Source organism: Podarcis gaigeae (assembly GCF_964106915.1).
Source record: "Podarcis gaigeae genome assembly, chromosome: 6".
In the NCBI taxonomy this organism is placed as follows: domain Eukaryota; kingdom Metazoa; phylum Chordata; class Lepidosauria; order Squamata; family Lacertidae; genus Podarcis; species Podarcis gaigeae.
This window is the reverse complement of record NC_139682.1, coordinates 15919228-15991316: the sequence shown is the minus strand read 5'-3', so window position 1 is coordinate 15991316 and position 72089 is coordinate 15919228. Positions and strand designations below refer to the sequence as shown.

The following is a 72089-nucleotide window of genomic DNA, read 5'->3' as shown; positions in this document are numbered from 1 at the left end:
TTTCCCAGAAGGCCTTCACTCTAGGGCACGTCCACCAGAGGTGAAAGAAAGTTCCTTCATTTCCTTTACATTTCCAGCATTTGTTATCAGACAAATGGTATATTTTGGCAAGTTTAACTGGGGTCATGTACCATCTATATATCATTTTCATTACATTTTCCTTCAAAGCATTACATGCAGTGAAGTTCAACCCAGTGGTCCACAACCTTTCCCAGTCCTCAAACATGATATTATACCCAATATCCTGTGCCCACTTTATCATAGCCGATTTAACCATTTCATCTTGTGTGTTCCATTTTAACAGCAAGTTATACATTCTTGAAAGTACCTTAGTCTTAGGTTCTAACAGTTCTGTTTCCAATTTCAATTTCTCCACCTGGAACCCTAACTTTTTGTCATTTTTAAAGACTTCTTTAATCTGAGCGTAGTGTAACCAGTCTCGCACTTTATCCTTCATTTTCTCCAAACTCTGCAATTTCCAGTTGTCTCCATCTTTTTCTAATATTTCCCAATATTTTGGCCATTTGGCCTCCATATTGGGTCTTTTTCGGGCCTTAGCTTCCAGAGGTGAAAGCCACCTTGGAGTTTTGTTTTCCAATAAGTCTTTATATTTTGTCCAGACATTAAACACTGCTTTTCTGACAATATGGTTCTTAAAGGCCTTATTGATCTTAACCTTGTCATACCATAAGTATGCATGCCAACCAAAAGCATTGTTAAAACCTTCCAGATCCAGTACATCAGTGTCTTCGAGAAGTAGCCAATCTTTTAGCCAGCAGAAAGCTGCGGCCTCATAGTACAACTTTAGGTCTGGCAGGGCAAAGCCCCCTCTTTCTTTCGCATCAGTTAATATCTTAAACTTAATTCTGGGCTTTTTGCCCTGCCAGACAAACTTAGAGATGTCTCTCTGCCACTTCCGGAAGCACTCCGTCTTGTCTACAATCTGTAGTGTTTGGAACAAAAACAACATTTTTGGCAATACATTCATCTTGATAGCAGCAATTCGGCCTAGCAAAGAAAGTTTCAATTTTGTCCAACTATCTAAGTCTCTCTTGATTTCTGACCAACATTTTTCATAGTTGTCCTTAAATAGGCTCAGATTTTTTGCTTTTATGTTTACCCCTAGGTACTTTACTTTTTTAACCACATTTAATTCTGTCTCTCTCTGAAACCGTTCTGACTCTGTATCTGTCAAATTTTTTTCCAATACCTTGGTTTTCTGTTTGTTTAATTTAAATCCCGCCACCCGACCAAAGTCTTGAATCAATTGTAATACTCTTTTCGTACTAGATTCTGGCTCCTGCAGGGTCAAAACTAGGTCATCTGCAAAAGCTTTAAGTTTATATTGTTTCGCTCCGACCTGAATTCCTTCCACCAACCGGTCCCCTCTAATCATATTCAAGAGCACCTCCAGAACCGAAATAAATAACAAAGGGGAAATAGGGCAGCCTTGTCGTGTTCCTTTTTCGATTTTAAACTCTTCTGTAACCACATTGTTGACTATCAATTTAGCCTTTTGTTCTGAATATATTGCATCAATCCCATTCTCAAAACCCCGTCCCACTCCCATTTCTTTTAAATTTCCCTTCATAAATTTCCAGGAGATATTGTCAAAGGCCTTCTCCGCATCTATAAAAATTAACACTGCTTTTGTATTTATATCTGTTTGCAAAAGTTCCAAGATGTCAATAATGTTCCTTGTATTAGCAAACAAGTGTCTACCTGGGAGAAAGCCTGCCTGGTCCTTGTGAATTACTTCATTTAAAACTTTTTTAAGGCTACTTGCCAAAATGTCTGCAAATATTTTGTAATCCACATTTAAGAGAGAGATGGGACGATAGTTCTTAAGTTGTGTCTTTTCAGCTTCCGATTTTGGTATCAATGTGATAAAGGCTTCCTTCCATGATTCCGGCGCCCTCTTCCCCTCCATAATTTCATTGCTAACCTCCATCAGTGGTTGTATCAAATAGTCTTTTAATGTCTTATAATACTTGGAGGTCAGCCCATCTGGCCCTGGAGATTTGCCCAATTGCATGTTCTGAATGGCTTGTTCAATCTCTTGTCGTGTTATTTTGCAATTCAGGATTGATCTATTTTCTTGTGACAATTTTGGTAGCCCATTTTTTTTCCAGAAATTGTTTAATCTCAACCTCGTCTTGCGGCCCTTGAGTGTATAATTTTTTGAAATATTTCTGGAAGCACTTTCTAATGTCCACAGGGTTCTGAATGTTTCTTCCTTCAATCTCTAAATTTGTAACTGTATTTAGTTTTTGTCTCCTCTTCAACTGCCAAGCTAGCAGTTTTCCACATTTATTCGCCGATTCAAAAGTTTTTTGTTTCATTAATTTAATCTTCCACTCTATTTCCTGGTTTATCAATTTAGAGTATTGTGCTTGATGAAGTTTAATTTCTCTCAGAGTCGGCTGTGACTTCGGATTTGATCTTAACTTCTTCTCTAATTCTTTAATTTTCTCCAAGATTTTGTCTTTCCTCTCATTTTGTGTCCTTTTCTTTACAGCATTCTGTTGTATCAAGAACCCCCTCATCACAGCCTTGCTTGCGTCCCAGATGATTCTTTTTTCCACCGTAGTGTTCAAATTTATCTCAAAATAGTCTTTCAAAACTTTTTGGGCCTTCTTAGTGATCTCCTGATCTCTAAACAAATTGTCATTCATCTTCCATCTAAAGGAGCCGGTTGGTAGTAGTGTCATGTCCATCTTTACTGCATTATGGTCGGAGCAGGTCTTTGGGCAGATTTCCACCTTTCTGACCTTGGGTGCCAGACCTCTAGATATCCATATTTGGTCGATTCTTGTCCAGGTCAGTTGGGCTTCAGAGAAAAATGTTCCCTCTCTTCCCAAGGGGTTCTTTGTCCTCCAAATGTCAATCAGGTCCATATTGTCTGTCATTTCAAAAAAAATCTTTGGTAGTCTGCCGTCTTTTGTGACATTTTGGCTTTGTGACTTATCCATGTTAGTTGATACGACCCCGTTCATATCTCCCATCATGATGATGTTGTTGAAGTCCAGATAATCCAGCATGGTCTCGTGCAACTTCTTGTAAAATTCCGATTTCCCCTCATTTGGTGCATAGATTCCTAATATCAAAAGCTTCTCTCCTTGATGTTGTATCTCAATTGCCAAAATTCTTCCATGTTCGTCTTTAAATAAGAATTTAGGTGACAGGCTCTCTTTTGCATATATCACCACACCTCTCTTCTTTACCCTGTCCGAAGATATAAATTCCTGGCCAAGTCTTTTGTTTATTAACACTTTTCTGTGGAGCCTAGTCACATGTGTTTCTTGCAGGCAGATAATGTCCAATTGTTCTTTTTTTAATATATGAAATATTTTCCTCCTTTTTTCCGGGATGTTACAGCCATTTATGTTCCAGCTCAAAAGTTGCAGAGACATCCTGAAGAAATCTGGTTATTTTTCCAAGGGTGGTATCTTATTCGCTGGATCTTCAGGTTCCAAGGGTGCCGGTACCACCGGTGCTCCAGGCCCAAAAGGTGATTCAATTCCTTTTTGAAGGTCCTCTCCGTATGTAGTCAGGAATTTGTCTCTGTCTTCCAATGTTCTGATTTTAACCTTCTTCCCTCTGAAGGTAAAGGATAGTCCTTGGGGAAATTCCCACCTAAAGATAATTGAGTTGCTCCTAAGCAGTCTGACCAATTCCAAATAAGCAGATCTAAGATCCAACAGTTGTTTAGGAATATCTTTGTAAATTTCAAGTCTTTTATCCAAAATGTCCAGTGACTTTTTGTAATGTAGACCCAAAATCTTATCCCTTTCCTCCTTTGATCTCAAAGTTATCAAACAGTCTCTGGGCTTCTCTTTCTTTACAAGTCTTCCAAGCCTGAAAGCTGACACAATTTTAAAGTCCTTTTCCTCTAAATTCCAGAACTTGGAAAATTCTTTAGTCAAAAACTCAGCTAGGTTGCCTTCTTCCACTTCTGGTATCGACCTTATCCTTAAGTTACTCTCCCGGTTCCGCAGTTCTATCATAGAAAGATAGGTCTGGTGTTCACCTACTTGTTTGCAGAGTGGTCTTACCTCTTGTTCTAAATTTTCAAGTTTTTGGCTAGTGTCCTCAGCCAATTTCCGATTTTCTACTGTGGCCCCCGTCAACTGCCCAATTGCCTGTACGTTCTGTGATACTTGTCCAGTTAGTCTATTTAAACATTCTGTGTTTTGATCAATCTTAGCTGTTTGTTCATCAGCTTTCTTGTCCAGAGATTCCACTCTCTTATCCAGAGATTCCAATTTTTCATAAATTTTCTCTAAAATGGAAGCAGTTGCTCCTGAGGCCATATCTTCCAATTGTAACTGCTCAGTTTCTCCCTCCCCTGCCCATGGCAGAGAAGCAGCTTCTTCCTCTGAAGGCAAAGTAGGTACAGATGATCTACGTGTCTGCGAGGCTGAGGTTAAAGTTGTTAAAGTTGTTTGTCTAGTTCTTCCCCTCTTTCTTGCGCCACTCATTCCAGAGTTATCTAAAAGTCAAGGTCAAGCTGAGTTGTTCCCATGAGAAAACAACGGCCCAGAGGGAAAAAAAAGTTAAACAGGAGGTCAGGAAAAGGAAAGTAGAATAATGTCACTGCTGTAAATCCCAAATCCTCTAGGGGGAGCTTAAAATGTCTTTAGGGAAGAATCCAGTTCTGGCAAATTTACTAAAATCAAATTTAATGTCCAAGAACCTTCAATAGCAGGTTTTAAGCAGAGTTAGTGTTAACATCCACATTGTTTCAGACAGTGCATACTGGTGTTTCAAATGATGTTTCAAAGTAACAAGTCCAAACCCCCTCAGATTGTTGCAAGTTCTAATACAAAGTAGCCAGATCTGCAAAACTGACAGCTCAGTTGCTCAGGCAGCTCCAGCACCTGGGTTTCTCATTCAAATTGTAGTTCCAATAGAAGAAAGGTATCACAATACAAATAAAAGGCAGGAGATCAAATGCTTAAATTCCTTGTTTTGTTTAAGGAAAAGTTCAGTGGGTGCTCAGATCAGTTAGGCTAAAAGTTCTTTCTACGCCTCCACTCCTCCAGCTCTTTGCTTTGAAGTTCAGTAGCAGCGGAAGACGGACTTCCTGTTTTACATCGCTCCGCTTTCAGCCAAATTCAGTAATTTAGTCTCAAATTTTATAAAGTCCTTCTTTACTCACGGGTTGTTGCTTTTCCGAATCAGAAGTTTCCAGGAAAAGAGGTCAGCGCTCACCGGCAGCAGCAGCGCGGCTTCACTCCGCAGATTGCGAAACGACTCACAGCGCCGCTACCCCCTCCACGTTCCGGAGCCCCTTACGGGGTTCCTTCAGCGTTTCGGGGGCCGCTTCTGGCGCCCGTCGAGTCCCAAGACCACAGGCTTTTGCTGCCTGTGGGTTTCCAGAGTGGGTCTCCGCTTCGCCGTAGCGGACGACCCGATTTCCACGGAGCTCCTCCTCACTGAGAGAAGAGGACCGCCATTGCCATTCACGCCGCCTCCGGAAGTCCCATCCAACCTCTGCTTTAAAACCTCAATGGAAGAAGCGTCTACCACCTCCTGAGATATTCTGTTCCACTGTCAAACAGCTCTTACTGTCAGAAAGTTCTTCCTGATCTTCAGCTTGGGATTTCACCATTCTGCCAATTTTAGCATCCCCCTTTTTTTGGTGAATGTGAACCAATCAGTCTTACTTTCCACTTGAACATCATTGATGGATTGTACTAGTATAGAGTCACTCTTAATCTATCCAAATGGCCATGGTGGAGCATAATGAAGGAAGCTGTCTTTAAGGCATCCATGTTTTTAAATTAATGATTTTTGGGTACCTGCTGAGCACAGTAGGATTGCTCAGTATTAGGTGTTACTAAATCAGACCTTTTAAATATATACATAATACATCAGTAGGAAGAAATGCATTTTAGCAGAAACATTACAGACCGAATACGTATAAAATGGTGTAAACTGATCAGCCTTTTCTTCAAGCAGGTGGAGAAAAGCCTAATTTATGAAGATTTGCTCCCTGCTGCATTGTTAAACCAAGAGTGTTTGCTTTTTAAAGGAGCCTGACAAAAGCTTCTCTCAGGGACACAGCCCAGGCAATCTGAGCTGAGCTTCGTAGGGTTTGCATTTAATGGAAAATCAATGCTATTGATTACCTGAAATAAAAGATGCTCTGCAAAAAGTTATTGTGAAATCTAGTAGTCTCAAAGCTATTTAAAATTATTTTCAGCTGATAAGAATCAGCATGAATTTCCCATGGAAAATACAGTAATGAGCATTTAAAATGATTAACTGGATGTTTTGCCAAGGAAATGTGTGCTGGTAGTTTGAAAGAGCACCTCATGTTCCTACTTCCTTTTTGACCCAAGCCTCTCTGCATGAAAGATTTTCCGGAGATGCTTAATAGCAACATTTAAAGATCCCCCACCCACCTTTCTAATGATTAAATACAGATATTCATCAAAGAAGTGTCAAAATCATGAAGGGGCAAGAATTCATTTATGACAATGCAAAGCCCTTAAACATAAATGGGAACTTCTTGGCATGCATTCACTATGCATCATTCAGTAATACTTTTAACACAACATCTTCAGCATTCAGATGAAACGTTGAACCACAATTCATAGGTGCATATATTCATCCAGATTTTATTCACCTCAGAACTTCCTTTTCATAAACAGCCTTCAATACAACATCCACATTTAATCTAGGGTGTGGGTGCTGGCATGATATAATAATAAATAATTAGGTAACAAAACAACAACAACACAACACAACACAGCAAATTGGAAGTGTGTGTGTGTGTGTGTGTGTGTGTGTGTGTGTGTGTGTAGCTTTTCAAAAACTTGTAATTTCCTAGATCAAGTGTTCATGTAGTGGCACACACATGGTGAGGAACTTTGAATTTGGGATTGGGACAAATCATAGAATCATAGAGTTGGAAGAGACCACAAGGGCCATCGAGTCCAACCCCCTGCCAAGCAGGAAGCACCATCAGAGCACTCCTGACATATGGTTGTCAAGCCTCTGCTTAAAGACCTCCAAAGAAGGAGACTCCACCACACTCCTTGGCAGCAAATTCCACTGTCGAACAGCTCTTACTGTCAGGAAGTTCTTCCTAATGTTTAGGTGGAATCTTCTTTCTTGTAGTTTGGATCCATTGCTCCATGTCCGCTTCTCTGGAGCAGCAGAAAACAACCTTTCTCCCTCCTCTATGTGACATCCTTTTATATATTTGAACATGGCTATCATATCACCCCTTAACCTCCTCTTCTCCAGGCTAAACATGCCCAGCTCCCTTAGCCGTTCCTCATAAGGCATCGTTTCCAGGCCTTTGACCATTTTGGTTGCCCTCCTCTGGACACGTTCCAGTTTGTCAGTGTCCTTCTTGAACTGTGGTGCCCAGAACTGGACACAGTACTCCAGATGAGGTCTGACCAGAGCAGAATACAGTGGCACTATTACTTCCCTTGATCTAGATGCTATACTCCTATTGATGCAGCCCAGAATTGCATTGGCCTTTTTAGCTGCCACGTCACACTGTTGCCTCATGTCAAGTTTGTGGTCAACCAAGACTCCTAGATCCTTTTCACATGTACTGCTCTCAAGCCAGGTGTCACCCATCTTGTATTTGTGCCTCTCATTTTTTTTTGCCCAAGTGCAATACTTTACATTTCTCCCTGTTAAAATTCATCTTGTTTGCTTTGGCCCAGTTCTCTAATCTGTCAAGGTCGTTTTGAAGTGTGATCCTGTCCTCTGGGGTGTTAGCCACCCCTCCCAGTTTGGTGTCATCTGCAAATTTGATCAGGATGCCCTTGAGTCCATCATCCAAGTCATTGATAAAGATGTTGAATAAGACAGAACCCTGTGACACCCTACTAGTCACTCTTCTCCAGGATAAAGAGGAACCATTGATGAGCACCCTTTAGGTTTGGTCAGTCAGCCAGTTACAAATCCACTGAGTGGTAGCATAGTCAAGACCGCATTTTACCAGCTTCTTTACAAGAATACCATGGGGCACCTTGTCAAATGCCTTGCTGAAATCAAGGTAGGCTATATCCACTGGGTTCCCTTCATCTACCAGGCTTGTAATTCTGTCAAAAAACGAGATCAGGCTAGGTGCTCACAGACTGTTTGCTTAATGATTTGCTCCAGAATCTTCCCTGGTATTGATGTCAGACTGACTGGGCGGTAATTATTTGGGTCCTCTCTTTCCCCCTTTTTGAAAATAGGGACAACATTTGCCCTCCTCCGGTCTGCCGGGACTTCGCCTGTTCTCCAGGAATTCTCAAAGATGACTGCCAGTGGTTCTGAGATCACATCTGCCAGTTCTTTTAATACTCTTGGATGCAGTTCATCTGGCCCTGGAGACTTGAATACATCTAGACTAGCCAAGTATTCTTGTACTATCTCCTTAGTTATTCTGGGTTGTTTTTCCTCTGCTTAATCATTTGCTCCAAATTATTCAGGTCGGGCATTGTTTTCTTTATCGGAGAAGACTGAGGCAAAGAAGGCATTGAGGAGTTCAGCCCTTTCTGTGTCCCCTGTTTGCATTTCACCATCTTCTCCTCTGAGTGACCCCACTGTTTCTTTGTTCTTCCTTTTGCTACAAACATACCCATAAAAGCCTTTTTTGTTGCTTTTAACCTCTCTAGCAAGCCTGAGTTCATTCTGTGCTTTAGCTTTTCTGACTTTGTGTCTACACGTGCTGGCTATTTGTTTGAATTCCTCTTTGTTGGTTTCCCCCCTTTTCCATTTTTTGTACACATCCTTTTTTAATCTTAACTCAGTTAAAAGTTCTTTAGATAGCCACCCTGGCTTCTTTAGGCACCTTCCATGTTTCCGTCTCATTGGTATTGCCTGAAGTTGTGCTTTTACTATCTCCCTCTTAACAAACTCCCAGCCATCATGAACTCCCTTTCCTTTTAGTATTACTGTCCATGGGATCTCACCCAGCACTTCCCTAAGTTTTATGAAGTCAGCTTTCTTAAAGTCAAGAAATTGAGTCCTAGTATGCTTAGCTGCTCCTTTCCACTGTATAGTAAACTTCAGAAGAGCATGATCACTCGTGCCTAATGATCCTTCCACTTCTACCCCACTAACCAGGTCATCAACATTGGTTAGGACCAGATCTAAAATGGCTGTTCCTCTTGTTGCTTCTCCCACTTTCTGGACAATGAAGTTGTCTGCAAGGCCAGTGAGGAATCTGTTTGACCTTATGCTCTTGGCTGAGTTTGACATCCAACAAATATCCAGGTAGTTGAAGTCCCCCATTACTACTATCTCCCTTCCTTTTGCATGCTTGGCCATCTGTTCCAGGAAGGCATCATCTATGTCCTCCGTTTGGCTTGGGGATCTATAGTAAACTCCCACAATGAGGTCCCTGTTATTCTTCTCTCCCTTAATTTTGACCCAAATGCTCTCACTTTGGCTTTGAGGTTCTAAATCTTGGATCTCTTCACAGGTATACACATCCCTGACATATAACGCCACTCCTCCTCCTTTCTTGTCTGGTCTGTTTCTCTGAAATAGATTGTATCCCTCCATTATTACATTCCAATCGTGGGACTTATCCCACCAGGTTTCAGTGATGCCTATTATGTCATATTTAGTTTGCTGTACCAAGAGCTCAAGCTCATCTTTTTTATTTCCCATGCTTTGCACATTAGTGTACGGACATTGAAGTCCATTAATCATTCCCCCGTGTCTCTTATTTAAGGATTTTTTTCCTCCCACCACTAGGTCTGCATGCTGTTTGCTCCATTCGGTCTATGACATTTGGATGATCATCTTCATCAATTGATAGACTCCTACCTTCAGGAGCACTGTCTCCATCCCCCACATTAGTCATAATCACCTAGAGGCCACCTTATGGCTTGGGATAAAAACAGCAAAATTATCAGACTCTTGTCTGAGTTCATCAGGAAGCATTATCTAGAATAAATAACATTTGTTGACTCATAATTTTCCTCAGCAGATGGACCAGGGCAGAGATGGAGGACGTTTTTCAGTCTGAGGCCTTCATTCCATCATGGTATATATTACTCAACCATTCCGTCTTAAGCGAGACAGCTCTCCACCCCAGCTTCTGATTACATCCCGGGATGTTCTGTTTTGGCTCCCACGCTCTGGCATGAGTCAGCTGGCTTGTGCCAAAGCAAGAGACCAAAATATGTGTGTCTTTTGGCTCCCATGCTCTTCTGTGATGACAGTTGGCTCCTGTCAAAGCACAGGACCAAGAGACATGTGTCTTTGGGTGCCGTGCTCTCACCTTGACCCTGCATGCCACCCTTTCCTCTTCCTCCCCATGTCACATGGCCTAAGCGGCACTGGCCTCCAGAAGTCCCCCCACTTAGAATTTCAGCTGGAAAGAGGTAGAAATCATTGCGGCCCTAGTGTGTGTGTTGAGGGCTGGGTGGGGAAGGGGCTGGAGAGCAGAAGAAGAAGAAGAGCTTGGATTTGATATCCTGCTTTATCACTACCCAAAGGGGTCTCAAAGCGGCTAACATTCTCCTATCCCTTCCTCCCCCACAACAAACACTCTGTGAGGTGAGTGGGGCTGAGAGACTTCAGAGAAGTGTGACTGGCCAAGGTCACCCAGCAGCTGCATGTGGAGGAGCGGAGACGCGAACCCGGTTCCCCAGATTACGAGTCTACAGCTCTTAACCACTACACCACACTGGCAACAGTTGGGGCAAAAAAAACCACCAGTAGTGCAAGGACCCATCAGTGGGATGATGCGGTGCGGAGTGGTTAGGCCCGAGGGAAAGAGGGAGCCAAGTGAGTGGGGGCCTGAATGAGAGGGGTGGGCCCTCCATCAAGGTGTTTGATGGGATGGGGAGACTCACTAAGGGTGGTGGATGTATCCATGGAGCTGTAAGGACCTGCAGTGCAAGGTTTCTAGCCCCCTTAATGCCAAACTGTTGCAAGCTGATTATTCAATAAAGGAATGGCCAGTTTTCACCCCATCTCAGTGTGCTGGCTTTCAGTAGCCCTTCCTTGCTCCCTTACTGTGGAAACTCTGTATCAGGGGTCCCCAAACCTAGGCCTGCGGGCTGGATAAGGCCCACTGGACTCATTTAGCCGGCCCGCGGCGCTCCCCGCCGCCCACTCTTACTGGTGCTGCACTGCACAGCTGCCCATTTCTGGGTCGGAGGAGCACCGGAAATACCTTGTGTGCATGTGCGAGCGTTATTTGCACATGCGCAAATGTTATTTCCGGATCACATCCGGGTCGGAGAAGGCCCGTGCACATGCGCACAAGCTATTTCCGGTGCTCCTCCAACCTGGAAGTGTGCCGGAAATAGCATGTGCGCACACATATGGGCATGCGCTTCCCCGTCCTCTAGCCTGCCGCACGATCGGCGCTGGAGACACCGGCCCGAGGCGCGGTAAGTTTGCTGACCCCTGCTCTGTATCAACTAAAGAATGGACCAAGAGGAGCTTAACGTTAGACTTCTGCTGGTGTACTTTGCCTTGAATTTCAGCGCTAATGAATTTATTGGCCTTCTGGAAGCAGAAATGAGACTCTTCAATTGGTATCAGTTTGCCCATCCAAAGTGAATCTGCAATGGGATATTTAAAGGCATGTAATGAGCTAAATGGTGCCCTTGCCTGGCATAAAAACCAAACATTTCTACTGAGCAGAGCTGTATGTAGCTTTATTAATTGTTTTGTGAGATGAAGGGGATTTTTAAAAAAGTCTATTGTTATTTGTAATCATCTGTTTTAAATTTACCTTTTGCTCAAGGGTGGGTGTTTCTAAAACGTATTTTTATCCTAGGAATAAGTCTACTTTATGAAATGTAAACAGAGTAAGGGAGCATACAGTGTTTGCCTTCTACCGAGACTGAGGCATTTCACTCAGTTTTGTCTACCATAATTGCAGACCGCAGAGGTGTTTCCCTGCACAGCTGTTCTGCCAAAAGTTCTGGATGCCTAAGGCAGGGTTATTTAGAATTCAGATAGGTTTTATTTTCAGGATATGGAAAATAAAGAACAGATCAAAAGGAGATAGGCAAGATCTTACAGCTCCATCTTTTGCCAGACCCCCTTTCCATTCTTGGGGAGGCAACAGGGGAAACTCCTTACAGGTGATATCTGTAGCACTGAGATTTTATTTGGCCCTTGGTGGGCTTATATGCTATCTGGTGCTGCTGATAACACTTGAGAACCTGTTCCTGGGGTCATCTCCCCATGGCTTTGTCTTGCGAGGTCTTCAAAGGGATGTTCTAGCCTTGATATATTATGATTCACATGGGGATGCAGGGGACCTTATCTCTAGAGGACATGTGGCCCCACATCTCCCACTTCTTCGCTTCTTGATGAAAGATGGGCAAGACTAGAGGTGCTTCTGCTGTGGCAGACAGGAACAGAATGATCTTGCCCAATTGTCAGGTGAGCACACCCTTGTTAACCATTCCCTCAAGATTTCAAAGAAGAATAAAAACAGCATCACATGAATAAGCTGTTATATTGCATCACCCTGATTCTTCTTCACCAGCTGCTCATGATGCTGTTCCACAAGATACAGAAGATGCATTTTGTTGTTATTAGAATGATAAGAACAAACTGCTTGATGTTTATACAGGGTAAAAGCCTCACATTCCCCCAACCCCAGGTTCATTCTCCTAATCCTATCCACTGGTGCTGAACAAAAGTTTGCCCACTTTAAAATTTGCAAGATTCTCTAGGTTGGCTTCAAAATCTTCTCTTGGAATATTTCCACAAGGCTTGAAATTTTGCAGTGTTGAATTCTGACTGCAAAACTTCAGCGCTGGCAGTTTCTATTCGGTTTTCCACAGCAACAGGCAAGGGGAGGAAGGCTAAACTCTTCTATACTTCAGATGACTGAAATGCTATTCATTGGAATCCAGATACAAGGCAGAGATTCAGGATATTAAAATGACAATAGTATTAGAAATGTTACAACTTTTATTTAACTTTAAGAAAGAGAAAATAAAACAAGGTGGAATCTCCATATCCAGATATTTAAGATATTAAGTATTGAGACAAAGTTTCTTGTTTCTAATGGTCATAGGTAATGAAACAGACATTGCCATTGGAGGCATCTGCAATCGTTCTGACACCAGATTCCCACTCCCCTATAACATGTGATCAGCACTAATGATTAGGATGGTCTTCGTTCCTTTAATGTTCTTCTGTTTAATTTGAGCTTTAGTTAAACTAGGAGAATTTCTAAAATTAATTCTGGAATTGGAGGGTTGTATCCAAAGCTTCTGTGCGCAATCGTAATGAACGTCCATTACTGCAACAGGATTTTACCTTTCTCTCCTGGCACTGTGGTCTAAACCACAGAGCCTAGGGCTTGCCAATCAGAAGGTTGGTGGTTCGAATCCCCGTGACGGGGTGAGCTCCCGTTGCTCGGTCCCTGCTCTTGCCAACCAAGCAAAGCACATCAAAGTGCAAGTAGATAAATAGGTACCACTCTGGCGGGAAGGTAAACGGTGTTTCCGTGCGCTGCTCTGGTTCGCCAGAAGTGGCTTAGTCATGCTGGCCACATGACCCGGAAGCTGTACACAGGCTCCCTCGGCCAGTAAAGCGAGATGAGCGCAGCAACCTCAGAATTGTCCGTGACTGGACCTAACGGTCAGGGGTCCCTTTACCTTTACCTTTATCCAAAGCCTTCTGTGCACAATCGTAATGAACTTCCACTACTGCAACAGGATTTTACCTTTCTCTCCTCCCCACAGCTCCTCAATTGCCCCTGAAATCTGCCCCAGAGGGTGCCCCAATACCCCAGAGCAGATTTTGAAGAAGTGTGGGGAGGTGGAGTGGGCAGCAGTGAATAAGAAAGTGAAGTCCCATTGTGTAACATTAAATTCCATCCAGAGTGTGCAATTTATTATGACTTTCAGTTACTAAGCATACACACAAATGGACATGCACACACACAGTGTTGTTGATGTGCTTGTGTGTCTGGTCCTGGAAAGGATGAGCCAACCATGGATTTTGGAGAAAGCATGTCAAGAACTGGCCTACAGCAGACAGATGAAGCAATGAGACTAAAAGGCAGAGAGAGTTGACAGCCTACTTTGAAAGTCAAGAAGCTGAAGTAGGAAAGCAAGAGTGGACAGACCCCACTAAGTGCTGGTCTGGATGCTAACTGGGTCCTTATATCAGGGCTGGGAAAACTGTGCCTCTCCATATCTTGTTCGAGTGCAACTCCCACCATCCATGACCGTAGCACATGGTGGCTGAGGCTGGTGGGAATGAGAGTGCATGAATATTTGGAGACCACAAGTTCCCCATCCCTTCCTGGTATACTTCCACAGCCTGTCTACCCATCACAGACCAGGCCTGTGTGTAACAGATTGGGTAGATTTAAAGAGGCAGCCCTATGGTCTGCAGTGAGGCCATCAATCATCTCTCCATCACTGGGCAGATTGCTTGAGGTGATGAGCAGTTTTGCCACATGGGGCCCTTGAGCAGGAGGGTGCTCTGGATCATAGGCTGAAGCCCCTGAAGATTCTGGCTCAGGAATTTCAGGTTTGGGAGTCCCAGGCTTCAATAGTTCCTGGTTGCTAGACTTGGGCTCCATGTTGGGTCCCAAATCTAGTGTTTCTGGATTTATATTGCAGAAATATAAGTTCAGAAAGACTTCCAAAACATGAGAGCAGCCAGCAAACAGGACACGTTCCTCAACATTCTTTGGTGTTCTGTAGAGGTGGGAATAGTAGCTTCATTTTCTTGGAACACTTTCCCCCACACCCTGTAACCCAAGCTAGCTAGTTTTCAATAAATTAGCAGTGTGATTCATGCTTACTTTTAGAAATCTCCTGTGAACATACATTCCTTGCTTCTCTTTATAATGTTGTGTTATACATTTTGTGTTAGATATGTTTTCCATTATGCATCTGTTACATTTCATATATAAAGTTCAGGATATAAGCCTCCTGGAGCCTAAGGGATTAGAAGGATAGAAATGTAATAATTTAATAATAAATATTAAAATCCTGCTACTGCTTACTGTGGAATTTTCATTTTGCAGTCTAGCTAATTCACACTTTTCTATTAGGTAGCTAGGTACTAATTTATCTCTTCAGTTCTGACTCAACAGACCATGAAATCTCATTCATCCAATTGACTTTGATGGCTGTTAAACACTTCCTTATTTATCACAATACTATCTGCGACTTTTATTATGTGTTTAATTACCAGAAAACTTTTCAATATGCTCTACTTTTGATTTCTATCACTCATTTCCGCAGTCATTTCTGGGTAGAAGCAAAATCTCATTGAACTATTAAAATCCATTGATTCATTAGTGTGATATACAGATTAATTAACTTGGTAATACATGTAAAGTCATCATGCTGAGAATTGTTTTCTCAGTTGTCTAAAGGAGGAGTGGAGAACCTCAGACCCAGGGGCCACATGTGGCCCTCCAAACCTCTCTCTTTGGCCTTTGGAACACCTCCTGGATCATGCCCACTCCCATAGGTCTTACCGTCCTTGAGTGTTTTTTATCTGGCTGGAATGTGTCTTTGTCCCCTGCAAGACTAGATATATAACTCAGGTGGTTAGGAAGGCCCAACAGAGACTCCATTTCCTCAGGGTCTTGAGAAAGAACAATGTTAAACAACAATTGATGACCTCCTTCTACTGGTCCACAATAGAAAGTGTCCTCTCATATTGTATCAGAGTGTGGTACATTAGCTTGACAGCCACGGACAGAAAGTCTTTACAGAGGGTGGTGAACACAGCACATGATATCATGGGCTGTCTCCTGAGCCCGCTAGATGACATCGCAAGGGATCAATGCCTTAGGAGAGCGAGAAAAATTATCCAGGACAATTCACACCCCGGCCAGCACCTCTTTAATCTTTTACCCTCCGGCAGGAGATACAGAAGTATAATCAGTTGTACCAACAAGCTAAAAAACAGTTTCTATCCGTGGGCTGTTAGGCTGCTGAATGGAAAATAATATAGTGCAACTGACTTTCGGGGTTGGTGTGTTGGGCGACAAGCACACAGAGTGCAATGAGATTGAGTGTTTTGCGGGGGGTGGGGAGGCTCGGTTAATTTCATTGTACACAGGTTGTACATTGACAATAAAGGTATTATATATTATTATTATTATTATTATTATTATTATTATTATTAGGGCTAATAATAATAATAATAACAACAACTTTTATTTGTATCCTGCCCTCCCCAACCGAGGTCGGGCTTAGAGAGGCTAACATCATAAAAACAACACAATATGCATAAAAACAGACATCAATTAATTACAATACATCTTAAAATTAATTCAGACAAGTTAAAATCTGGGCAGGTGGCAATTATCAGGTTGGAATTGAGAGTGGTTAATACTTGCCAGGACCAACTGTTTCCACTGATTATACAAGGACGTGTGAGTGGGTTGGGGGCCTCCTTCGGGCTTGTTTTATACAAAGAAAAGTAAGTCAAACTGCATCCTCCCCAAAGGTCTGGTGGAACAGCTCTGTCTTGCAGGCCCTGTGGAAAGATGTCAAGTCCCGCAGGGTTCTGGTCTCTTGTGGGAGAGCATTCCACCAGGCCAGGGCCACAGCGGAAAAGGCCCTGGCTCTAGTCGAGGCCAGTCTAATTTCCCTGGGGCCCAGGATCTTCAATGTGTTCTTGTTAGCAGACCATAAGTTCCTCTGTGGGGCATACCAGAAGAGGCGGTCCCATAGGTACGAGGGCCCTAGGCCATACGAGGGTCCTAGGCCTGTGATGAGGCAGGTCTATTAACCATAATGCTTAACCATGATGCTGCCTCTTACCTGTCTGGAAAGAGGATGGAGTTATGAGCTTTATGCGGGAACCCCTGACTTTTGCATGGCTGGAATGTAACAGCCAAGATGTTGGATGTAACATCCATTGCTTGCTGCTCACTGTTGCATCTGGAACCAGAAGGTTGACCATGGGAGAATGTGGCCCATAGGCTTAAAAGGGTCTTCTTTCCTGGTCTAAACTCATAGAATTGTCGGATCGTCTAGCCCAAACCATGCAATGCAGGAATCATGGCTAATGTCTCCCTGATGGGTGGTCATCCAATCTCTGTTTAGAAACCTTCACTGAAGCAGAGTCCACCACCTTCTGAGGCAGTCCATTCCACCATGAAACAGCTCTTATTGTCAGAATGTTATTCCTAACATGTACTGGGGGGCCAGTGTGGTGTAGTGGTTAAGAGCGGTAGTCTCGTAATCTGGAGAACCGGGTTCGAGTCTCCACTCCTCCACATGCAGCTGCTGGGTGACCTTGGGCCAGTCACACTTCCTTGAAGTCTCTCAGCCCCACTCACCTCACAGAGTGTTTGTTGTGGGGGAGGAAGGGAAAGGAGAATGTTAGCCGCTTTGAGACTCCTTAAAGGGAGTGAAATGCGGGATATCAAATCCAAACTCTTCTTCTTCTTCTTCTACTTTGTTCCAGGGCTTTTGAACTGATTGATTAGATGAAAGTGGTGATCTAAACCAGACAATTGCTTGTTCTGACAAATTGCCAATGTATGTCCTTCTGTGCCAAAATTTCAGAGCCTCTTTTTGCTCCCAAGTTGCTGGTAACATCCCAGAAGACCACCAACAGTGCAATCTCATATGTGGCTACTCAGTAGGAAGTCCCATAAGAGTTTAATGGGTGTGGGATTGGCATGGGCCTGTCCAAGAACGCATTGCAAAAGTGGATTAGGAGATGTAAACTGAAATGCAGGATTTACTGGAGTATGTTCTCCTTTGTTCAGTTTTGAACCAAAGCCACCACAAATGCAGGGGGGATGGCTAATTTGCATTTATTGTGCCGTTTGGAAAGTCTGTTTTGAAAAGTCCCTCAATCAATGTGCTTAATCATGCTTAACTTTGTCTTGGTTTGTAGCCAGGAAGCTTCTGAGGCTAACTCCTCAGAAACCTTACAAAGTGATTTTAACGTTTTTTAAAATAATGATTGCCCATGCTAATGTGAGGATAATTGCTTGTGTGAGTTAAATGCCAGATTAGTCCTTAAAATGACACTTAGACATTTCATTCATTGCACCATGTCAAAAGTCATTAAGCCTCACTGTCTCATGGCTAAACTGGACACAACACTGAATGCGTTGTTGAATTTAATATACATGGGTTCCTTTAAAATATACAAATAACTGCCTGGAGTGGGGTGGAGGCTGATGGTGGAGGACTGGGATTATGGTGGAGAGGAACTTAGCCTTTTCCACCTACTATGATCCCAATGGCATTGAGGAGAGCTTTGCTTTCAACCAAATAGAAGCACTGATATGGTCATTAAGAGGTGTCTCACTTCCATGGGTTCTTTTCTGTGCGCAGAGGGAAGGCTAGGCAAGATGGTTACCCAGTGGTAACTGCCACTTGCTCCTTTCCTGTCCAGCCATGGTGGAGACCCCAAGTCTGTGACCACCCAGTGTGTCTGGACTTGCCAGGGCTGTCACCTGAATGAGGCAGCAGGGGTGGAGCAGCCATCAGTAGGATAGCAACTACAGTGCAAGGCTGAACATTTCCCCATCATCTTCCAGCTGAGCCACATCAGTTGTAGTGGTGGTTGCAGCAGCTGTGGGCCCTGCCAGAGCCCTGGACTCTGGAATTTGTCCAAGGAGTCTGTGTGATAGCCTCAGTCCAAGTCAGTACATAGCAGACATCACCTTTCTCCTGGTGGCTGGTAGAGTGTCTGTGCATCCCCCACATCAGACGATGTTTCACATCAGTTGTTTATCCTTTGAAGGAAATAATTAACTGAAACACATATCTCCATCTAAAGCCAATGGCTCCACTCTCGAGAATGGAAATCACAGTTATTTCTTTAGTCATCCTTTTCCCGTCTCCAGTTGCTGGAGCCATTTGAAGAAATGAATCCTGTTTCTCCCTTGATATTTGTAAATTCTCTAATGAAGGTAAACACCTGCTTTATCCTAAGCCCAGTAAACGAATCTCTGTAGCCCTTGCGATGGTACCCTTTGAAGGTATATCGCTTGATTCAGCAATATGCTGATATATGGCTTTTGCTGTGAAGCAGGCTATTGTATGCTAGCCTTAAAATATCTCTGCAAATTATTCAACATATGAGTGAAAATGGTCCAGAGTTCATTCCCGTCACCAAGTATACATGGCTAAATCTTCAACAAGACTTATGCATGCGTATCAAGGGGTAGGATTGCAGCCTAAATCAATGGGTTTCTTTTATTTATAGCTATTTCTATTATCTCACAAAATGTGCTTTAAAAAAGGACTTGGAAAAATTTAGAAAGTTATATAGGACCTCATTGTTGGTGGTGGTGGTAGTTAAATTTGTATACCCCTTTATACCCATAGGTCTCAGAGTTGTTCACAACACAAATTTACAATATACAAAGCACAAAATTATTATTATTAATAATAATAGCATAATCAAAACAATTAACAATCCTAATGTATATATGCTAATAAACAATACACCCCCAACAAAAGCCCCTAAGCAACTGCAGCCCATAAATAGAAACATCAAATTAACATATAACATTTTAACAACCATTTAAGACAACGCCACCCTCCAAATAAAACAGCACCTACCCAAGTTAAAACCCCGCCCCAGTTAAAACAATAATGGTCAACCAGTTCAACCAGTAACCTAAAATAAAAAGCTGCATGTGGATTCCCATCTTCCTTTATGCAGAATAGACACTATTGTGTTCAAGTCCTGTTTGTTTGCTTCCCAGACGTATCTGATTGGCCATTGTGAGAGGAATATGCTGGATTAGATGGGTCTCTGGCCTGACCCAGCAGGGCTCTTCTTATGGAAGTTACAGAAATTCCAGCTATTTGTTTTAACAAGTAGTCTTTTATAGGAATTAGCACCATAGAAATCATAGCGTTGTAAAGGTCCTCAAAACCTTTCTGGTCCAACCCACTGTTGATGCAGGAAACCCAACACTGCAGTATCCTGAGAGGTCAGCATCCAGCCTCTGCTTAAAATGAAAGACATCTGTTCCCCCGTCAGACAGCTCATACTGTCAGGACATTCTTCCTAACATTTAATCTAAATACCTAATATTTTTGAAAGTGAATCATTAATGAATCATGCGTTGTGTGAAATTCCTTCCTTTGACTTGAACCTGCTGTCAATCAACTTTATTGGGAGACTGCCCAGTTTTTGTTTTATGAGAAAAGGAGGGGGTGGAATTCTCTCCACACAGCTCTTCACATCAGTCGCAATTCCGTAAACCTTTGTCACGTTACGGATAAGAAGAACATATCTCCATCAAGACAAAGGCATCACCTTTCTCCCAGTGGCTGGTAGAGTGTTCTAACTTAGCTGTCTTTTTAATTAACCCCAAAGCCATACACACTTTCGTCTTTCCTCACAGAAAATTTCTTCATTTATTTGATCATATGTTTTTGTTGGCACCCATCTGTATCAGGAGACAATGGAAGTGTGGGCCTTTGTGAGTGAAGTCAAACTGTTGGAAGGTTGCAATGTCTGCTGTGGCTGGAGATACAGGAGAACAATTTTGTTGTTGTTGCCCCTAGGGCAGATGAAGGCATCCGATTGTGCTGCTGCAAATGCACCGTAACATTTCTTATCTCTGCGCTCCTCCCAGTAATAATTTAAGACCTCCTATATTATTATAATTATTGTTATTCTACTTATTTATATTCCACATTTTTTCCAGACAGAGACTCAATGCAGCTTGCAGCAAAAAAATAGAAACAGCTAAAAACAAAGAAAAAGAACATCATTAAAGAGCAAGTAAAGAGTAATATAAATCTAGATTAAAGCATATAGAGAATACATACAGTGGTACCTCAGTTTATGAATTTAATTCGTTCTGGAGGTCTGTTCTTAAACCAAAGCTGTTCTTAAATCAAGGCGTGCTTTCCCTAATGAGGCCTCCAGCCGCCAGTGCCCTTCCACCGTTCGGCTTCCGTTCATAGACCAAGGTAAAGTTCGCTAACCGAAACACTACTTCTGGTTTTGCAGAGTTCTTATACCGAATAGTTCGTAAACAGGGCTGTTCTTAAACCGAGGTACCACTGTATATGGCTTTTACAGTTCTGTGACATCCTTTAGAGATGGGAAGACAATATTCCAAAAGTGGATGCACCACAGATTCTTTAAGTGAAGGCCAGAAGTGTCCACTCCTGTCCCCCCAAATTTGTGCAGGCAGTAAAGCAGGAACAGCCTGGGGCAGAGGAAGGAGGGTGCGGTGGGGGCGGGCCGCCCCAGGTGTCACCATTGAAGGGGTGACAAAATGTTGGGCGGCACTCACCGCAGAGCCTGCAGCGTGCCTGAGCCACACGTCTCTCCTGGGAGTGACACAGTGGCTTGGGTGCCCGCAGGCTCTGCACTGCCCCCAAACGGTCTGCCTTCTGCCTCCCCCTCAGCTGAGTGGGAGGGTGGCTGAGTGGGAGGAGGCAGGCAGACTCCTTGGAGGCCTCGCAGAGCATCCTGGCCCGGCTGGCCCCACCACATGGGCAGCTGGCCCCACCCCTGGGCGCAGGGCACACACACCACCCCAGGCACCCGATTGGGTTGCTCTGCCACTGGGAACAGCCAACATAGTGGGGTAGTGTCATGCTGCCAGGACAGGAAAGTGGCAGAGCAGAGCAGTGACAAGGGCAGGGTGCACAACTGCACCAATTGGAGTGCCTGATTGGGTTTTGCAAAGCCCCAACCTCACCCTGCCCAATTCTGGTAGCCAGCCATGATTTTGCCAGAAGGGCAGCAGTGTATCACCACCCTACTGAGCCAGCCACTCCTGCATTTGCCTCATGCCTTAATTCAACTCATGAAGAGGAGATTGGTGACAACTGTGTCAGCTGCACTTCCCCTGATGCCATCTCTGCTGCCCTCCATGAGCTGGAAGGTGACTGTTTGCAATTGCATTCTCCCAATGTTCCACATTGCATGGGCAGCTTCCATTAAAACATGAGGTTCCCTTGATTCAGTTCACATATAAAGGTGAACTTATTTAATTTGCACCTTCTGAAACAATATGTGAACTGAAACACAGCCCTCTTTCGTAATTCATACTTTTCTGAATAAGCTAGAACTTTTTCCAAATTTCACAACACCAAATAATACGTACAAGCAAAGACTAGGCATGAAAAGCCATGTATTAGTGCACATAGCATGCAAGATTGCTTTGCAAAAATGTGTATATTAGAAGAACTTTGCACCAAAAAGTTAATGAATTTTCAAGGCTCTTTTTAAAACAAATAAACAACAACAACTTCAAGTTGATGTAGAAATGTGGCGAACTGAACCTAATATTGGGGGGAAATGAGAAACGCATTTGAGAAATCAAAATTGGCAGATTAACTCTTCCCTGTTCCCCAGTACAGATGGATGCCCTTTAAGTTATAAGGGACAACAAGGAATGGATAGAGCTGTTACAGTCACCACTGTTATCCACCCCCCTGCACATATTGAATTAATGTACAAGACAAATTCCTGAGCAGGGCTCAAATGTCATGGCCAGCCACACTTAAATGAAACTGTAGCCTTTTCTCTCTCTCTGAAACCATAGTCCTTTTCTCTTTCTGATATGTACTGGATTCGCTTTATTTTTATTCTGGGGTTTGCAGTTGGGTGAGTACACCAGCAAGCTATTGGCACATAAATTGCACCTTGTCTATAAAACAATTCCCCCAGTATCATTGCAAAACTGAAATAATTCTGTTTCACTTACAGATACTTTTAGGAGGCTAAACTGGTTTCCCTTATCTTCTGGGGGGAAATGAGCTTCTCGAAAACATGGTGCATAAATACATAAATAATCCATCCCCTAACTATTTCAAAGATAAATATCAGCTGCTAACCTCAATTCACTGAGAGAACATCAGATGGAATGCTAAAGGGAATATGAGTTTTCCTGAAGCTAGTATGAATTTTGACAAAACATCTTTAACAAACTGAACTACACTGTGCATTATAAGTTGGTCTCTGACGGCATCCCCACATCTGGAACTATTTTGATGTTTCAGAGGGGAATTCAACCCTCTGGTTGATGCTTGTTTGTCCAGTCTTTTAAAGCTGTCCTATGTTATTTTTCTAAGTGTGTGGGAAAGGGATCTTCCACAGGATATCTCCTCAGTTTTGATGGCCAGAGGTTATTAAAGCAAGACACACGACCACCCCAATACCCAAGCCCAGGCAGAGCTTGTCTGAGGCCTGGAGGAGGAGTCTCATTAGAATAAAGTTATAAGTAAACTCAAACAAAAAGGCAGATGGTCCCTGGTGTGCTGGCCCACCCCACTGGCCAGGTTAGCTCTCCAAGGCCTGGGGCAAGTCTACCCAGATGTCTTTTCCCTCTGCACAGGCCTGCCACCAGCAGTTCCATGCCATTTTGCTGGGCAGATGTCCTACCCCTACCCTTCAATGCCACATGGTCCTTACCCTTCTAGCTAATCCAACCCTTTGTTTATCCTACTGGTACGGATATAGGACTATTCTGGCAGAAATGGGAGCTGAAATTGCAGGTGTTCCCTTATTTTCAGCAAATACAACCAGTGTTCACTGCTGTCATTGCTTTCAATCCGCAAACAATAAGTAATCATTTATATTTCCCTCCATTTGCACTGCATTTCCTTTATATTGCAATCACAATGAAACTAACATAATTTAAATGATTACATGAATCCAGCAGAAGATGAACAGTGGTGGCATGGAAACAGTGCTGCCTGTGATTAAAACAGTGCAGAACAGAAAACAATGCCTTCTTACATCCCAACATAGCTGTCAACCGTCCCTTATTTGCCGGGAAACTCCCTTATCCCAGCGCCGTGTCCTGCTGCTGTCCCTTATTGATGATGTCCCTTAAATTTCCCGGGTTTCATGTTCTCCCGGCTCAGGTGGGAAGCAGCGGCTTGGGGTCCTTCGCCATGAGAGAGAGCATGTGCACGAGCTGCCGTGTCTCCGTCTCTCCCTTTCCCCCCTCAGAGGTGCGTTGTGAGAAGACGGGTGGCAGCGGGCGGGCAGGCAGGCCCTCTCTTGCTGCCAGGGGAAGCCAGAGGCAGCAGCAGCAGCTGAGGAGGCAGCCTGAGGGAGGAGGAAGAGGAGGAGATGGGGAGGGACGCAGAAGGGTGGCACTTCAGGGCTGCCGCCATGCCGCAACCTCCTCATGCCGGGCTTGCTGGTGGTGTGGGGGAGAGTTTCTCTCCCTCCCCCCCTCTCTCGGGTGGGGAAGGGCCGATGGAACTCCTTGTGCCAGGACGACGGCAGCCCCGACGTGCTGCTTAGAATACCCCCCAACCAGTGCAGCATCTTAATGTAGTGATTTCCGCCTCTGCATCCCTTTCATAACTCGATTTTTATAAATCATTTGTCCATCCATAGTTCAAATTTTTACTACAAGTTTTCTGTCAATCCTACCAATATATGTAACTCTTGACAATAGCTTTTCAAATAAATTATAAACTTTCCCAATTCTTTATTAAAGAGGTCCTCTTCCTGGCTTCTAATTCTGCCCATAAGCTTTGCCATCTTGACGTCGTTCATCAGTTTTGTCTGCCACTCTTCTTTGGTGGGAGTTGTAGACCCTTAGGATTATCTGGTCCAACCCCCTGCAAAACACAGTCAGTCGCAGCAAAAGCAGCATGGCTCCATCAGTGGCGGATTTATGTATAAGCCAAGCAAAATCCGTTATTTTGGTTGCTGATCCCTTATTTTCGAGGCTGCTGGTCTCCCTTATTTTCAGATCTGTAAGTTGACAGCTATGCTTCCCAACCTACCGGCTTGATTCCATATTATGAAATGAGAAGCTCTTGTGTGCCAATGTCTGCAGAGCAGAGTCAGAGAGATTTAAGAAAGCAGAAAAAGGGAATGACTTGGTGACAGAGAGGGAAGACACAGATAGATGGAATACTAACCAGGAAATAACGCAGCACTACAATACAAACAGAGGTCAGGAGAGGCACAGAGAATGAGTTTGAAACAGGTGTGCTTAGCAAAAGACTTTGTTTCATCTAATTCCTGCAGCTGATACTTCTGTGGTTGAAAACATCGTTTGCTTCACGTTAGACTACACATGGCATCCTGCCCAGCTAGTTAGGTTCACCTGATTGAGAAACTTCCATTTGCTCTCCCAAAGAGGAGAGCAATAGACAATGCTGGCCCAGTGTTGTGTTGGCAAACTACAATGACATAAAGAGTAAAAACGGCCAATTTGAGTCCTACATACCTTTGCCAAAGCAAAGTGCAAGTCACCAGTTTTGGAGATGCCCTAAGAAAATCCTGAATGCATGCCAAGGAGAAACTGTCAAGAAAAGTTTCCAGGAGAATGTGACTCATTCAGTGAACCTGCCAGCAACCAGCATTTTGAAGGTTATGTCTGCTGGCTCTAGCCAGCAGAAAGCAGGGATACTTTAAAGCAAGATCACTATCCACTGGTGACAGGAGAGAGGTGGGAAGGTAGACTAGAGAAGGAAGGAAACATCCCTAGGGAAATCCATATGGGAATTTGTTTCACTCTTGGAGAAGGCTGTAAGGTGAATCAGCTCTCTCCAACTCTAGCTCTCAGAGCAGAAATGGGGAACCTATGACAACAAGCAACATTCCATCTAATATTCCAGCATGACCACTGGTCAGGGACAAAGGGAGTTGTAGTACAGCAACTTCATGAGGACCACTGGTTCCCCACCCCAAATTATAGAGGCCATAAAGGTAAAGGGACCCCTTGACCATTAGGTCCAGTCATGACCGACTCTGGGGTTGCGGCGCTCATCTCACTTTATTGGCTGAGGGAGCCAGTGTACAGCTTCCAGGTCATGCGGCCAGCATGACTAAGCCACGTCTGGCGAACCAGAGCAGCGCACAGAAACGCCGTTTACCTTCCCGCCGGAGCGGTACCTATTTATCTACTTGCACTTTGAGATGCTTTCGAACTGCTAGGTTGGCAGGAGCAGGGACAAAGCAACGGAAGCTCACCCCGTCGCGGGGATTCGAACCACCGACCTTCTGATCGGCAAGTCCTAGGCTCTGTGGTTTAACCCGCAGCGCCACCTGCGTCCATAGAGGCCATAGAATCATAGAATTGTAGAGTTGCAATGGATCCCAAGGGTCATCTAATCAAGCCCCCTGCAATACAGGAATCTCAACTAAAACATCCATGGCAGATGGTTATCCAACCTCTGCTTAAAAGCCACCAATGAAGGAGCTTCTACCACCTTCCAAGGGAAACATTTTTAGCAGGCACTGAAAGAAAATATTCTGATGGCACCTGCCTAACATCAATGAGCAGGGCGTTCCAGAGTGTAGGAACTGATGCACTAAAAAATCAGTTCCTTACTAGTGCTGCTGTACTATACGTACCTACTTCATTTGTCATTGACCTCAACTTTCGTAAGTGCCCAAGTAGTTTCCTTGTTATTATGAAATGCACATGCTCATCCATATGCTCTATTTTTAAATGTCAAATGCTGCATAAAATGATTCATGTTACTGATGTTCCTAGCTAGGACCTTCTGAGCTGTAGTGTGTTTTGTTTAACCTCTGGGCATGAGAAAAGCAGCACTTTTTTAAGGTTTACAAATTCTGCTTATAGAAAAACTGGACAACTGCAGCCAAGCAGAATTAATAGCTTGCACCTGTGAAATAAAGAGCTTCAGGCCACAACCATGCTTACAAAGTTAGGTGTTTTTACCCAGATATCCAAAATTCCATAGGTCATTTTGAACTCCTGTATTTGTCTTTAGCATTTTCACATTCATTCGTTTCTTCCCTGTAAATGGCCCAAGATCTTTCCCCGCTAGTCCTTGCCTACCCCACTGCCTTTTATGTTTTTACTGCAATTTTACTGGTGTTAGCCACCCTGAGCCCGGCTCTGCCCGGGGAGGGTGGGGTATAAATTAATTTAATTTAATTTAATTTAATTTAATTTAATTTAATTTAATTTAATTTAATTTAATTTATTATTATTATTATTATTATTATTATTATTATTATTATTATTATTATCTCACCACCCTCTGTCAAAAGAAGGCCCATAACACAGTGTCAGGGAACACCATTTATATGCTAAAAGTCCTAGTTTCAATCACCAGCCTCTCCCATTCAAGTAACTCAAAAGCCGAGATGGGATTCCTCAGACTGGTACCCTGGAAAGCCAGTTAAGAGTAGAAAACACTGGACCAATGATCCAATTCAATCTAAGGCAGCATCATATGTTCATCTGCAAGAATTGCCCAGCTAGACAGACAAATTAAGCAGGAAGAACTTGGTGCAATTAATGCATGAGAACCTGAAGTAAATTGCTTGCACAAGGAGAAAGAGTTGAAGAAAATGGGGCATGAAATCACTTGAGTGCAAGTATGCATTGGAAAGGTGCATTAAGAACAAAGGAAACTGTTGTTAAGTCAGAATATTGGTCCACCCAGTGGCTTTCTGGGGTTTCAAAAATGAGTTTTTTCCCATCGGGCCAGGAAAATTCTAGGGATTGAACCTGGAATCTTCTGCCTACAATGCACATGCTGAGACACAGTGCTGGTGGGGAATTAAATGGTTATTTTAGTCTTTAAAATAAAATCTGGAATCCTGAGTATTTTGGGGAAAAAATTAATCAAAAAGTGAACGTGCTCTCAGTACAGACATTGGATTGCATTGCTTGCTGCATTTCACACTTCAAGGTCCATGCTTCATATTGTGAAGAAAACTGCTTGCGTGTCGAGGTCCCCAAGCCACCCTAATAAAACACAAATCACACATAATTTTTGTTTAAGGTTTTTGGCATAATTTTGGCCACAACTTTATTAAAATACAAAATATGTGAGTGGTTGCTTAGGCATTGGTTGCGACTATCTGACCCTGCACGGGGACAGACTGACATTCACACGCCCGCGAAAGTCAGAAAGGGAAAACATTTTGGGGAGAAAGATGGAGCTGGGTACCATGCCCTCACCTCTCCCCAAATGCTCCCAGGGGCTCTTGCGCAACCCTAGCCCCTTGACAGGGGTTCGGACAAAAGCATGGTGAGCTCCTGGATTCCTTTAACGGAATACCCTTGCAGCAGCAGCATTGGAGGGGCAGGCACAGCCCCTCCACCAACCAATTCAAAAAACCAATGCCTAACCGCAACCTTACAAGTTGTGACAATTTGCAACGCAGTAGGCAAAAACCAAATGGCACCAGCCAATCAGCCAAATGGACAAAATTCCTACCAGGCCCCTGCCCCAAAAGCAGAGGAGCCCAATCACTAAGGTGGCCAGCTATCTTTACCCGCCCAGCAACAGGGGGATGTCTTGACGGCCCCCACCGCAACACTTACTCTCCATGAAGGAGAACACGCTTTCTCATATCAGAACTGATAATTCTAAGATGTTTTTCTCTCCATTTAACTACTTGGGATGCCTCCACTAGAAACTTGCCTCCTGGCAGAAACTCTTCCCCCAAAACATTTCTGGTTGCAAAATATCAAGAAGTGAAGTTGAAGAACAGAAGCCTTTTCACACATTAGCCACCTGAGGGACTCAGAGGGGTCACTAACATGTCACCAATAGGTGCCAACGTGCTTGCCAATACCTCGTTTTATGTAGTATTTTGTAGCATGGGCTATGTTAATGTTATGTACTGAAGTTCTCACCCTGGGTAAGCAGGGGGATACTGTAGTTTTCACTCAGGTCCACATATGCAAATAAGGAATTGAAAGAGACCTACAGTGATTGGATAGTTACAGAAAGTTGTTACTGTTGCCTTGTAGTGGAGCTCTATATAAGCAGGTTGGCTGAACCCTTCAGTTCTGTTCTGTTCTGTGTCTGTGAATAAACAAAAGCTGTTTGAAGAATCGCTGTGCTGTCTGATATGTTCACCCACAACTTAACAGTTAATTTGCACTGCAGCTGTGAAATAACATTTTTTGAATACTTCTGTGACATTAGAAACTCACCTGCTGATAGAAAACCAGCAGAGCAGGTTTTCTCTGTCTGATGTGCTAGGCTTCTATGTGCACAGATTATTTCATTTTTCCTACCTGGGGAAGCATCCCAAAGGGTATCCCTCACATGTAGTCCAAAGGAGTTCATTCCATTCTGATACCTTATTCTGCCGCATGTGCAGGCCTACCCTAAGCCACGCTGAAATCAGTGGCATCAATTTCCAAGCAAACACTGATATTTCTGAGCTGCAGAAGGATTCAGAGCTGAATTCCATCCCATTCATTTTCAGTGCCAAACAACCATCAGAAAACATAAATAAGCTTTCTTCTTTTCAAGTCAATTTAACCTGGACGTTGTCTGAATATCAACCTCACACCCAAATTGAATCCATCATCATTCTCCTTTCAAATGGGCTAAATTGTTCAGTTATTTAAACCCCCAGTTTTCCAGGACCTCTGGGCTCAATATTACATTTATTTAATAAAAAAAACAGCCATTATTTACCTTACCTGTAACAGTAAGCACTTTTCACTTCCCTCAAAACAGATTAGAGTTGACTGCATGCTCTATTTTTATTTTTATTTTCATTATTGCTACAACTGCACAAGTTTACAAATCACAATTGAATTACCAAACTGAAGGAATGAATGATTATTCCTGAGGCTATTGTGAGGGTTCCTGGCTTGTTTTCTTTTTAAGAAGCATTTAAAGAATTAGCAATAAATGTTATCAACCAGAGCTAGAAAATGATGCTGACTTATTACTTTGTGATGGCCTTCGGGGGCACCATGAAAAAGAAATTTTATCACTGGGTCTTCTTGAGGGGGGAGTGTGTGTGTGTGTGTGTGTGTGCGCGCGCGCATACATACTGTATATAAACCGACAGCTTCTAATCCCCCACTGTGCAACCCCTTTCTGCTTAAAATAGAAGCTGGTGGGTCTTGATGTTGAAGAAGAGCAATAGGTCAGTGGTGGATCATCTGCTTTTCTCAATTGCCAACATTTCCAGGTTGGGTTGAGAAAGGACTCCTGTATGAAAGTCTGAAGAGCTTCTGCCAGTCAGTGTAGACCAGTGTTTCCCAAACTTGGATCTCCAGCTGTTGCTGGATTACAACTCCCTTCAGCCTTAGCTAGCAAGACCAGTGGTCAGGGATGGTGGGAACTGTAGTCCAACAACAGCTGTAGACTCGAGTTTGGGAAACCATGGTGTAGACAATACTAAGTTACATGAGGCAATGGTCTAATTCAGAAAAACTCAGCTTCCTATCTTTCTATTATGTTAGCATGTGGCAAAGTAGAAGTAGAACAAGGCACTGGGAAGTTTGGCACTCATGACCATCTGCACACACACACACCCCCGGCAGGTATTGTTTTGTGAGGTGGGTATTATTGTATTTGTGAAGGGTGCTGATATTTGTTAGTGTCAGGGAATTGGAGGCAGAGAAGGGGGAGAGAATGGGGACCTATAGAGATAAGCCTCCGATACTTAGCAGTTGTACTTCCTCGGAGGAGGAGGGTGATGAAGGGCTGTCAGAAAGCAATGACTCAGAGAGGGGGGAGCAGCTTCCGGGGCCCAGCCACTCTCATAACAGAGGAAGTAAAGGGGGAGGGTTCCAGAAGTGGTTATGCTGGAAGAAAGCGAAAGCATCGCCAGTCTCTGCAACTGATACTCCATGATGCAGATGTACTCTCAGAGCTCCATGTAAATACAGTGGTACCTCGCAAGACGAATGCCTCATAAGACGAAAAACTCGCAAGACAAAAGAGTTTTTCATTTTTTCAGTTGCTTCGCAAGACGAATTTCCCTATGGGCTTGCTTCGCAAGATGAAAACGTCTTGCGAGTTTGTTTCCTTTTTCTTAAAACCGTTAATACCCAGGGAATCCGTGCTTCGCAAGACAAAAAAACTCGTAGAACGAAAAAACTTGCAGAATGAATTAATTTTGTCTTGCGAGATACCACTATAGCAGAAAGAAGCCAATAAATCCTGCAAATATGGCTGGATTCCCGGACTCTTATCTCTTCTAGCACTCACCAATCACTCCTGACAGTTAGGAGACCCCTGTTCCCCTTACAGAGGTACAATTCTCAGAGTGGTTTAATGGTCAATCCCTCTTCTCAGAGAACTCTGGGAATTGTAGCTTTGTGAGGGGAACAGAATCACAGAATTGTAGATTTGAAAGGGACTACAACAGTCACTTAGTCAACCCCCCTGCAATGCAGGAGCCTTTTGCCCATTGTGGGGCTCAAACCCACAACCCTGCAATTAAAAGTCTCATGCTCTACCAACTAAGCTATCCCATAGGAAATCAAATTACAACTCTCAGCACTGTGTACACACTTCTGAGAGTTCCACTGGCTCTTCCTCAGTGCTATTTATTTTTATTTTATTTTTTGAAAATATTATTTATTAAAGTTTTAAAAGTTACAAAAAGAAAAAAACCATATTAAACAAAAACAAAACAACACATCACAATAAGAAAAAAAGAGAAACAGAAAAAAAGCAGAAAAATAGAAACAAGTAAAAAACTCATCAAACCTTCCCATAACTTATCTTTCATTTGCTTGTTTCCTTGACCTCCTCACACCTCCCTTTTTTGTATTCTGGTTCGGTTAGCTATTTCAGCAAATCCTTTCCATCTTTTCCAATTTTTGTCCTGTAATTTATCTTAATATAATATAACTTAGCTTTCCCTCCTTTCACCAATTAACAGTCTGTTTTTTCCTAAACCTTTATAACATTTCTGCTAAAACCACATAGCTTCATTCCAACATCCTTCTAACATTCATTAATTTTACCATGTTTCTTTAGATAGTCTTTAAATTTCTTCCAATCTTCCTCCACCGACTCTTCTCCCTGGTCTCGGATTCTGCCAGTCATTTCCACCATTCCTCAGTGCTATTTATGCCCTGGAGGGATGTCTGCAGTGTGGCAAACTGCCCAAAGTACATCAGTTGTCCAATGCTGAGCAAACAGCCCCTAGGGTGTTGAGAGCATTAGGGGACGGGCTGGTGTGGGGTGCACTCCCTCCCCTCTCGCTCCTCACATGGTTGCATTTGTGTGTTCCTGAACACCAGAACAAGGCTTCAATGGGATGGTAGACTGGGATGTAATATGGGTAGTGAAGGAAACAGTTGCTTGCACATAAGGATTACCACTAGTGCAATGGGGCTTTCCCCCTTCTCCTTCCCTTGGGCTGTCCCCAGATCTGCTGTGGAGGGAAACTCCAAGCATATTTAGAGGGGTGCTGTAGAGGACAAGAGGGAGAATGTTCCATTGAACAAGGAGAAATCATTCCACTGATGGAACCTTAACCTTAACACCACATTGAATGCAACCCATTATTAAGAACACTCATGGGAGTCCATTGCATGCCTTCTAAGGTCACCTTCTCACTTCAAGACAACCTGCTTATGGAGCATCCTCATTCATTTTGCACAAAATTTGTGAGGAAGTTAGGCAACGTCAGCTGTGCATTTGGCACCTTCCATTGTACCAAAGCAGCTCCAGTCAAATCCCTCCAAAACCTTGCAATCATGAGTAAAAAAAAAAAATAGAATAATTTTCTGTAAAAAGATAAATGAGTGCTGGTTATGGTGAGGAAGATAAATTTGATACTTTACAACAGATCCAATCTCTTGAAAGACTTTGGTGTTTGGACATTCCCCTATGGCCTGGCAACCCTGCCAACATTTCAACAAGTTCATATATGACAACCCAAGCAGTGTGAGATACCACTGATGTAGTAATTTTAACACGCACTTCCTATTCTTTGCTAAAGGATAAGGATGTCCAATATAACTCTTAATTCTATTGCCAGCTCATGCGCCCGTAACTGCTTTAAATGGTTTACTGTTTTTAAATTTGTGTTATAATTCCTAAGTCCTGGGACCTTAGGGTGAAGAATAGGTAATAAGTTAGAATAATAATAAGTAATAATAATGATGCTCATTTGCTATGGTTAGCCTAATCTGACAAGCCAATAGGCACTGCATTGACTGTGATGAAGCAGGTCTTCAGTCTCTTGATGGCATCTATCTGTCTCAGGAGACAATGACATGTGCCTCATGGTAGTAGGAGTCAAACTCCTGTGCCAAGGAGGTGGCAGTTCTGGTCTCCAAAGAGCATGCTGGAGTTTCCACTGCCACTGTAGCAGTGGCAGAAGCAGGGGGCAATGCATTCATTGTAGGCTGGATCTGCTGCCTCTGTGGATTCTACTACCTGAAGCGGTTGCCTCACCTTGTCTCGTGGGTGGGCCAGCCTTGTTTATAGTCCATCGACACCTAGAGGGTCAGAATTTCCCCACCTCTGGTTTAGGATAACCCAGTGAGTTAAGAACTTGAATCCAAGGTAGCCTATGCATCTGAGATTTCAATTTTTGCTTCACACTGCCAGAATGGCATAATTAAATGACTACAGCAATCATCCACTGACCTGAAAAGAAACTCATTTTCTATATCATTCAGTAAAAATAATTCATATAGACACTCAAAATTGATGGCCAAATCAAGCTTGATGAATTATTGTTTACGAGAATGTACACTCTGGCTATCTTCCTTAAGCTGTATTGAATTCAAGACAAGAAAGATAGATGATCTGTGAGTTATCTTCTTTGGAAGCTCTTTTGATGGTGACGATGATGATTTTTAAGAAATCCATTTCAACAGGACATCCAAGAAAAGCAGGGGAAAGTGCAGATCACAGCATTGTGTTTATTTTCTTTCTATAGCTGTAAGCCCCCCCCCCCCTCATCCTCCTATGTTTTACAGAGCCCATTAATCAAAACTTGCTTTCTTGGTTTGTAGGGTTGTCGTTATTTTACTTTACTCTGAAAATGAATTCAGAAAACCTTAGCAAACAAGTTGCCTTAAGTCTATACAGAAACCTCAATGTTTTGATGTTTATAGCTGAGGTAAACTTAGAACGAGACGACAGAAGAGGATGTGTTGATGTTTCTAACTCCTTACCTAGGATTCATCAGGGAATCCTTGGAAGATGAACAATCTTTTAGCCCAGGTTGATTGAAATGACATTGCAGCTACTGCTAGCATTCACAGTCAACATAAACAGCTGCCAAGAGCTGTTTACTCAAGAGCAACAGAACAGTTTGCCTAGGAATGCCTGCAGCCTTCAAGAGATGCTAAACTTCCCTTCCCCTCCTATCCTGATGCCTCATTGAGTGGCACTTTCCTTCGCCCTCCTTTCTTGCTCTCTCTCTGTCTCTGTCTCTCTCTGTCTCTCTCTGTCTCTCTCTCTCTCTCTCTCTCTCTCTCTCTCTCTCACACACACACACACACACACACACTCTGTCAGGCTAAGTACAACAGAGGAGGCTCTCTGGAAATTAACAGCTGGCCCAAACCCTTGGGCTGCTTGCTTGACAACCTCTAAAATTCTCCAGACTGCTTACCTATTTTTCTCTATAAATTACATATGAAAGCATTTTTTTTAATGAAAAAATGTAACTGGTGGAAAATATTCAGAGGAATTTCTACAAAGTGACTTCCCTTGCCCCAGGACTGCAGGGATGGGGAGGCCTCAATAATATCTTCTGGGAAAATGTATTCCAATAAATTTCTGCTCACCTCTAGACAGGCCCTGCCTCAGTGGAGGGGAGTTGACTCTCATCTTCTGGATTGCACCCACTGAGCTGTATTCAATTAAATTGTTGCACTAGCAGAAACTTGTGCAACTCTTCCTGTTGGTGCAACCTCCTCTCCCACCTCTCCTCCCACCATGTGTCCCTTGCATTCTCCCCAATTCTACTCCAGAAGGTCAGGAGTACCCCCAGAACAGCACATGGGGAGGGAAAGGAGAAATTATTCCATCAGGCAAGCGGAAAGGTTTGCACTGACAGAACTATCTCCTTGGTGCTACTTTGAATGCAACCTTATGGGCTTGATCCAACAAACTCGTTGCACAAGCAGAACAACTTTCATTTGCACTGCAGAACTTTTCTTCCTTCCCCTCACCAAGTGCCCCATGCATCCGCTCAGATCTTCTATAGATGGTTGGAGGGAAACCCAGAGCAGATTGGAATGGGAGGAGGAGAGTGAGGGAACATTCCACTTGCACAATGATTTTGTTTAGGTTTGCCATACATCTGAAAAATTCCTGACATGTCCTGGCTTTTGGATGTGAAAATGGCGTCGGGGGAATTTTGCCAAATTGGCAAAATGTCAGGGAGACCTCGGGTATATGGCAATGCGATGGAAAAAGCAGCAGAAACAGCTCCAAAAGCTTAAAACTACTATAGTTTCCCCAAAACAGCTCAACAATGTGGGTTTGTTCCCAAAATAATTCTGGGTGTCAGGAATTTTACTTTTTGAAATATGGCAACCCTAAGTTTGTTGGATACAACCCTAGGCGCTGAAGCTGTGAAGGCCCTACCGTTCAGGTCAGATCAAAGTTCTAACTAACATAGTTAGTCCTTCTCTTTTTTTAAAATCAGCATAAATTGATTTAACAGGGCATTCAAAATGGGAAAGTTAAGACTGTGATTGCACCATAGGAGAAGGGAAAAAATAGTTTGTGATGAGTAGTTGAATCTTTGACACTGACATTCAGAGTGGTGTGGGAAGCATGCCAGGATCAATTCAACTGCTTCGTGTTTAACTCTGCAGGAAAATACAGGTGCATTTTTTCATTCGTGCAATTCTTTTTTCTTTCTTTCTTACAGCCCACTTGCTGTTTAATTGCTCATTCCTATGATGAAAAAATTCAGCCTCGCTGTTTACAGAAAATACTGCTCTCCAAAATTTATTTTAAGAAATTGCTCATTATATATACATAATACAGATGTATAATGTATGTAGCACCTTGGCTTTAAAGTCCTATAGCCTTATTATAAATAGATGACCATTTACACACACACACACACACACACACACACACACACACACACACACACACCTAAAACAAAGCCATAACCATTATTTTAAACATAATGCTAGAATATTATCATATAAATGGGTAGAATCCAAGCAATGTTTGCTGAGTCAATATTTCCAAAACCTTCAGAATTAGATCCTGAACTCTTTATATATGTAGAATTGTAGAGTTGGAATGGGTCTTCAACCACCCTGTAGTCCAGTGCAGCAGCATAAGTAATACAGGAAGCTGCCTTATATTCAGTTGTATCAAAGATCCATCAAGCTCTGTATTGTCTTCACTGCAGCAACTCTCCAGGGTTTCATGGGAGAACCTCTCCTTGATGATGCTTGGAATTGTACCTAGGACTTTCAGCATGCAAAATCTGTGTTCTGCAACTGGGCTACTGTCTTTCCCCATGCCTACAAGGAGGAACGTAAGAAACAGATTGTACCGAATCAGAACATTACTCCATCTAGTTCTCTGGGATTTCGAGTAGGGGGTCTTCTCCAGTCCTGCTTGGAGATGCCAAGCAGGACTGGATTCAACCTTGAACTTTTCTGCATATAAAGCAGGTGCTCTATAAGCTATAAGCCTTCCTGATAGGTGACCATCCAGTTCTGCCTCAAATCCTCTAACAAAGTCCACCACTCTCCAAGACAATGTGATCCCTTCATCATACAATTCAGCTTCAGCATGAATGGATTCCCTACCTCTGCAGCCACAGATTCTCAAAGTGGCCAAATGTTCTTGTTCCTATATAGATTATTATTGCGCCATTTTAAAATGTAACCACTACAAATGCCCTTCAAGTACACTAGGATTCGAGTAGGGGAGGTTTGCAGCTTAATCTTGATTCTATAAACTTTAGAACTGGTTCACACTTGCTTGTGCATTGCATGATATCTACAGTTTAGGGGTGATGTCTTACAAATTTCACAAGTATGCACCGCAGGAGGAGCTTTTCTATGACCTCACGTCACATCAAATGCAATTCTGGGGTAACCCATCCCATTTCACCAACTGAGGTGAAATGGGAATGTATGGCTGCCACCACCAAAATGCCTAACTCAGCGAGAGCTGGGGTGCTCCACAAGCCATTGCTGCTGGTATTCTATGTCCCAGGGCAAGGAAGACGAGTAGCAGCAGTGCTGGATATAGGGAGTGGAGAGGGCTTCAGCTCTCCCAATATTTTTGGGCAGGGGGCAGTGCCACCCAAATATTGAGGGGGCTGCCACCCACCACCCACTGCTAACAGGCATCCTCCATGTGCCCCAGCCTCCACCCAGCAACCCAGGAGCCAGCTAGGATGTTGTTGTTGTTTAGTCGTTTAGTTGTGTCTGACTCTTCGTGACCCCATGGACCAGAGCACGCCAGGCACCCCTGTCTTCCACTGCCTCTCGCAGTTTGGTCAAACTCATGTTCATAGCTTCGAGAACACTGTCCAACCATCTCGTCCTCTGTCGTCCCCTTCTCCTTGTGCCCTCCATCTTTCCCAACATTAGGGTCTTTTCCAGGAAGTCTTCTCTTCTCATGAGGTGGACAAAGTATTGGAGCCTCAGCTTCAGGATCTGTCCTTCCAGTGAGCACTCAGGGCTGATTTCCTTCAGGATGGATAGGTTTGATCTTCTTGCAGTCCATGGGACTCTCAAGAGTCTCCTCCAGCACCATAATTCAAAAGCATCAATTCTTCGGCGATCAGCCTTCTTTGTGGTCCAGCTCTCACTTCCATACATCACTACTGGGAAAACCATAGCTTTAACTATACAGACCTTTGTTGGCAAGGTGATGTCTCTGCTTTTTAAGATGCTGTCTACGTTTGTCTTTGCTTTTCTCCCAAGAGAAAATCCCCTTCATGGATTACTGCCTTGCCGTGGAGAAGGGGCTTGAATAGCTCAGAGAAGCTATGAGCTATGTCGTGCAGGGCCACCCAAGATGGACAGGTCATAGTGGAGAGTTTTGACCAAACGTGATTCACCTGGAGCAGGAACCGGCAAGCCACTCCAGTATCCCTGCCAAGAAAACTCCATGGACAAAGACAACAGGCCAGCTAGGATAAGCATGGGCAATTTTTCCTTCACTCATCCCAGCCACAGCCCGGCAGCCAACTGGGATGTGCAAGTGTGGAGATTGCCCCCCCCCCACATCCTTCTCCCACATGGTGCAGACCGACGGCATCATGTGAGGCACCCCGTGACACATCACATGACTACACCTCTTCAACGTGGAGGGCTAGTCAGCACCCCTGATGAGCAGTAGCACTGCCCTCCATAATGCCTCCCTATCACCAGGGACAGGAGGTGGCATTCTGGCAGCAGTGGAAGCACTGGGGCAGGTGGGGCACTGCCCCTTGTGCTTCTGCCACCTGAGGCAAATGCTTCATCTTGCCTTATTGGTGGGCCGGCTCTGAAACCATTTACTCATCCAGTTGCCAGCCATCAAGTAAGTGCAGAGTAACTGTGTTTCAGGAGAGTATAAGAAGAACTCTGCTGGATCAGACCAAAATTCCAATATTCTGTTCAGTGGCCAGCCAGATGCCTATGAGAAAAATGTTCTGAATGTTGTACACCGCCCTGGGATCTTTTGATAAAGGGGAGTATATAAATTGAAATAATAACAGCAACATCAATGCAGAATGCATTCCTATATTCCCCAGCAACTGGAATTCAGAGGCATATACTTCCAAGACACCCAGTGATGTGTGAACTAGCCGCTAAAGCAATGTGGAAGGAACTAGAGAAGGGCTTCTGATCCACACAGAGACATGCTATTTACAAATCAGTAATGTTATGTATGAATGGGCCCACCATTCATACGTTTGGTGGGGCAACCAAAGCGTTCCTTCCTCCCACCCTTGCAAGGAAAGTCATTGCTCTTCTCGTCAAATAAAAAGCGCAGGCTTTTCACTTCATGCACTTTCGAAATAAAACATTTTCTGAAGACTTAGTTTGATTTATGGGCCCATATTTTTTTACAGCTCAGCGGATCCACAAGAGGGAAGAGCACGAAATCAAAAGGGAAACAATGCAGCCGGCTTTTTCCTCCCCCAAATTGCGGAGATAGAGATTGCTTTCATCAAATGCCATAGATCACAGCCTTTGTTAAACAGGCTGGTCATGCGAGTTGCCCCTTTCTTCTCATCATCACTTATATAACAGCATCTGATTTTATCATCCAGTTTTGTATCCCTTTCCCTTAGTGCTTAAGGGATAATAGATAAATAACATCTTAGCTCACTGTCTGAGACAATATGTATCCGCAGAGGAGCTCTTTGTTCCTGGACAACATTGCAGAAATATGCTATTGCGGCTTCAGCTGAACAACAGATTCTGTCTCATCTCTACCAGGAATCATATTTACTTACGTTTGCAGCTTTTGTTGCAAACTTATCTTCTAAGCCAAAAATTTTGAGCGTGATAAAGAGTTGTTGCTAAAAGATGGGAACGTGTGTTATCCCAGACACACGGTGTAGGGATTTTTATTTTGAGGGATATCGCAAGTCAAGCTGCATACCAGAGAAAGCTTTTATTTGTGAATCACACTGTAAGGTCTTGTCAGAAGAAATAGTCTAGAACAGCATCCCCCAACCTGGTGCCCTCCAGATGTTGATGGACTACCATCTCCATGAGCTACAGTTAAGCTACAGTTGGGATGATGGGAGTTGTAGTCCAACAACATGTGGAGAGCACCGGTTTAAAGAAAGCTTGTCTCAAAACTAGGCCATATCTAAAATTGCATATCTTACTATAGAATATTTTGAATTATGGTGTTGGAGGAGACTGTTGAGAGTCCCATGGACTGCAAGAAGATCAAACCTATCCATTCTGAAGGAAATCAGCCCTGAGTGCTCACTGGAAGGACAGATCATGAAGCTGAGGCTCCAATACTTTGGCCACCTCATGAGAAGAGAAGACTCCCTGGAAAAGACCCTGATGTTGGGAAAGATGGAGGGCACAAGGAGAAGGGGACAACAGAGGACGAGATGGTTGGACAGTGTTCTCAAATATACCATCATGAGTTTGACCAAACTGTGGGAGGCAGTGGAAGACAGGAGTGCCTGGCATGCTCTGGTCCATGGGGTCACGAAGAGTTGGACACGACTAAACGACTAAACAAGAACAACAACTATAAGAAGAAAAAGTTAGCACACCACAGTTTTTGTGGCCACGAGTGGTTGGCTATGTAAACAGCATCATGTCAACAGCGGATAGTGACTGAACAAACCGAGGAGGTCAGCGGCTCAGGAGGGTTTTCCATATTCGCCCTGACGTGGTCGTTGCCACCCACCTGCCTGCTCACAACAGGGTACAGGAAGCCCAGCGTATGAGCAAGCAGGTGCCCCAACTGAGGGAACAAGCAAACAGGTGGGTAGTCTGCTGGAGTGAGAGAGCAGGCAGCTGGGCAGGTGGCCCAGGCAGACTTTCATACTCTCACCCATCACTGTTGTTGTGGCCACAGGTTGAAGTAATTCTCCCATTTGTACACTGCCACTGTGCCACCAGAAGGAAACATGCTTTTCAGCATTCATACCCCTTCTGTTGGCAGCAGTAAGGGGCAAAGGGGAGAAGGAATTTCTCCTTCTCCTCCGTGATTGGCAGCAGCATGGAAATATTTGGATGGAGGTAAGCTGCTTGTGGAAAAGGGAGTTTGGGACACGGGTGGCGCTGTGGGTTAAACCACAGAGCCTAGGACTTGCTGATCAGAAGGTCAGCGGTTCGAATCCCCGCAACGGGGTGAGCTCCCGTTGCTCGGTCACTGCTCCTGCCAACCTAGCAGTTCAAAAGCACGTCAAAATGCAAGTAGATAAGTAGGTACCACTCTGGCAGGAAGGTAAACGGTGTTTCTGTGTGCTGCTCTGGTTCGCCAGAAGCAGCTTCGTCATGCTGGCCACATGACTCGGAAGCTGTCTGTGGACAAATGCTGGCTCCCTCGGCCAATAAAGCGAGATGAGTGCCACAACCCCAGAGTCAGCCACGACTGGACCTAATGGTCAGGGGTCCCTTTAACTTTACATTTAAGCTGCTTGTGGAAAAGGGAGTTTGGGGCAAACTGTAGCAGGTGGGGATTTTCATTGGTGTGGGGAGGATGGAGCATAAGCAAGGATGGGAGGTTGAAGGAGCTGTGAGTGGCTGAGGGGTTGGCAAGGATGTGTGGAGTTTGGCAGGGCTGGTGAGCAATGTGAGCTGGCAGAAGAAACTGAGAGCACTGAATGAGTTGTGAATGGATAGGGGTGTTGAAGGAGCTGTGAGGCGACAGAGCAGAGCTTTCCAAACTGTGTCATGACACATTAGTGTGTTGGCTGCAGTGTGTAGGAGTGTTGCACAAATGCTCCCCACGCTCCTCCTGGGGCTGGAAAGGGTTGGTTTAGCCTCTGGTTTGCTAGTAAAACTGAATTACTGTGTCACAAAATGGTGCATGTCTAAAAAGTGTGTCACCAGCACGAAAAGTTCAGAAAGCTCTGGGATAGAGGGTTGAAGGAACTGCGAGAGAAGGGAGGATGGGCAAGGGGGTGGGAAGTTTGGTGGGGTTGACGAACAACACAAGCAGGTGTGGCAGTTCCTAGCGATATTTTAAAATCTTCTAAGTAGAATACACTATGTACAATATAAAAGCAATAGCCAGTAAAACACAAAGGCAGCCTAAACCCAATCAAACAGTATAAAAAACATAAAAGCAAATAAAACAGATTCAGGGGGTTCAATCACATAAATCTGGGTCTAAAATTATGGGTAAGGGAAAGTCTGCGGTGGGGAGGCCTTTGCAAAACATTTCAAGCAACTAATCGTTGCTGCTTCAGGTAGAGGAAAGGGAAATCCAAAGAACAGAGGCAGCTGCAGAATGGGATGCAATGCCATGAGCAGAATTTCCCCAGGTAGTCTACATGATCTTATAGGTCTCTACAAGGGGCAGATGGTCTTTCAGCTAACCTTGTCCCAAATTGTTCATGGCTTCCTATGTTAGCAATAAGGTTCTGAACACAGCCCAGTAGCTGATCAGCACATGAAGCTGATATGCACCTCCATGTGCCGCAATCAATATGTTTCACAGCACTGAAAAACCCTTCCCTTTTAGAACGGCTTTTTTTTTTTTTACACTCCTTGAGAAATGTTGTCCTGTTGCAGAAGTAGCCAACATGGGTGCTTTCCACATGCAGATGGACTTCAAATCTTACCGTCCCTAATCATTGGCAATGCTGGTTGGGGATGATGGGATTTGGAGTCCAATAACCTCTGGAGTCTACTTCATTGGCTACCGCTGCCCTGTTAATTTACATTGCTCTAACTTGTTCTCAATTTCAGTTAAGTTCACTTCCTCTTCATGATGTGATCCTGTAGACAACACTTGGTATTTTGATATCATTGTCACATCATCCCCACCATGCTGAGCTTATACTTAAAATATCTGATCTTACCATATTTGAAATTAATGTGATACCTATCATTATGCATTCCTTGAGCTTCAAAAGATATCATATGTTCAGGGGCACATGTAAATGAATGACTCAAATTAGGGGAGCATAAAATTACCTATTTTCCATAGATTTCTATTACAATTTCCATTTGTATTCTTTCTTTCTTTTTTACACGGTGTTATATAAAGCTGTTCTTCAAGAAGTCAAAAATTACCATGCCTCATACCTCATTCAATTATGTGTTGCAATCCTACTTTAATTAACATATATCCTTTTAGAACTTGGTGATGAAGTTTGATGAGATGTAATTACAAATGTGTCAGTGTTTTATTTCTTTTGCAAAATGTAAATCATTGAAAATTCAGCCAGGGTGTTACCTTTCTAGCAACAGAACTTTGCTTGAAAGTAATGGTGCACTTTTTATTTCCCCTGAACCTGTAAATACATATAAAATTGCTCCCATTCAGAGTATAACGCTTCACATTTCATATAAACTTAACTTTTCATTTTTAGACAGTATTCCTCTGCTGAAATCACTGGACATATGGGCAAATCTATGAAATGGACAGGGCTTCTGAGGGAAAAAAGTATTTTATGGGATTGTGCATCAGCTCTGCATGTCCCCAGAATAATGAGGTGAAATTGTGATGATTTGGGTCATGATCTCACATTCCAGAGTAATATTGCACCATTAACAAGGTATCTTGAGGTGGATTATAAACTCCCAAAGTTGCCAACTCACTCTGTGGCCTCATTTTTCCAAAAAGTTAAATGCACAGTGCATGTACCCTGCTCTCACAGCCCTAAATCCACCCCAGACCTTTTTCTCCATGGAGTTCTTCATTTAATCCCCAGGACAACAATCTTGTGAGGTAAAATAGGCTGAGAGTCAGTGACAGGCCCAAGGTCACCGCATGGCCAAATGGGAATTTGAACCCAGATCTCCCAGTCCTAGTCCAACACTCTAACCCCTACACCACACTGTAGATCTATTGATAACTGTTTTTCCTTTTTTAAAAAACAGCCTTTTGTTTTGTGTAGAATTCTTTTTAATACATAATTATATATTTTTAGACATGTTGCCCTAAAAGAATGATAATTTTTACCAAAATGCTATTAATAACCTCCATAAGCTTAGATGAAACACTTTGAAAACCTTTCTTTCTTTCTTTTTTCTATTATTTCAAAGCATATCACATATATTTGTCAGCTCATCCATTTTTCTGCTAGACTTTTTTTAAAATGACACACAGTTGTTGTTTTTTAAAAAAAGCTCCAGCAAATCATTCACTGTCCATAGGCACCTCGCCCTCACTCGGATTAATCATTTGGAAATAGTTGCCGAACAGCACAGAAAAAGGTACATTTGAATTGAATCTGGTGAGACCAAATCACCCTTAATCCACTATAAATGTTATATTTTTGTCATCACCCCAAGTCATTTCAGTTTAATCATGTGAAGACATTACTGTCATCAAACCCCTACAGAAACACCATCTGTATAGTACCACAGTTCCAAGCTACAATTAAACCCTGGTGCATTTGGGTGTGCACAGAAAGAGTCAATATTTTTATAACCATCAGGTGTCTTCTTAAATTAATCTAAGCCAGTGTATGAACTGCTGCCTTCTTCCACCTGCACTAATACCAGTTCCTCGTGTGCTTCATAGCATTTGTAGAGAACTCAGGCTGCTACAGCTCAGAGCTACAATAATGTCCAGCAGCTTATAATTAGCTAGACACAGAAAACGCAGGCTCACCATTTCTTCCTGCTATGAATGGTAACTGATTTATCTTGTATACATTTGAACTTTGCATCTGGCTTTGAGATGGGGCTAGCACATGTAATGAGTTGGACCCTATTCCACAAAACTATATATGTCACACATAACATGCTTTTTTTGTTTTTTACTCTAAGGTGCTACAAGATTTTTTTTGCTGTTGTTGTTGCAAATCTAACTTTGTCATCCGTCTGGAGTATAGGCCCTGTCAACTCTGTGTCTATCACTCTGGTCACGACGCTTAGAAGATCTGAGCTACAGTACCACTTAAGTCCATACAGTCAAGCTTATGCAAATGTTCTGCTGACCGTAGGACATGTGAATACCACACAACAGGGCCAGCCCAAAACATTTTGCCACCTGAGGCAAGCCACAAAATGGTGCCCGCACCCCACTCCGGCCAGGGAAGAAGAGATGAGTGAAGATCTACATCAGAAACGAGGGAAGGAATCAAAGCAACCTTACCTGATGCTTGAAGTGGGAATCAAAGGCCATCGGGGCAGGGAAAGGGCTCAGGCAGGTGTAGAACCCAGGAGACCCCAGACGGTGGCCCCCACAATTTTCTCCTTAGAGGTGGGAGGAGAACAGCAACACCTCATATTCACCAAGGCTGCTGTAGAGGAGGCATTTGGGTGGAGCTGCTGAGGAGGCAGAAAATCCGACCTTGCTACTCCCTTGGGTGGAAGTGTGGGATCTAAATTCAAATCCTCATTGTCATCTTCTGAGTAGGCTAATCATAGCTATCAATTTTCCCTTTTCTTGCGAGGAGTCCTATTCGGAATAAGGGAATTTCCCTTAAAAAAAGGAAAACGTTGACAGCTATGGTAGGCTTATGGGTTTATGCTGGGTGGTTTATGCTTGGCTCATGCTGGGTGGAGACTTAGAATGGCAGGAAGTATGAAAGCAAAATTCGAATGCATGGGTTCTCTTGTCCATCTGTTACACGTTCACCCTTCCTCTACAGACCTTAGAGCAGTATGTATGATCCCCATCTCCGTCACAGGAATACTGTGAGGTCAGTTAAGTTAAGAGTTTGTGAGGAAGTTTGGGTTCTCGCCCTTTCTCATTAACTCTGAAAGCACTTGGGATTTTTCAAGTATATACCAGTCAGATACATCAAAGGCTTTCTCAAGCCTATTAGAAGAACATGCACCAAAGCCATGGGGCTGCTACCACTGCCTCTGCCTCCACTTTCTACCCCAAAGCAAAAAACAACAACACTTACCTTGGGGAAGGAGAAGTGGTTGGTCATCCCATAGACATATGAAGTTCTGGCTCTTGTCTCCAGGATCTCTACTTGGAATTGACCCTTGTTGTGTCATTTGTTGCCAAGGAGGTGGTCCAAGTTTTTTGAGTTACTGTCCTTCTGCCTCATTTCCCTACCCCTGGTGGATTCATGGTGCTATAATGAACAGAACTGCTGCACAGGCAAGTACAATTAGAAGACTGTCAAACAGTTCACCAGCCAGTGGGTCTTTGTGAGCTATAAAACTTTAGTTACTTTGATTGCATGCTGATTTGCTTTCTGGAATTTGACAGAGTGGAGTGGAAAATCTCAGCTGTTTCCTAGAGTTGTTCTTTTATCTTGCACAAAATAATGCTAATTGATACCATTTTAAAACAATATTTTTCAAGAAGCCCAAGGATTAAAAAAAAATACACTAACATATATTAACTTTTATTATGTAACAGCAACATAATAAATAAATTTATGAATTCATATGGCCTTTACAAAAAGACAGAAAAGATATTGCACCAAGTTCAGGTACCGGCTATTTGGATTGAATATTTGCTAAACAAATGAGGCTCAGTGCAGTCAAAGCTAAGCACATTTAAGACCTATTGATGTTAGTGGAAGAATTAACTGCACACTTTAACCTTCCCCATTGAGATCAATAGGACTGCAATTCTATATACACTAACCTGGGAGTAAGTCCCATTGTTCTCAGTGGGACTAACTTCCAGGTACATGTGCCTGGGATTGAGCTGTAAAAATGCTTAACTTTGCCTGGACAATGCCCACAATATCTATCATCATATATACATTTGCGGAGTTAAGGCAAAACCAGATGATACCTCAAAATACAACAGAAGGCTTGAGAAACAGACATAATTAAAAACAAGAGGGGAGCATTTCCATCTCCGACTAATGAATTAGCTGTGTCTAAGGAACAAATCCCTTCGGTTTTTTAATAAAGTGGTTATTATCAATCATGTTAATTAAAGGTGAAGAACAAGTGTAATTTTCCTATAGAGCAAGGCTGTTTTGCAGAGCTTTGCCAAAAATGATCCCATTTAACCCAGTAAGCATTTTTTTGTTAGCATGATAATCACTTCCCGTTACTAGAAAATACTTTCTGCAGAATATAAACTCCATCCATGTGCAAATAACATCCAACTGTGACCTACAGACTTTCAGTCGGGTGGTCCTCTTTGAGATACATTATCTGAAGGAAAACATCTAAGTGAATCATCCAACACACTGTACAAAGAGGAGTAATGAAGTCAATCACTTATCAATAACCATTATCTATTCCTTCCCAACTGAACAGGATGGATTTATGTTAATTTTTAGAGCGAGGGGAACAAAGACATGATATAACTAATATATCAATGAACGGTTCTTTGGCAGCTATGTATTAATCTTGATTGAAGGCTGAACTCAAAGATTCTTAAATTATAGACCTGGTTGCCAGTCTTTTAAAAATATAATTGGGGGAAGGGGGAGAGACAACAATAATGACCCACTTCTCCCACAAACCCCATATGTCCAGTAAAGGAACTCTGAATAAATCTTGCAGGCAGCTTTTTTCGGCAACATCAAGCATAGATATTCACTGTCTGCTTTCGGTCGTAATCCAAATGCACCGTATTTTAAACACACAAAATTCGGTGAAATCTCAAAGGAGTTCAGAAAGGGTCAAATGCCATAAATAGAATCCATATTCACCCATGAGAAACCAAGAAAGAAAACATCAATCCAAAGGATGAGAAGATGATCTTCGGAGAACAGAAGCAATGACTGGTCCACACCTGGGTGAATGTCATGGAGAAATCGACCTTACAGGGGAAAGACCAGGAAGCCAGAAAATGTAGAATACTGCCATCCACCAACCAGATTACCTTTCTCCAGTTTCAGGTAAACCTTGTCTTCCTTGTCTAGATAAAGTAGGACTCCATTTGTGGCAGCTTCACGAGTGACATCCTTATCCCCAGCAAAAGCAGAAATGACCGGTTTTCCATTGAGCATCAAGTTAACCTACAAAAGAGAAAAATTGCTGAAAAAAAGTTCAAGGTAACAAGGAAACCCATCTGTCATTAGCAAATCCTATGCAAAGGATCATTAGAAGCCACAAATGCCTGGAGTCCACAGACTGTTTGCTGTTCTTGAAACATCCTTTCGGGAAATAGCAGCTACAAATACTTAAGGTATTCCATATGTGGAAGGGGAGGGACAGGGCAAAATGTGTTGGTGACTATGGGTCTACAGCAGGCTCACTTTAGGAATAAAAATGCAAGAAGAGTCCTGCTGAATTAGGTCAAAGGCTCATCTAGTCCAGCATCTTCTTCTCACACTGGTCTACCAGATGCCCATCAGAAGCCTGCAAATCAGACCATAGTATAGCATTTTCCCCACCTTTGATTTCCCTCCTGACACCAATCCCTTTGTAAACGGTTTTGCATCTTTTCAAAATGGTGTGCAAAAGCTGCTGACCAGGTAGACCTCGTATTGTGGAGGCCAAAATGTTCACCAAAGTCACCCACCTTCGCGGATTAACCAGAGAAAGAACAATGTCAGCCCAGTGATAGCTCACTGTTATAAGCAGGCAATTGTGTACAGATATCTAAGCACACCCCGGAAGCACACCAAACTGACCGGGTGCCAATGAAAAAGTCATAAGGGAAAAAATGCACACATACCCCCAAACACCCAAAATATGTTAAAAGATATAGGTGTTTATAAGCTAGTGCTAGAATCCTAAAACCCAAATAGCAAAAGTAGAGTCTCTGATACTAAGGCCTCATCTGCACTATAAATTAAAGTATATTGTACCATTATAAACATTCGTAAAGGTAAAGGGACCCCTGACCATCAGGTCCAGTCGTGGCAGACTCTGGGGTTGCGGCGTTCATCTTGCTTTATTGGCCAAGGGAGCCGGCGGACAGCTTCCAGGTCATGTGGCCAGCATGACTAAGTCGCTTCTGGCAAACCAGAGCAGTGCACAGAAACACCGTTTACCTTCCCGCTGGAGCGGTACCTATTTATCTACTTGCACTTTGAGGTGCTTTCGAACTGCTAGGTTGGCAGGAGCAGGGACCAAGCAACAGGAGCTCACCCCGTCGCTGGGATTCGAACCGCTGACCTTCTGATCGGCAAGTCCTAGGCTCTGTGGTTTAATCCACAGCTCCACCTGCGACCCCATATATATTCATAGCTTTCCCAAAAAAACTGTAGCTGTTTGGAGACACCTGTTGCTCTCACAGAATTGCCATTTTCAGAACTCCCAAAGAAGATGGGTTGATTATTAAACCGCTGTGCTGATTCTAGCTCTGGGAGGGGAATTGGGGTCTCCTAGCAATTCTCAGCACCCTTAACAAACTACAGTTCTTTTTATTTTGGAAGGGAAGCCAAAAGGGATATGAAAATGCTTTAAATGTATTGTGTGGATGGGCCCTAAAAGAGAATATAGTAAATGAGGAACCTGGTGGGTCATTGAAATAAAGTAAGGTACATGTACACACTATGTTAGGTGAGAGCAAAGTGTTCAAAACATTTATAATTATGATTATAATTATTATTATTAATTTACACCCCACCCATCTGACTAGGTTGCCCCAGCCACTCTGGGCAGCTTGCACCATAATAAAAGCACAGCAAAAATGGCAAACATTAAAAATTTCCCGATTAGAAATCTTCAGTGAAACAAGCTTATCTACAGAATCATGAGGGTAGGAATGATCCCAGCTGCCAAGGTAAGTTTGTGCTGGAGCATACAATCAAGTCACTCTAACCAAAACTCCAATAAGCATCTTGGGATATAGAATGAAATGAAAAGCAGAAGGTTGGCACAATAGCTCAGCAGTGCATCACCTGATTTACATGAAGAAGATCTCAAGTTCGGCTCCTAGCATATCTTGTTCTTACTTAAGGACTCTTATAAATCCAGATGGTTCTAACTCTTACATAGCAAAATCAGATCTATTGGCATTGACTTGGAACTCTTGTATAATTCAAGTGAGCCATATATTTATCGCAATATTCATACCAGATTAAGGGACATTGAAAAACAAAACATCGATTCAGCTGTAAATAAAATGTGCTCCCCCAAGTTCTATGGTTTAAATATGACAGATAATAGGGTCACTAACATCTCAAAATTAACAATTCCAGTCCAACGACTGAACGTTTCCCCCTCAGCTCTTGTCAAGGGCAGATATTCAAACATCCCCAGAAAAGATAGACATTGTGGGTGTTCTTTGAACATGCCAGACATTGTAGAACATATTCTTTTCTACTGTCCATTGTACAACCAGCTATGCAAACACATGCTATCCCCTTTTGGTGATAGTCTAACATCATGGCACAATGAAAATATAAGATTCTATCTGTCTGAAAGTAACCCGGAAGTAACTATTTAGCAGGAAGAAATTACAATGAAAATCTTCATTAGTACATATTTTACATGGCTGTTTATTTGTATATATTTTAAAATGTCATATATGTATGTTTTATGATGGCTTATTCTTGTAATGCCTAATAAAGGTTTGGCGAAGTAAGTAAGTAAGCATATTGTATCGTCTTAGCAGGATCAGGCAATGGGAAAGACCTCTGATCAAGATTTTAGGGCAGGGATGGCCAATGTGGTGCCATTCAGATATAATTAAACTACAACTCTCATCAAACCTAGCCAATGTGTTAGGAGTCACAGTCCATTGACATCTGGGGCACACAGTATTGGTTAACTCTACCTTAGAAAAAACAAAAAAAATCCTTCCAGTAGCACCTTAAAGACCAACTAAGTTAGTTCTTGGTATGAGCTTTCGTGTGCATGCACACTTCTTCAGATACCCTTCAGATACACTTCTTCAGATTTCGTGCATGCACACGAAAGCTCATACCAAGAACTAACTTAGTTGGTCTTTAAGGTGCTACTGGAAGGAATTTTTTTTGTTTTGACGATGGCAGACCAACACGGCTACCTATCTGTAACTCTACCTTAGAAAGCTATCCCTAGTCAATAATAGTGATTTAGATCAGTGTAGCTAATATGGTGTCCTCCAGATATTGCTGGACTACAACTCCCATCATTCTTGATCATTGGCTTTGCTGGTTGGGACTTATGGGAGATGGAGTCCAATAACATACAGAGTTACTGGCTATCCCTTATATGAGTGGACCAATGGCTTGGCCTGATATAAGGATACTTCCTCTGTTCTTCAACTGTGGGGAAGGGCAAAGTAGAAAATGTACTAAGAAGTGATTATTTCAATTACTCTCAGATTGACTGGCTAATTGTAAATTTGTGTCACAGCAAGCTGGCAAATAAATAGGCTTAAACATGCTTAGCTATAAATTGGACAGTGCCCAAGAGTTTTAGCTATAATGAATGAGTGTGCCTTTACCAACACTGAGTCATGGAGCCAGCGACAAAGGAAATGACACTTGATTTAATCCTAAATTATTCCCAGAGCAGTACAAGAAGCTATAAACACTGTTGAACTTCCTGGAAACAGTGAATGCAGCACTACCAAGTTCACCATATTATATGACTGGAAAATTGCCCAGAAAATCCAACAGAGTCATATTTCATTCCAAAAGGTGGCTTTTATTGTCAAAAGTGAGAAGGTTAGCTAGGAGGAAACTGAAAGGTAATGTCAGAAGGGTAAAATCTCTCAAGGGAGCATGGGTACTATTTTAATGCAGTAGAACAGAAGTTCAAATAAAATGTATAGCACAGCATCAAAAACAATCCTAAAAAGGATACTTTTGTGAATTACATTGAAAAGGCACAAAAATTATCTGTAAATTCTAAAAGGTGAGAAAGCTCACATTACAAAATGGAAGGCTGATGAAAATGAGAAAATTCAGGCAAATTGAATGTAAACCGACAGTAAGACAAAGCCAGAAGAAAATTGGGGAGCGAATGCCAAAAATATATAGAAATAATAAGAAGAAGATTAAAAGAATTTAAATACAACAGAAGCAGGAAACCAGCAAGATTTATTGCAAGAAACTTGTTAGCAGGGTAAAATTAGCAATAGTTAAAAGAAGCATTCAATTTCAGTGAAGATGCACAAATTCTTTGCATCAGCCTTCACTGCAGATGTTGCCCACATGAACTCGCATGTACAGGTGAAAATGTTTGTGAAAGCTTTTAGTTCAGAACTAACCTGAACTGACAGAAGCTGATAATATAAGGTGTCAAACGAAGGTTTACAATTAATTGAATTAAAACACACACACACACAAACACACACACACACAACACAGCCATAGGGCTAGGTGGCACTCAGCCAAGATTTCTTAAAGAACTCAAATGTAACAACATTTTTTCATAAGGCAGTTGCTACAACCCATTGATCATTTTGGTTGCCACTTTTTGAAACTTTTTCCAGCTGGAAAAGAGTCAAAGTGGTTGGAAATAAACGCAGCGTATAAAAATAAATTAAAACCAGAGCAAATTTAAACACTAACCATTCAAAATACATAAAAGGCCCAAATTAGTAAAGACCAATTCCTACCCACCACACCAAAAAATAAGCACACTGTAGGAGACAACATTGATTAACTGACCACCTGGGTAGACAGAAAAGTCTTAGCTGGGCATCTAAAAGTTGGCAGAGGTGGCATCTGGAAGCAATTGGCAACTAGTATAGACTGTGTTGACCGCTAAGTAACCTAGGGTCACAACACTGGGACAGTGAAGGAAGAGTACGCAAAGCATCATTGTCAATGAGCACTGAGATGCATTAAGAAGGGTGTGAGGATCCTTGATGTTTGCTACCCAGGACTGTGGTTCTTTGAGGGCAGAGAGCATGACTTCCCTGGGGCACACCTGCATCATTTACTCAGGCCTTCAGACCTGGGAGGTTATGACTCAAGCCCTCAGCACCGAAAAGGTGTGGCTGAGAGGACAGGGACAAGCAGTGCTCTGTGTATGTTCCTAAAATAATAATAATAATAATAATAATAATAATAATAATAATAATAATAATAATAATAATTTATTATTTATACCCCACCCATCTGGCTGAGTTTACCCAGTCACTCTGGGCAGCTTCCAATCAAGTGTTAAAAACAATATTAAATATAATTAAATATTAAAAACTTCCCTTCAGATGTCTCTTAAAGATAAGATAGCTGCTTATTTCCTTCACATCTGAAGGGAGGGCGCTCCACAGGGCAGATGCCACTACCGAGAAGGCCCTCTGCCTGGTTCCCTGTAACCTCACTTCTAGCAATGGGGGAACCGCCAGAAGGCCCTCGGTGCTGGATCTCATTTTTTTTAAAAAAAAAGATATTTATTGAAGTTTCAAAAGTTATATAAAAGAAAAAACAATAATACAAACAAAACACAAACAAAAACAAGTATAATTTCAATCCCTTATTTTCTTATAACTTACTTCCCTGACCTCCTCATACCTCCCCTTTCTGTATTCCAATTTCTAATTATTAGTTCAGCAAATCCTCTCCCTTAATTTTCATTTAATTTTTAGCCTTTCTTTTCTTTTTACTTAATCATTACATCTGAAAACCACTTAATTTCTAAACCAACATCGTTCTAACATTCATTAATTTTGCAATGTTTCCTAAGATAGTCCTTAAATTTCTTCCAATCTTCTTCCGCCGTCTCTCTTCCCTGGTCTCAGATTCTGCCAGTCATTTCTGCCAGTCCCATATAGTTCGGCGCTGGATCTCAGTGTCCAGGCTGAACGATGGGGGTGGAGACGCTCCTTCAGGTATACAGGACCGAGGCTGTTTAGGGCTTTAAAGGTCAGCACCAACACTTTGAATTGTGCTCGGAAATGTACTGGGAACCAATGCAGATCTCTCAGGACCAGTGTTATGTGGTCCCAGTGGCCACTCCCAGTCACCAGTCTAGCTGCCGCATTCTGGATTAATTGCAGTTTCCGGGTCACCTTCAAAGGTAGCCCCATGTAGAGCGCATTGCAGTAGTCCAGGGTGCATGTGAGAACTGCAGGCGTGAGTGGAAACCATTGCTTAATGGCACAATGTGCTTCATGTGTGTTAGCTAGCTGAAGGTGTGGCAGGAAGGTCTGTGCTAAAGTGTTGTGATCACAGAACCTGGCGATAAACCGATGTTGTGCCCTCCAGAAGGTTGTGTCCTCCCATCATTGTAAACCATCAGCCTTCTTTCCTGGGGCTGATGGGAGTTGTAGTTCAGCGACTTCTGGAGCTCACCCTGGCCTATGTGATGTGTAGGAAATACAAGGAATAACAATCAAATAATATAGGACAACACCCGAGCCAATCAGGGCTGTAAACAGCAGCAAGGAGGCATTTTACTCCTGCTCCAGAGGGTAGGACCTGAAGCAATAGCTTCAAGTTACAAGAGATGCCCACTAAACACCAGGAAGAACTTTCTGGTGGTGAGAGCTGTTCAACAGTGAAATGGACTCCATCAGAAGGTGGTGGACTCTCCTTCCAAGAAGAAGAAGAAGAAGAAGAAGAAGAAGAAGAAGAAGAAGAAGAAGAAGAAGAAGAAGAAGAAGGCTTTAGAAACCTGGTTCCCCAGATTACAAGACTACCGCTCTTAACCACTACACCACACTGGCTCTCTTGGGGTTTCTAAAGCAGTGGTTGGAGGGCCATCTGTCACGGATGCTTTAGCTGAGATTCCTGCATTGCAGGGTGTTGGACCAGAAGGCCCCCGGGTTCCCTTCCAACTGTACAATTCTATGATTTCATGAGTCACTGCCATACCATTCTAGCAACTGACGTGTTCCCTCCATATTTAAACATTACTGGAGCAGCAGGAGACTGGATGACGTGGAAATAGATCACATACTGCAGTGGCAATATATTCAGTGAGCCAGAGATAGGCTTGGCAAGAGCAGAAGAAAATATGCTGCACGTGACCATTCATTTTTGCAGAGACATCTCCACATTCTTATCTTAAGCAATCTTGCTCTTTTCTCCAAATGAGGCAATTGCCTGAATATAGCAAGGGCACAAGGTCTTCCCATAGCTGGTATTTATGATGCTTTTGAGCATGATTTCAGTGTGCACATTACATAGTCTGGAAAGGCACCAAAGGAGAAGTGCAAAGGGGCTTTTAATCTTGCACCAAAGAACACAATGAAATTTCAGCAACCCGGGCAGCCGGGATTTTCTTTTATCATATCACCATCACTCAGAATCATGCTTGATAGCCATGGGTCAAAACAAAGCAAATGCACAAGCAAGTGCCTGGTCTCATCCTGTGCTCTCTGTACTCATATACTCAAAGGTATATGACACCACCCATGTTTTGAGAGGTTTGCCTGAAATGGAGTTTAAAATCCTATTAAAATAAAAAGACATTTTAAGAACACGGGGATGGGGCTTTCTCCACTTACAATTTACAGTGGTGTAGTTGCTGTCTGATCTGATCTTTTTAAATCAATTTACAGTGGTGTAGTTGCTGTCTGATCTGATCTTTTTTAAATTTTGCAGCTGATTCGTAGCACCTTTGGTCACATGTTGCTGTTGGCAGTGAGTGGGTGTGAGGTCTCCCATTCTATTCTGCAAGCAGGTTGTATCCAAACTGAGAAAAGCTCCATGGCTGTAGCCATGCCGCTTGCATTCCTCCAACCAATCAATGTTGGCATTATGAGCATGTGCCCTTTTGCACCACACACACACACACACACACACACACACACGTTTAATGCCCAGAGTTCTGGAATTCCAATCTTGAGGGAGTATAGGAGATTCAAACGGAAACTATATAGGCTGGATCTAGACACATAGAAAAAGCGTTTCAGTTTAAAGCATTGTAAATTTAAATAGGGAAAACAGGTAGCGAAAAATGGGACTCCACGTCGCCATCTGGTGGCACAATATTATATCACACATACAACGCATATAAATCGCTTTTTTATTTACCAGTCTAGCGGCAGTTGTTGTGCTACGCCAAACCTGGTTGCCATGATGGCTGTTCATGGGCAGTGCCTTGACTTGGCAGCAGCATCTCAATCTGCTGAGATGTCTCAGGACCATCAGCTCAATCTGCAGTCTCCTCTGAGCTGAGCTTGCAAATGGGCAGGCCAGAGTGTAGTGAACAAAGCAGATGTCTCACAAGCCATGCCCATCAACCCCCTCCATTCAGAAAGCAGGATCCATTCTGGATTGATTGATTGATTGATTGATTGATTGATTGATTGCAGTAGAAGAAAAATCTGCTTTTTAAAAAGTAAAATGGGAAGAATTCAATGTCACACTAAGGCAATTGTTCCTTCAGGGGAAGCATTTCAGCTTACTTGAGAGTAGGACCACTCTCCTCCCCCTACATGCTGTTCTGGAGCTTCTACATGGGAGGAGGATAGTGGGGGAGAGAGAGAGAGAGAGAGAGAGAGAGAGAGAGAGAGAGAGAGAGAGAGAGAAGCTATACTACTATAAATGGTAAGCATGGGAAGACAATAAGATGAACTCTGTTGGGTGAGTCCAAAGGCTCATCTAGCCTAACATCCTCTTTTCATCAGTGTGGTCCACCAGATGCATGCAGACATTCTGTGCAAGCAGCGCCTGTTCTCAGCGTCTCATATTCAGAAGTACAAGTGGCATAGGCAACAAAATGTTGCAGCATGGACTGTTGCTGATAAAGATTCCAGCCGCTCCATTCCATTCCACTCCCCATATTTTCTGTCCCCTCCACAACAAAAAACAACACCCACGAGTCAAAATTCCATGGCTACTGAGCATGCTCAGTTCTCGCTGGTCTGTTTTTTCTTTGGAAGGGTCCCCCATTTAAGTCTATTAATATTAAAGACTGGAACCTGAGCAGAGGGGGCATGTTCACCACCACCCACACTAGTCAACCTTTGGTGCTGACAATGCTCCACAACCCAAGGGTACCTCATTGTAATGAGGTGAGTGATAAACCGGCCCTTCACCCTCCAGGGGTCTCAGGGTGTTGCTGCCATGGCTAAAAATTGGCTGCTGTTCTTTAATGCTAAAAAAACTAAGTCAGCATGAGTCAACGGCCTATAATGACTCATGCAATCTTTCACCAAATTGTACCTGTATATATAGAGTGGTCAGTGTTAGTGTTGGATGTGGGTTGGTTGGATGGTAAAAAGCTGGTTGTGTGTAAAAAAATTCTGTCGGTCATGGTTGGAGAAGAAGACTTTTTAAGAATAAAAGTAGCAATACTCTGCAAGAATACTCTTCTCAAAGACTCTTTTGTGCCAACTAAGGTTTGAAGACTAGGCAAAGGCGTAAAAAGGAGGTCAAAACCTTTTCTTTTTCAAACACAAACAGGTTATAGGCCCAGTGTTTCTGAGCGTGTGCAGAGTGCAAAATGACTGACAGCATCTCAGCAGGGAGCTAGTGAGTCCTGGTGGTGCAGCTGACCATATCTGAATCTGTGCCTACACCCCATGCCAGCATGACCCAACAAATACTTAATTCACAAAGCCATCCCAACTGGCTCGGCAAAGTGGAAATGCCCCCAAGCCAACTGCATACAGCCCGAGCAACCCATGGCACACGTATCAATCAGTCAGACTAATAATCCAGCTTCTTAATATTTGCCAGTTTGGAGCAGGTTAAAAAAAAAAGGTACATTCCAGACACATTGCTGCAAACTTTATTTTATATCCTATTCGGACGTGTCATTAAGTAATCCATGTTCATTTTAAAGGTTTAACTGATTCTTTCTGTGTTTTACTGAACATTATCTAGCATATGCTGGGGGGTTTTTAACAGCTTTGTGGATTTTAGATGGGGGGGGTTAATCCATCATTGTATTATGAACATTGCTTTGAGAGTTTGGGATCAGGTGGCCTATACATCTTTCTAAATCAACAAATACAAATTAGTTAATGTGGGTGTAGCCAAAAAAAATCCTACACAGTCCCTTGGAGTGATTGATTATCCCCACATGATACTAGGCCCTAGGGGAAAGGGGTGTCCCACAGGAAACTAAGAGAAGGTGGGACTGGTTTCTAAGGCTGGCTATGTGACTGAGGCCAGCATCACCCCAACATCAGACTGCTAGAGTGAGGAGACTTTGCTTCCCCTACTTTCCTGATGTTCCACCAATCTCCTGCCATAGGCTTGCCACTAGGATTCTTCCTCTCAGGCCTTGACTTCAATATCTGTTTCTGGTTGCATTCTCACTTGCTCAAAATGTGAGGGATCCCCATTCCAAAATGCTCTTCTCCTCTCACCTTTCTTTGGATGCTGCTTTAGAAGGAACTTGTTAGGATGTTGGACTAGGACCTCGGGGGTAAAGGTAAAGGACCCCTGACAGTTAAATCCAGTCACAAACGACTCTGGGGTTGCAGCACTCATCTCACTTTACTGGCCGAGGAAGTCAGCATTTGTCTGCAGACAGTTTTTCTGGGTCATATGGCCAGCATGACTAAGCTGCTTCTGGCAAACAGAAACGCCGTTTTACCTTCCTGCTGGAGTGGTATCTATTTATCTACTTGTACTTTGACATGCTTTCGAACTGCTAGGTTAGCAGGAGCTGGGACCGAGCAACGGGAGCTCACCCCATCGTGGGGATTCGAACCGCTGACCTTCCGATCGACAAGCCCTAGGCTCTGTGGTTTAGACCACAGAGCCACCTGCATCCTGGTAGGACCTTGGGGAGCCAGGGTTCAAATCCCCACTTGGCCATAAATTTCAGTGGGTGACACTAGGAAAAGGTGGGCTATAAATGCAAAATAATAATAAATTATCTCTGTTCCCCCAAACAGCTCTCTCTGCAAATGGGATGGAATGCATTTCCACAATCCATCTCTTTCTCACTCTCTTCATTCTCCCAGGTTTCCTCCTCCTAATGCCTCAGAGCCAGTGTGGTGTAGTGGTTAAGAGTGGTGGACTCGTAATCTGGTGAACTGGGTTCGATTCCCCGCTCTTCCACATGCAGCTGCTGAGTGACCTTGGGCCAGTCACACTTCTCTGAAGTCTCTCAACCTCACTCACCTCACAGAGTGTTTGTTGTGGGGGAGGAAGGGAAAAGGAGATTGTTAGCAGCTTTGAAACTCCTTAAGGGGAGTGAAAGGTGGAATATCAAGTTGAAACTCTTCTTCTTCTTCAAGTCCATACATCCCTCTCTACATTCCTGCATCATCTCTGCACCCTGAGAGGAGAAGTGTGATCGCCAGCTTGACCTGATTTACTGCTGGCGAACCCTTCTGCAAAGACGTACATAGGCAAAGATGCATAGTTCTGATCACACTGGAGAGAGGGAAAAGGGAAGTGTCTTTCATGAATCCCATCCTCCCTCTGCAATATAAGATAAAATGTAAATGACCCCCTGGATAGTTAAGTCCAGTCAAAGGCGACTATGGGGTTGCAGCGCACATCTCGCTTTCAGCCCGAGGGAGCCGGCATTTGTCCACAGACAGCTTTCCTGATCATGTGGCCAGCATGACTAAACTGCTTCTGGCACAACAGAACCCCATGACGGAAGCCAGAGCACACAGAAATGCTGTTTACCTTCCTGCCGCAGCAGTACCTATTTATCTATTTGCACTGGTATGCTTTCGAACTGCTAGGTTGGCAGGAGCCCAAGAGGCTCAGTGGTTTAGACCACAGTGCCACCTGCAATACTCTGTGTCCCTCAGAAAGGAGTCCTTTGTAACAGCACTCCAAGCTTTAGGGCCAAAGGGGAATTGTTTCCCCACATCCTTCTTCCATTAAGTAGACTCCACCATATTCCAGTTCCTTCTGTGAATGGAAAGAGCCCTTCTGTTCACAAAGGGGCAAGGCTGGGTCAAACCCAGTCACTTTTTAGTCCTACTGATTTCAATAGGAGAGGTCTGTTGCACTCAGATCTTGCTCATGGGCTTCTCAGATGCCTCTGAATGGTCATTGAATTGGACAAGGGACTAGATGTGTGTTTGGCTTGATCCAGAAAGCTGTTCTTATGCTGTTACATCAAATGCATGCTTCCTTTCATTATGTTCATAGCATTTATTATCATGAAATTACTTCCAACAGTCCCCAATGTGAGATTCACAGAAAAGTTGTAGCACATAATTAGAATGCAAGCATTCTCTTTATTTTGAACTCTCAAGGCCATATCTTGAACTGGTGAGAAACATTGTTATCTTAAAATGTCACTGAAATCCATTTGCTATTGTCCAAGTTGAGCTATTTGCTGTTTCCTAACTCATCAACATGGGTGCATTTAAACTATTTCTATTTACAATAGAAAATGGATTTTCGCTATTATCCATTTATCTATATATATATTTTAGGGAAATGGGGAAGGGGAGAAGGAAGGAATGAAATGCTAACAAATGTGTTCCAACAGATTTTTTGAATCAACATACCTGGATTGTTTGGCTCTGGTAGACTTTAATTACATGAAAATTAAAACTGTAAATTCCTTTTCTTGGTGCTACAAAGACAGACTCCAGCGTAAAGAAATTCCCCACATTTACTAGGATCTACAAATTAAAGAGAGAGGAAATAAGAATTAATGGAAGCATTCTGTGTTCTTGGGGGAAAATATAACTAATTTGCAACAGACACAAGATTTCTCAACATGCCTACACATCTAAAGCCATGGTGTTAATTTGTAACCCTAATGTTTATTTATACTAATTTATTGTACATACAATTAAGATTTCCAGACGTAAGAAATATTTTCCCCAGCAAGATTAAATTGGCCTAGACATCCTTTCTTTAAGGTTACAATTTTGTGCATGCTTAGTTCATACCCTCCAACATTTCTCCGATGAAAATAGGGACATGCCATTCCATAATGATAATTTTAATATAGATACACCACACATCTTACTGGGTTGCCTCAGCCACTCTGGGCAGCTTCCAACATATATAGAAATATTAAAGATTTTTTTAAATTCCTTATACAGAATTGCCTACAAACATCTCGGGGGTCAGATAATTCCATACCCTCCTGCATTTCTCCAATGAAAATAGGGACAGGACTTGCCGATCAGAAGGTCGGCGGTTTGAATCCCCGCGACGGGGTGAGCTCCCGTTGCTCAGTCCCTGCTCCTGCCAACTTAGCAGTTCGAAAGCACGTCAAAGTGCAAAGTGCAAGTACATAAATAGGTACCGCTCTGGCGGGAAGGTAAATGGCGTTTCCGTGCACTGCTCCAGAAGCAGCTTAGTCATGCTGGCCACATGACCCAGAAGCTGTACGCCGGCTCCCTCGGCCAATAAAGCGAGATGAGCGCCGCAACCCCAAAGTCGGCCACGACTGGACCTAATGGTCAGGGGTCCCTTTACCTTTACCTAAGGAAAGTGGGACATTTTGGGATCAAATCTGCAACTGGGACGGCATCTCTAAATCAGGGGCATCCCTGGAAAATAGGGACACCTGGAAGGTCTGTTAGTTCAGGTCAATTGGGCCTGCTTTTGAGTTTGCCAGGATAAGGTCCATAATGCACAGGCTGTATCCTGCAAACTGAACAGCTCCTTAGTTCCACTAAAGCTCTTACTGAGTTTTAAGTCCTGCAGAGTTTTAAGCCACCTCATCATAGTGAGGGGAGAGGCTCATTTTTTGAAATCTGTTTTGCAGCACAATTCTGGTGATGTAAGCCCCACCACAGTAGCCAGGTAGGCACAAGCAGAGCACACAGAATGCCGACAGCTGCATCAGCAGCACAAAGGCATGATGTTACACCAGCATTACAGTGATGCAGCACAATGCTTCTGACACTGCAGGATGATCTGCCCATGCAAATATTTACAATTAGGGCATACTCCTCAAACCAATTATGTCCTGATGCTAGATGTCGACGGTCCATTAAAGAAGTGAGCTCCTTGCACATCGGGTTCACTAGGGACATAACTTTAAATACAGCATGGGAGATTTGCAAAATTACGGCAAACTTGTAAAAGAATGATCTAACAAGACAATACAAGCCCCAGCTAGTAGGCCATGGCAGGACATGGCAAAGCAGCAAAGCGACTGGTATATCCACAACTCTGGGTGTATATAGGTCAGAAAGCCCTGGGGGCACGTCAAGGAATCTCCTTTCACCATCAGGCTTTTGCTTTATTTATTTCTTTGTTTGTTTCTTTTATGTCTATTTATGGATATATATTTTGGAGTACAAGTCTCACAGGCAAGTAACAGTGCTGCTACAAAAAATTAGGCACATCTAATAGCCTTAATGTTATGCTCGAAAGATGCTGCCCACGTTCTCTGCTATTGTGCCCAACCTCTTCTCTTTGGTATATGTCACCACACACTACCTGCCCAATAGCACCACCACCCAAAAAACGCAGCGCTGAATAGGTGTGGGGGTAACTGTTTCCTTTATGGCAATCTGATCCATGGACTACCCTGGAACTACCTTTGAAGGTGACCTAGAAACTACAACTAATCCAGAATGTGGCAGCTAGACTCGGCCCAGCATACCTGAAGAAGCGTCTCCACCCCCATCGTTCAGCCTGGACACTGAGATCCAGCTCCAAAGGCTTTCTGGTAGTTCCGTCCCTGCAAGAAGTGAGGTTACAGGGAACCAGACAGAGGGCCTTCTCGGTAGTAGTGCCCGCCCTGTGGAATGCCCTCCTACCAGATGTCAAGGAAATAAACAACTGCCTGATTTTAGAAAACATCTGAAGGCAGCCCTGTTTAGGGAAACTTTTAATGTTTGATGTTTTATCGTGTTTTTAATATTCTATTGTGAGCCGCCCAGAGTGGCTGGGAAACCCAGCCAGATGGGCAGGGTTTAAATAATAAATTCTTATTATATTTTTATTATTTTATATATATGGAGAGATGAGTGGAAATCAATAAGGATCCAAAGAGGTAGATGAGGTTAGGATCTGGGCTTTTATGCCCCCCTACTATCTCCATCCCACATTGGTTGGTTTGCAGGAATATCCCCACAATAGCCCTTGCATGCCCATCACCACAATACCACCCCCACCTCCAACACCTTTCCAGATTGGAAAAGCAGCGTGATTATTGGGAAGGAAGACCTTCCGATGTCCAGTGGAGTACAGAGCCAATTTGGATGATCTCCAGTGTGGTAAAAGTACTAGATGTGCAGGGGGTATCGGTGTGCATGCGTGCACACACTGCTATGTATGTGCATAATGTGCCATCCATCACATGTCTACCAGGCATTACACACATCTGTCTTCTTGACACAGTCTTGCCATGCCCTTATTGAAATCTGCACATGCATTCCTTTCCTGTATTGCAACGCAGAGTGTTCGCATATATCAAATATTGCACCTGTGACATCATATATATGCCTGGTGTGAGCTGCATGCGTAAGTCCAAGCCACACTCTGTGTAATAGTACACTTGAGCCATGGGAGCACTTATTTTCATAGAATAGCCCCAATTAGCTGGCTTTCAGTAAACAAAGGAATTCAGGGATTTATTTGAAGTGCTTCGCCTTAGAAGAGCTTGAATGGAAAGGGCAGTTGTGCTTCCAAAGGGATAATAATAATAATAATAATAATAATAATAATAATAATAATAATTGCATGGAACTGAATGGGAAAGCCCATTTCTGCAGGAACTTCACAGGTATATCAGAGCAAGCAACGGGTTTTGGAGCATGGGGAACAATGATCATTAAGGAGACTGCAGGTGTAGTCAACTACAGAAAGATAAGATCCCCTTATGTCTCTTGCAAACATAAATCCTGGCCTTTCTTGGGTAGCTTTGGGAATGGCTGGGTTGTGTTACAAATGGGTCCAATCCACAGAAAGTCAGGCATGTGTGAGCCCTATTGATTTTAATGGAATTTATTTCTCAGTCCTAAACACAGCCTTTAAAAATTAGCCTCATTGATCTCAAGGAAGTGTACTTCCCAATAAGTGGCTTTAGGCTGCAGTATATAACTGGGAAAGCAAACCTATTGATCAAAATGGGGCATGTGTATATATATTGTTCAGGATTCTAACCTTTAAATCCTTGCATAACTTTGAGATCACTTGCTCTAGTACATATCTCCCCCTGCCCTTATATCATCAAATGAAGCCCTCGTTTTACCCAGCTTTAAACCACAAAGGAGCACAGCTGGACCATTTAAGGTGTTCTTCCTATGGAGGTTAGGATGCCCCCTCCCTCTCAAAACATTTCACCCTCCACTAAAGAAAACTATTTGTTTTCTTAGGCATAAGCTGGGCTTGGAAGAGGTTGTGGGCGGCGCTTTGTTGGTTGCTTTGCAGCATTCTGTTTCATTTTAATTGTGGATTTTGTTGTGTTTTATTATTATCCACATTGTTGATTTTAGCGCTTCTTGGTTGGCAATTAAGAAAAGGGAGGGAGGGAGGGAGGGAGAAATCTTGATCTGAATTGCAGTACAAAACCTCCCCAGTGTATATGCATGGCTTCCACAGCTGACTATGGAGGTGACAGGCAAAGATCTATAAACACTCGGGGTCCTTTTCCTTTCTGTAGGCATCGATCAAAGCATCCTTCTTAGAAAAGTTACTTTGCTGAATCATGAGTCAATGTGTTCAGGATTGTGGAACTAAACTGGAGAAATCACTGACTAGCTCTAGGGTCTTCAGTCTGGCTCCAGGAAAAGGATCTGAGGGTAAAATCATTCATGATATTAGTGCTCAAATTATGAGAGAAGAGGTGGGCATGTTAATGAAAACCACAAGCTTCACTCTTATCTTGTCTCAGTTTTAACCATATTATGGTCCCCAGACCCTGGGGGTGGCAGCTCAGATGATAAGGCCATTAAGCTCCTCTAGCCCCCTATAATTCTAGCACACCTAGCCTGTTGGACAGGGTGAAATGCTCCAGTGCTTCCAAAACTGATCCCTGCATTTAGATAATCTTTCAGATTTAAAAATAAAATAAAAACTATTAATATTTGGCACCCAGCACATGGTGGGGTTGTTTCCCCAACACAACATTCCCCCCAGGCAACAGTGGCCGTTCAAAAAGAAACTGTTCCATGCAGAAAAGTCATCCTGTTTTGTCATCATCATCATCATCATATATTATTTATACCCCACCCATCTGGCTGGGTTTCCTCAGCCACTCTGGGCGGCTTCCAACAAAATATTAAAAACAATACAGCATCAAACATTAAAAACTTCCCTAAACAGAGCTGCCTTCAGTTGACTTTTAAAAGTAAAATGGTTGCTTATTGCCTTGACATCTGCTGGGAGGGCGTTCCACAGGGCAGGCACCACTACCAAGAAGGCCCTCTGCCTGGTTCCCTGTAATCTCACTTTTCGCAGTGATGGAACCACCAGAAGGTCCTTGGTGCTGGACCTCAGTGTCCGGGCTGGATGATGGGGATGGAGACACTCCTTCAGGTATACAGAACCAAGGCCTTTTAGGGCTTTAAAGGTCAGCACCATCACTTTGAATTGTACTCGGAAACATAATGGAAGCCAATGAAGATCTTTCAGGACCGGTGTTATATGGTCTCAGCGGCCGCTCCTAGTCACCAGTCTAGCTGCCTCATTCATTCTGGATTAATTGCAGTTTCTGAGTCACCTTCAAAGGTAGCCCCACACAGAGCACATTGCAGTAGTCCAAGCGGGAGATAACTAGCGCCACTCTGGCGAGACAGTCTGTGGGCAGGTAGGGTCTCAGCCTGCAAACCAGATGGAGCTGGTAGACAGCTGCCCTGGACACAGAATTAACCTGTGCCTCCATGGACAGCTGTGAGTCCAGAATCTGTTAAGACTGTCTGCAGATCTGCAGTTGAGGACAACTGAGATCAAACTGGATCTGTGAGCATTATAATAAACATGTGCTGTAAAACCAACACAAGCTTATCAACCTGAGTGGTCTCAGGAGGCCAGTTTGCATCAGATCCCAAAATGCTTCTGTAATAGTGTACATTAATGCACTGTAACAGGGGTGTGGAACATGTGGTTCTCCTGATGTTGCTAAACAGTTCTCATCAATGGCCATGCTGGCTGGAACTGAGAAGGAGTAAGCAGTCCAACCATATCTAGAGGGCCACAGGTTCCCCATTCCCCGCTCCAATGAAATTATACTGACATGGCACCTGGCATGCCCACCTTGAGTACTTAATTCCTGAGCTTAGGATAGGCCTATCTCTATCTGCCTCCTTCATTGACTTCTAATAAAAGCATATTTTCTTAAAATAGCAACAACAGCAACAATAACTCTGAATTTTGCTCTAGGGTATCTTCCACCACCTAAGGGACCTGGGTGGTGCTGTGGGTTAAACCACAGAGGCTAGGACTTGCCGATCAGAAGGTCGGCGGTTTGAATCCCCATGACGGGGTGAGCTCCTGTTGCTCGGTCCCAGCTCCTGCCCACCTAGGAGTTCAAAAGCATGAAGTGCAAGTAGATAAATAGGTACTGCTCCGGCGGGAAGGTAAATGGCTTTTCGGTGTGCTGCTCTGGTTCGCCAGAAGCGGCTTAGTCATGCTGGCCACATGACCCGGAAGCTGTACACTGGCTCCCTCGGCCAATAAATCGAGATGAGCGCTGCAACCCCAGAGTCGGTCACGATTGGACCTAATGGTCAGGGGTCCCTTTACTTTATCTTCCACCACCTACTAGGAATATTTCATGATGAAATGTTCCTATTCTTTGTTGGTCTCAATTTAAAATTAAAGAAGTGATGAAAATCGACTCAATTGTTGTTTTTTAATTAGATCTCACATACTTGGGAGGCAGGCTACTTATTATCCACAGAGGAAGTGACCATGATTCATTGGTAAAACTGCTTGGAATGATTTCATTGAATTTCAAAGTAATGTCACCTCCCCCTTTTTCTTCAAGACCCTCCTTAAAATCCACCTTCCCATGAAGACTAGAGCTTAACTCAGGGATGGCGCTCATGAGTGCAGTTCTCCAGACTCTGAATCCCATCATTCCAAGTGAGCAGGGCTAAAGGATGGGGATGATGGGAGCTGCAGTCCATGTCTGGAGAGCCCCCAGTCCCTCAGCCCTGTCTTAACTCCTTACTGCTCAGCCTCTGCTCAAACGATGGCTAGGTACATATAAGAACCTAATAAGAGCCTCCTGGATCAGGCCAAAGGCTCATCTAGTCCAGCATCCTATTCTCACAGTGTCCAACCAGAGCCACAACAACATTCTGCCCAACTGCAGTTTCTAGCTACTGGTATTCAGGAGCAGTGGCATAGCGTGGGGGGTGCAGGGGGGGCCAGCCGCACCGGGTGCAACATCTGGGGGTTAGGGTTAGGGGGCACAAATCCACGGGTTAGGGGGCACAAATCCATGGGTTAGGGGGCGCAAATTACTTGCCTTGCCCCGGGTGCTGACAACCCACGCTACACCACTGTTCAGGAGCATTGCTGCCTCTAAATGTAGAGGCAGAACATGGGCATTAGGCTCAGTAGCCATTGGTGGGCTATAAGAGTCTAATCCTCTTTTAAAGCCACTCAAGGTGATGGCCACCACTGCTTGTCGTGGGAGCAAACTATGAGCTGGCTAGAGAAGTACTTTCTTTTACCTTCCTTATTCATTTTATTGCATTTATCCCCCATCTTTTTCTCCATGGAGTACAATGTAGTAGCAGCAGCATTTATTATTATTATTATTATTATTATTATTATTATTATTATTATTATCTTATACCCCACCCATCTGACTGGGTTGCCCCAGCCACTCTGGGTGGCTTCCAGCATAATAATGGTTTTCCCTTTCTGCATTTAATCCTCAACAACAACCCTGTGAGGTGAATAGTCTGGGAGACAGTGACTGGCCCGAAGTCTGTGTGGAGACTTGAACCCTGGTCTCACAGGTCCTAGTCTGATTCTCTAACCACTACACTATACTAGCTCTCTAGTTGTATTTGCTCACTTTCATCACTTGTTAGCCATACTTCTCTTCCCTCCCTGCTGCTTCCCCACCCCCTCGCCAACTGAGGCAGCAATCTTATGCCCACCTGTCTGGAAGTAAACCACATTGAACTCAATGGCACTACTTCTAAGTACACATGAATCGAATCACATTGTCAGTGTAATATAGCAATATAGTGAGAAGGTAAGAAACTGAAGAGTGATTCATCCATTCCTTGGTTTGAATCTCACCTAAGCCAAAAGCTCATCTGATGGCCAGGGGCACACTTTTCTACTCAGCCTCCCACCTGCAATATGAGTGTGATTGTGCTGACCTACCTACCCTACAGGGTTGTTGTGCGGATTACCAGGACTCAGCCAAGACATTTTGCAGCCTGAGGCAATGAAAAAAATGTTGCCCTGCACTCTAAGTTAAGGTGCATAATACCACTAACACAAAGATAATTAGCTATAAAAGAACATGATCATTTAAATCAGTAGATGGCGTAAACATAATCCACTGTATTATGCTGCCTGCCTCCTCTTTCCATAAATTTATGGATAAGATATTCCAAAACTGAAAGAACTGAGGTGGGGCCAGAGATAGAATATTTGCTATGAGGTATAGTATGTTTCTGCATCACACCCCTTTTGCTGCATGCCCAGCACATGCTCCTTGAGGCGGCCACCTCATTTTGCCTAATGGTAGGACTGGCCCTGAAGACTGCAACCAAAGTGAAGTATTACAGTTATTCCGCTTCTTATATTGTAAGTTCCTTGGAGAAGTTCCAGTGTGTGTATACTACCCTGTGAAGTTCTCGTTATACACTGATGACATCATAATATATTGATAATACTCTTGAGAAGATGGAAAGAGGTAGAAGAGGAGGAGGGGGGAATGGTAGCAATGTACGTTTTAAACCTAAAGTCTGAGGCCCCATCTACAGCATCTTTTGGGGAAGGGACTTAGGAACATAGGAAGCTGACATATACAGAGTCAGACCAATGGTCCACCTCAGCACTGTCTGTTCTGAACTGTCTACATGGCATATTTAGGAGGAGATGGGAAATTCATGTTACACATTTTATATACTTGTACTTTTGTAATATTTTTGGGAAATGCAAGAATTAATTTTATATTTTTAGAAGTATTGTTCTGACTAGCAGTGACTCTCCAGGGCTTCAGACAGGGGACACTTCCAGAGCTACCTAGAGATGGCAGAGATCGAACCCATGACCTGCATGCAAAGAGGATGCTCTGCCACTGAGTCATGGCCTTTGTGCCATGAGAGCTGCTGCAGTCTGGGCAGACCATACTGAGCTAGATGGCCTGTTGACATGAAACAGCTTCATCATATTTCTGACTCTGCAGAAGTCCAGGGGAAATATTTACGGGAATTGCACCTTGGTCATTCTTAGGAGGCAGCTCACATACCCCTTTACATGCATGGCTGTCAGCCACACACTATACTGGTGAAAGTGATCTATCATTCCCTCCCACCACCCCATTACACCTCAGTCCTAAGTACATTTGCATGAGTTCAATGGAAAGTCAGTTTTAGTTAGCTTTGCCACTGCCAGCTGAAACCGGCTGGAATTTCTTCCAAACATAAATGCGCTTTCAGATCTGTTAGCGTGGGGATGGATTCCAGTTGTCGTGGCAATTGAGGAAAAACAATGTCTTCACATATATCACACAACATATGTTGGCTCCTTGCTCAGTCTTGATTGGAATGAGTGTGAAGGCATGAGAGGTGAGTGGGTAGTTTCTCAGAAGAAAGCAGGAAGCAAAGAACATAGTAGGAAGAGGAGAAATTAATTGCATGGCACTTTTAGGTTCTGCACAAGTGATGGGTGGGCACGAACACTTTTTAAAATTCAAGGCTCATAACCTGTACCTAAGGGGGAGAAAAGCCCTGCATCTTGCCTTGCACTCCCTTTCAAAAGATACAGGCAGCTGTCTGATGCCCTGGCCATTTCCATGTCTCTTACATATCCACCTGTCTCCTGGCATCTTGAAAAGGTTAATGGCAGTGCGACTTGAGCAAGGTACAATATTCCCAGAACTCTTTGTAGTCATGGGAGAGAGTGAAGATCCATCATTCTCTCTGAAGAATATGCTGTGAAAGACTAAAGAGTAACTTCCTGGGGCTTAATTAACCCACTGCGCTAATATTTGCAAAGATAGGCTATTCCACCTGCTATCATACATAATCAGAAGGAGGTGATAGAGGAAATAGCTGAGGGTAGAGCATTAAACAATTCCCAAGAAGGCAGAGACATTTCAAACTGGAGCTGACACAACATAATTACAATGCCTTCCACCACCATTTCTTTCTTTCTTTTTAAAATACATATGGATCTGATCCAGCCCAAACTGCACTCTTGTATATCATATAGATTTTAATGGGATAAAGTGACACACATGTTAAACTCTTGCATTAAAACAAATGGACTTTTAAAAAACGTAGTAGCATTATCTCATAGATAGCTGAAAATATAAAGTGTGTTGTTGTTGTTTTAAAAAATCTTTCTTTGTTAAAGGATTCATTCTTATTTATAAATGACTTAACATTGACAATGCAAGACCTTACTTTGGAGCGGGAATGAATAACTCTTTTTGTTTTGTCTAACCATTGATCATATGCCTGGACAGAGGGTATGTTTGGTGTTTGTCTCTGAGAGGTAGGTCAGGGAAAAGTGAAACAGGGTGTCTTTCCAATATTGCAACATTCTGCAGTGATACAATATAGGTGCAGTGGATCTTTCAAAGGACTGCCTCCAAATTCCTCTGTTACCTGACCGTGTTTGATTGCTATATACATGCCAATGTGATTGCACCAGAATAGATTTTGGGTTACGAGAGGTGCCTAAATTCCACTTACGGATTTTGACACTTTATAAAGTGATAAAAGGTTTGGACTGCTGTGAAAAGGTGGCTGGAAAGCAAACAGGAATATCCCACAGAGTTAGATAGGATATTTGGACATATTCACCTCAACTGCACACAATGCAATTCCTTAGAATCTTAAAAATCCCCACACTTTCCCTTCAGGTATCAAATCATCTGAGCTGGAAGGCTATAATCCTATGCACACTTATCATGCCCACAGTGAGGCTTACTTCTGGGTGAATATTCTCAGGACTGGGCTACAAGAGTGCAGAAACAATAAGGTCTCTGCATTGGTGACTACCGTCACCAATGACTGCAAATAATCTAAAACTGGATGCATTCCTGGGCAGTCTGGTCTTCCTTCATTAATCTCAGATACACAGACCTTGTTTAACCATCATACCTTTTTTCATAAGAATGTGAACTTTTAGATAGTAGGTGATTGTCATTTCTGAATACTGAACTCTGGAAACTTATGTAACCCTGCATGAGTTATAAGAGAGTGGAATGGTAGGAATCTAAATCAATAAGTAGTAAAACAAACTGCTGTATTCTCAGAGCAAAGCAGTCTGCGTCTTCCTGGTTACAGCCTTATGATTAATTCAACCCAAAGACTTACAATGTGCAAATGCACTCTTGCTTGGTAAAGTGGAATGACCATCAAACTTCACTGCAAAGGCAAGGAAGTGTCGGTTGGAAGGAAATGAGCCTATTGACCGAGAGTTTCCAATGCCACTTGGTAAGTTTCAGCCCACTGCTTGTAAAGGAGCATTAAAGAGTTCACAGATCGACTCCCACCTGTTGATCCCCACCTCCTCCCCTGAACTGATCTCGTCTCAGCTTCATGACCGGTTGCCTCGCCACTCCACTTCTAATCGAATCCCTTTCCCAAATGATAACACTTCTCTCTATATATTTTAAAAAATTGCTCCTCCCTTGATCAAAACTACTCATCCTTTGACCGATTCTTCTCTCGCTCTTTTTCTTAACCTCCTGGGAGGGGAAAATGATGAGAATGCCCTGCCTTTTAAGAAAGAATATACATTCATTCACTTCCTATATTACCTGATCGAAGTAGATTATCCTGGTTTTGTTGCTCATCTCGGAAGGTTCGTGGTTGGTACTCCTAACTGCCGAGAAAGCAACCTTGGAATTAGCAGCCCGTACGGAGATCCCCAGAGGAGAAGAAGACGATCCCTTAGAATCGGTAGCCGGGTTGGAATCGCACACGACCAAGCATTTCCCTTCCAGGACGATGGGCTCCGTGTCGTTTTGCGCCCAGACGGGGAAAGTGGGAAGCGCCAACGCCAAGAGGACGGTAGGCACCACGGACAGCGCCCTGCTTGAAGCGCCCATGTTCAGCACCAAGAGAGGCGGACAGCGAAGCCTTGCTCGGAGCGCCCCAGCGACGCCTCTCGTTCCTCCTCTCTCCACGCTTACACACCAAGCTAGCGGTAGCAGCCCTACCAGCAGTTGGGGGGGAAAGGGGGAGAAGAAAGCACACCCGCTACCCGACGCACCAGCAGCGAAATCTTCCTCCTTTTCACTCTTCCAGCAATTCCAGCAAAAAAAAAGTCAGTCTTCCCTCTTCCTTTTTTTTTTTGGTCCTTTAAAGAGCTCTTGGAAATAACCTCCCGGACAAAATCAGCACTCCCCAAAAACCCTGTTCTTCCCGGTTCAACCCCCCCTCCACTATCCACAAGGAGCAGAGAGGGGGGGAAGCCCTAAGGTGAATTATTGATGAAAGAGGGGAAAAGAGAAAGAGAGAGAGAGAGAGATCAGGAAGAAATAAAAACATTTGACGTAGCCATGATTCGTTGCATGGCGAGCCTGTCTCCTTTTCTTGTCCTGCAGGAATCTGAGCAGACGTGCCCAGCTCCTGACGGCAGGAGCTTGCCCTCTACGCTAGCTCAGGCACTACTCGATGAGCTCATTTGCCAGGATGCTTTGCAAAAAGCGGAGTTCCCTCGCTCTTTACCACAATTCCCCCCCCCCCAGCGTCATGGCACACAGAAGCACGCCCAGCCCTCTCTCTTTCCCTCTCTCTCTCCTCCGCACACCCCGCTGCATTTTAAGCTTTGTGCGTCTACCAGCCTTTCGCCAGGATTGCCCTCCTAGGCTGTCGTCCCAGACAGAACTCCCACCCCCACCCCAAACAAAATAAATAGAATATTTTGGAGAGTGCAGAACAGGACGATTTAACCCCCAATGAAACGTTGGCTACGTGCCTTAGGGGTATATATATATATATATATATTGTGTGGCAAGCATTTAAAATATTGACCCAATGATCAGGGAGGTCTTTATAGGACTACAACAGCCAGGCAGGCAAATTAACCCTTTCAGGGCTGCAGAATAGCTTGCACTCAATGAGACACAAACTGTGGTGCTCTGC

The 72089-nt window shown here is 43.3% G+C and overlaps 1 protein-coding gene across 1 annotated transcript; it reads right to left on the bottom strand.

The window, feature by feature from the left end:
• Positions 1-45523: 45523 nt before the first annotated feature.
• On the bottom strand, positions 45524-71743 carry CBLN4 (cerebellin 4 precursor). The gene is made up of 3 exons (XM_083744769.1): positions 70760-71743; positions 59388-59504; positions 45524-47133 (listed from the first exon to the last, which is right to left on the bottom strand). The coding sequence occupies exons 1-3, from the start codon at positions 71048-71050 to the stop codon at positions 46936-46938; spliced, it is 606 nt and encodes a 201-aa protein (XP_083600895.1). The 5' UTR covers positions 71051-71743; the 3' UTR covers positions 45524-46935.
• Positions 71744-72089: the final 346 nt, after the last annotated feature.

What these genes read in the sequence shown, in the direction of transcription:
- CBLN4 (XM_083744769.1), bottom strand. Translation starts at nt 71,050, where the DNA reads ATGGGCGCTTCAAGCAGGGCGCTGTCCGTGGTGCCTACCGTCCTCTTG. An exon ending in GGATAATCTACTTCGATCAG is followed by an intron (nt 59,505 to 70,759) that starts GTAATATAGGAA and finishes TTTAATTTGTAG; the next exon opens with ATCCTAGTAAATGTGGGGAA. An exon ending in ACCAGAGCCAAACAATCCAG is followed by an intron (nt 47,134 to 59,387) that starts GTATGTTGATTC and finishes TCTCTTTTGTAG; the next exon opens with GTTAACTTGATGCTCAATGG.